This window comes from Astatotilapia calliptera, chromosome 16 (genome assembly GCF_964374335.1).
Source record: "Astatotilapia calliptera chromosome 16, fAstCal68.1, whole genome shotgun sequence".
Taxonomy (NCBI): Eukaryota; Metazoa; Chordata; class Actinopteri; order Cichliformes; family Cichlidae; genus Astatotilapia; species Astatotilapia calliptera.
In genome coordinates this window covers 26,412,043-26,484,131 of record NC_137437.1, presented here as the reverse complement: position 1 = coordinate 26,484,131, position 72,089 = coordinate 26,412,043, and the positions used below count along the sequence as shown (strand labels likewise).

The 72,089-nt window shown below is 39.5% G+C and overlaps 2 protein-coding genes across 6 annotated transcripts; one reads left to right on the top strand and one right to left on the bottom strand.

The window, feature by feature from the left end:
• Nucleotides 1–6,052: 6,052 nt before the first annotated feature.
• LOC113008162 (frizzled-7-A-like) lies at nucleotides 6,053–10,562 on the bottom strand. The gene has a single exon (XM_026145379.2). It carries the CDS (start codon nucleotides 10,059–10,061, stop codon nucleotides 8,352–8,354), a length of 1,710 nt encoding a protein of 569 aa, XP_026001164.1. The 5' UTR covers nucleotides 10,062–10,562; the 3' UTR covers nucleotides 6,053–8,351.
• Nucleotides 10,563–29,943: 19,381 nt separating this feature from the next.
• On the top strand, nucleotides 29,944–63,343 carry LOC113007759 (alsin-like). Of its 5 annotated transcripts, XR_013902197.1 has the most exons (42): nucleotides 29,944–30,144; nucleotides 31,974–32,150; nucleotides 34,380–34,540; nucleotides 34,624–34,848; nucleotides 35,300–35,490; nucleotides 35,802–35,834; nucleotides 35,919–36,119; nucleotides 37,234–37,334; nucleotides 37,426–37,619; nucleotides 37,791–37,878; nucleotides 38,019–38,200; nucleotides 41,188–41,356; nucleotides 41,600–41,696; nucleotides 42,070–42,147; nucleotides 42,315–42,536; nucleotides 42,713–42,884; nucleotides 42,975–43,170; nucleotides 43,821–43,886; nucleotides 44,072–44,231; nucleotides 44,457–44,588; nucleotides 45,337–45,465; nucleotides 45,722–45,745; nucleotides 48,529–48,599; nucleotides 49,269–49,335; nucleotides 49,462–49,631; nucleotides 50,697–50,762; nucleotides 50,972–51,070; nucleotides 51,357–51,521; nucleotides 51,744–51,855; nucleotides 53,670–53,747; nucleotides 53,907–54,043; nucleotides 54,205–54,360; nucleotides 55,094–55,208; nucleotides 56,218–56,375; nucleotides 57,000–57,098; nucleotides 57,203–57,385; nucleotides 57,491–57,536; nucleotides 57,653–57,714; nucleotides 58,600–58,749; nucleotides 59,397–59,493; nucleotides 59,824–59,979; nucleotides 61,955–63,343. XR_013902197.1 is itself a non-coding variant. In XM_026144661.2 (41 exons), the coding sequence occupies exons 2-41, from the start codon at nucleotides 32,131–32,133 to the stop codon at nucleotides 59,860–59,862; spliced, it is 4,908 nt and encodes a 1,635-aa protein (XP_026000446.2). In that variant the 5' UTR covers nucleotides 29,944–30,144; nucleotides 31,974–32,130; the 3' UTR covers nucleotides 59,863–63,343. The 5 variants fall into 5 exon arrangements, 4 of the variants coding, with proteins under 4 accessions (XP_026000446.2, XP_026000445.2, XP_026000448.2 ...); XM_026144661.2 differs by having other exon boundaries at nucleotides 54,208–54,360; nucleotides 59,824–63,343; XM_026144660.2 differs by having other exon boundaries at nucleotides 59,824–63,343.
• Nucleotides 63,344–72,089: the final 8,746 nt, after the last annotated feature.

Below are 72,089 nucleotides of genomic sequence, written 5' to 3'. Positions count from 1 at the left end.
TCACCAAGAGACTTTTCTAGGGAATCGCTGCTCTGTGGGAGAGTAACTATCCACAATCATCTTATAGTCTGTAAACATAAAGAAAAGAAAATCTGTTGATGTGATATTTATTTACAATAGACCAGTGTCATTTGGTGCATGTGATGGGGGGGGGGGGGGGGGGGGGGGGGGGGTGACACTTTCCACTTTGCTCCTGGGATGTGTGTGATGCTCTCAAACAAAACAATGTATTAAACATATGGGTATGAATACAGTGATTTTTTTCTTAAGAAGAATTTATTTAGAATAAACCATCAGACTAATTTCACAGCTTAACCCTCTGTTCTATACGGTTACCCTTGACAATTAAGATAATGAACATTTTTCTTTTGCAGGGTTTTTTCATTTGGGAATAGCTTTTGATCCTCTTTACAAATAATCTCTAAGGTTATGAATGTTGAATAACTACATAAAAATATTTCTGCTTATTGTAAGCTTGATATAGACATATGTCTTATGGGGACACAGTTTATACTGTATATGATCTTTCATATCTTGAGTCTGAAAGTGCAGGCACCAATTTAAATGATGCAAACAACTTCTCCTCCTCCTTCGACATGCTACATATGTCACTGGCAGGGCTGGACTGGGACAAAAAAATGGCCCAGTGACCACCTCCACAAACCGCAAACTCACTCTTATGTAGTTTTTAAGAATTATAAGTTTTCAGAATGCATTTGTTTGCTGGAAGGTGTACTTAGACATTACTGCATCTATATTTATGAGTACAGTGTCCTTTTTCTCTGGAAAAAAAAAAATCAAAAATTACTGACTGTACCTTTAAAATAAAACATGTCAACAAACTGCATGTATAATTCTGACTACTCATAGATGCATTCAGCAGCTGTGGCCACCAGAGGTCAGTACTACACCTGGCATTGGAAACCTGAGTACTGGGATAGAGGTAGTTCCTCTGAGATGCCTGCTGGATAGTTTGAGAACGGCTCCTCAGGAGGTAAATCAAACCGTACTCACAACATTTGCAGTACTGTGGCATTTTTAATATACAAGAGTCGACCATTTATTTTCTGCTTAATGGCATCACAGTGTTGCCTGTACATCTCTGTTAGTGTTTGTAAAGTTATGCCCATGCAAGAAAAGTATTTTCACTGTCAGGCCTAAGTGTCTACATGATAAGTGAATGTAATAAAAGCTGAGCTGGCTGCTGGGCAGTTTAAGGATTGCTGAAATAGGGAGTAAATCACTGCATCGCATAGGACAGTGTTTGTTCTTGTTGAATTTTTAATATACAGGGTGGGCCATTTATATGGATACACCATAATAAAATGGGAATGTTTGTTGATATTAAAGTCCTGTTTCTACCACATTAGTATATGTGACGGAGCAAACTCCTCAAGATGGGTGGTGACCATGGTGGCTATTTAGAAGTCGGCCGTCTTAGATACAACTTTTGTTTTTCCAATAGGAAGAGGGCCATGTGACACATCAAACTTATTGGTAATGTCACAAGAAAAACAATGGTGTACTTGGTTTCAACTTAACTTTAAACAGGACTTTAATATCACCAACCATTCCCATTTTATTATGGTGTATCCATATAAATGGCCCACCCTGTATACTATTACAAGTCTGGATCTTTAAAGTCCTGTTTAATAGCTTCACATATTAACTGTTTATGTTTGATAATGTTCTGAAAGTAAGAACCATGCACTAAAGGCCTCTTTCAGGAATTTTATGATTTATTTAAAAAAAAAAACAACACAGCATAATTCTAATAATTTCTTTCTAATTTTTTTTCTTGTTTGTTTGTTTGTTTGTTTGTTTGTTTGTTTGTTTGTTTTTGTTTTTAATTCTGTGGTAGCTGGGATACAAACACCAAAATCACCATTTGCCATTTCACCACACAAGGGAAGTTTTGTGTTTCTGCAGCAATATAAAGAGTAAAAATAGTTCCAAAAGATAATTTTTAGTGGCTGAATTTTATGTTTAATTCATTTCTGACTCCAGTGTGAAGTCCAGTGTGCCGGCTCAAATCTGAGTATCAAGCATGAATTTTGTTTGGTATTTGTCTAACAATATAAGTTTTAGCTATAAACAAGTTTTTAATAGATTTCTAAAAATATTTGTCTCTTTTTGCTTTTATAACAGGTGGTCTGATAAATATGTTGAGAACTGTACCTTACTTTATTGCATCTTCAGTCACTTTCAAACAGACCAGCAAACAGTTCTGCTGCATCAAGTTTAGATGCATTTTTTCATATGAAGGGCATTTTTCTCTCGATGTTGATACTTGCATTCCCAGTGTTTATTTAGTCTGCAGATCATTATGTTAGCATCAGCCATGTTATGTTAGCTTTTCCCATTATATGACACTCCTGGGCTGAGACTACTGATGCAGTGAATGAATGACCTGATGCAGTATATAATATATGCTTTCCACAAACCCTAAGACCCAACGCTTAGCCTTCTCATTTGAGAACCACTGACTAATATAATGCTTTCTGTCCCTGAAAGGGTTTCGAGATGACTGGGAGACATGATTCCCATTACAACCTTACTGATATCAGCAGATATCTCTCCCCGTCTTGCCTGAGAATGAACCATTGTGTCCTTCTGTTTGTCTGCATGAAGAGTAAACACAAATTAATACAGATTGTTTAGAAATTCAGGATGTAAGAATATTTATATTTGGTCAGAAAGTTCTGTTGTTCTGTTTGAGAGTCTGGACTGTTGCCATGCACATACAAACAATTCATGCACCAAGTTCAACAAAAATTGAGTGTAAGCACACTCAATTAGAATAACTTTCTCTTGTATGATTAAAGCAGCTAACTCTACCTCAGTGCTGTATTTAGGATATTTTTTTTAATTATCATTAATCTTTGTAACTTTTGTTGCCCACTAGTTCACCAGATTCCTCATGTATATGTTTCCTAATCTACATAAACTAATGCCCATACAGCTAACTTTATTGTGGCACTTTAGTATTTAAGTTAGTGAAGGCATGCCTTGGCTGGGGTGATCAAAAATGACTTAAAAATATCCACATAAAGTGTGAAAACCTTCTACTTGTGCTGCTGACATTTGTTTAACAATACACGTGACTCACAGTTTGACAAAACAACCCAAACTCAAGCCCAACTTTGACTGATTTCCAGGGTCAAAGACTGTAAGAGCTACTACATGCCCTTATTTGGTAAAATATGTTGTCATAACATGTTATGAACATTGACTGATTTAAGTATATTATTGTGTCATGCATACACAATACGTCCAGCCTGAAAAGGCTTACAGCAACATAAAACCAGAGCCAGACTAGCACCATAACTTACAAATACTGAACAAATAATCCAACCTGAGATCTTTCCCAAGCTTCAGAAACAAAGGCCGCTGACTTATAAACACCAAAATTATTAAACAAACATTTCATTCAGTACATCAAAATATTTCTGGGGACTTTAACAGACACCTCGCGGATTATATATGTTCTTTTCTCATTATAATAACAACAAGACAGAATAAAATGTAATTTGTTTGTTCACTTAAAGACCTTTGACTTATGGATCGCTTTGAAGTCACAGATTGTAGTGCTGTACTTTTATTTTACACTAAATAAACTTTCTGTTTGTAGATGTGAGATATTGAATATATTTTACATCACCATTTTGGGGAAGTGTTTGCCTCGAGGCCTGTGCAGCAGTAAATCCTGCTTCTCCAGTGTGGGGTAGCCATAGTTAAGAGTTAAACACAATACAGTGACTGCAAATGCTATAAAAAAGGGGTTTCATTATTCCAACAACAGTGGCCAAGTCCTGTAAGAAAAAAAACTATGGAAAAAGTCATGATAGGAATTCTTCTGATGCAAACAAACTTCACTAGGTTTGAGTCACTGAAAGTGAAAATGACAAAATTGTTAGTTGGCTCTATTTTTCATGATATGCTATTAGGTCAGTTCTAATACCACAAGTTTTTAATTTAAACCAAAAATGAATAAAATACATTTTGACTCTTTTAGCAGCAAGAAATGTGCAATGCAAAGATCCTGGTACCCTACAGTGTTAAATATTTTAACAGGTTTGGTTGTGGCCAGAACTCTTTTAGGAATTCTTACATGTAAATTCTTTAAGTAGTCTTTAATAATAGTTCTCCAGGCTACTTGAAGAACTCAAAGTTCTTAGTAAAAAGATTTAAAGAAACCATATTGAGTAGTATATTAAACAAAAGGGCACTGAGATAGCTGTACCACACAATTTTTATTTTTTTCAATGCGATGCCCTATGACATCACATAAGCCATAACAAGCTTATGTCATCATATTGTAATAAAAACAGGCTGAAGTCAGCATGTTATAATAAAAACATCACGAAACATCAGTTTTACTATAGTCCTTGCCTTCTGGAGAGTTGCGCTCTTTAAATGTTCTTTTCCATCAGTTTTGGCATGAAGCTGAAATGCAGCCCCAAACTGTGACAGAGCATCCACCGTCTTTAATAAGATGGCCGCAGACACTCACTGTCATCCCTCTTTACTGAACTCCTCTGCACATACAGAGTGATAAACCCAAATTTGAAATTTTGGGTTCAAATCATCACTCCATAACTACCATCGCTGCTTATTTTCAGTCCAGCTCTTGTGTAATGTACCACATTTCAGTCCTTTCTCCCTGCTTCTGTTTCTAAAGAGTGGCTTCTTGACAACCATCTTTTCACAGAGACCATTTAATGAGCCTTTAGAAAACAGTAGCTGAACCAGCTTTGGCATTATATTTGTATATTCAACTAAAGAGGTGGAAACAAATGATGTGCTTTTATGACAGGATCCTAGTAACAAAGTGTCTGACGATACAATTAAATGTCGATTCTCTGGCAAGTTTTCTTGTTATGGGTAAACACATCACTGCTTCGACCCTTGAGTTAGGCGTCTTTTTTGAGTGATTCATTGTTTTAAATGGCTAAACAAACTGAAAGAACATTGCTCTGAAAAATGAGTGAAAACACAGACAATGTCCAAAGAAAAACTTCACAAAACCTGGAGAACTAAAACCACCCAAATGCACTTTAAAAAATGACACAAAAAAAACAGTCTGGCTTCTTGGAAGAAAAATGAAGAAATGAGCAATGGCTTAAGACTTTTGCAAATGTGGTAAAATTCTGATAAATAACTGATAAAACTCAACATCCCACCTATACTGATATCTGTCTCTAAATGAAAGACCTCTTTATAGACTATTTTTCTGATTCTAAAATTGTTACATGATGACAAAAGGTGAACTATCACTAAAAACCATTAAATAAATTACAAAATTTAAGCTCACAATGTGTGATTAAAATCTATCTAATATGTTTACAGCTGTAACATGTAAAAAGAAAAAAAGAAAATATATTGGAAGAAGTTGCTAATCAGCTTCTTTAAGGGTCCAATTTGGATTCATCACATCAGAATAAGAAATAACAAATTTTATCTCCAAAGCAGAGACACATAAAGCAGATGTCATGAAAACACGACACAGTCACTTGAAGGTTAACACTATAGACACAATTTGTAGTTTAGGACAAGTATGCAGGATTTTGATGGTTGAATACACACAGAAGCATGACTTCCACAAATAATTAAAGATTGAGTCTTTTTTACCACACTTTACAGACATCTGTGCATTTTCCTTTTATTTTTGGGCCTTCTTTAACAAACTGATTCGGCTCCCCTGCCACAAGGGCAGCTATAGGAAATCTTTGATACCAGACAATGTCTCCATTTATAACTTTTATTACCTATTTATTTCAGGTTGAAAGCCATCATTAATTTCATAAAGGTTCTAGTGGAAAACAGATTTTTGTTAGTTATGTTTGTTTTTATGCAGGTCGCATGGTAATACAGATTTGGCCTGTGATTCTTGTGACATGCTGACGTTAGAATGATAAGTCAGCAATGACTCGAGCTGAGGTGTAAGTTTGGATCACCTGCCGTATCTCTGGATTTAATGCTTGAAGCATTGCCAATAAGACAGATTCATTAAAAATATGAGTGGCAAGAACAAATCACAGAGGTCAACAGATTACAAACTTTATCGCTTTTTATTCAAACTGTACACATACATAAGGCTTATCTCATTTTAAAAAACAAGTTAAAAAAAAAAAGAAGACACAAATATGAGTACCCCCCCATAAATACATTATGCTTTTAAAAAAATCAGTCTGTTTACTTGGTACCTTGCATATGTTGTGATAAAAACACTCGTATTCCTTCTGAAAACACAAACAGTGCAGTCAGCCTGGTAACACAGACCTGCTCTGTATTGTTAGGTGATGAGTGAAGTGAAACGTTTCCTAACTCAGTCCTACAAACAAATTGTACCCAGGCTTTGAGGTATGTGGTAAATTCACATGGGAACATTGGCATTTCCTATATACACACTGCTTTAACATATAATATGAAGACTGGTACAAAGTACGCAGTTTTAGTATTATTATTATAACACAAGGATTCAGGACACAGTACCAATAACAGCTCTGTAATACGAGTCATCCCTCATTGCTGGAGCGTTCCCGTTCATTACTTATGTGTATGCATGTGTGTGACCTATGCAGAGAAAATGTACTGCATGGAAAGAAACAAAAGCTTCAGGCACTCGTCTGCTGCCTAACGGCTGACTCAGGGTGAAAACGTGTTTTTCTGCTTCCCCACGACTCCAACTGATTTCATTACTCAAGTCTGAGAGGTCATTTTCTCATTTGACCAATGCTCTGCGAGGAATAGCGGCCTGGGAAGCAGAACAAATCACTGATAACTTTATTGCTATTGTCACCAATTACAGCGGCGCCAGCAGCTGTAATCCTTTCACTATCTTGCAAATACAATTCAGAGAACTGCAGTGTCTGTCTCTCATCTTAGCTGCATCAGCATTTATGTGATGTGAAACCTGGTAATTGGTGTTAATGTCACACAGAAATAACGTTTTTTTTATTAAACCTGTGCGGTGTGATCTGAGTTCTACTGGCACCACTTACTAAAAGGCTTTACATTTCAACACTATAAAATGCTCTGTCCTGAAAATGTTTTATTTCAACAGTAATTAAGTTTCCCTACTATTGTATGAAAAGACTGCAAGTTATTTTAAAATATATATATTAACTTGTTTTACTGCCCTTAGATTCAACACTGCTGAACTCCCACCTGGCTTTGACCTTTTGACTCTCTGCTACCTTCCAGATAAAAACCTCAAGTTTCTCTGTGTTTTGAGGAGTTTCGTGAGGCAGCATAGACACTAAAATCATAACAATTTAACAAAAGTTCCAACATGTTCAGTCTACTTGGGAAAAAGAGAAAGCTTTAAACACTTCAAGTGAAATTACAAGAAAACCGGCATGAGTGTGTACAGTCATCTTAATCCAGGATGAAACAAAAACCCATAGCAGCCATTCGAATTAAATCTGGATGGGTTGAAATGGTGCTTTGGATGTCTTAAAGGATCAAACAAACAAAAAAAAAAAGAAGAAAAAAGTCTTTTAGATAGGAGACCACACACAGAGACAAACAATGAGTTGGTGTGTCTTAATTACAGAGAGTGGAGGTGTATGTGTGTGTGTGTGTGGTCTCTCTAAGTGTTAGATCCAGGTCAATCTGTGGTGTAAATCATATTTTTTTTTAACACTTAGCATAAATGTGCAAACAAATACATAAAAACTTCATTCACCTTCGGAGTGAACATTCAATACAGGAAAAAATATTTAAGAAAAAAAAAAGGAAGCAAAAGTTTTGATTTGTGGGCAGCCACTTGGCCACTTGGCACATAATGGCAGAGCTGGTGTATAAAACAAAAACAAACAGATTGTACTCTGCAAAATCTAACATGTGTATTAAAGCTTTTCAGTCTTTAGCTAAAAGCAGAGTAACTTACAACGCCCCAAGTATTGAATTCACAGTCAGAGGGGGTGTGGCTGTTGGAGGGATCTGAACTTTGACCTTTTCTTGCAGTTTGCAGTCTTTTTGTGACAAATTCTTAAAAGAGCTGAGAGGAAGTACATTCAAATAGTAATACAAGGATATAATGGATAATATGTGGGAAGTTTCATAACAAGTCTGGCATTACAGTCCAGTAATCATTATGATCATTTAGGCTAAAATCCAACTTTTTTAAAAATGCAAAAGCAAAGATTGTGGGCAGAAAAAAGAGAGAAGTATAATGAAATTTAAGCCAGCTTTTGTGGCACTTGTTAAAAGTTTTGGTTGTGTTCAAAGGCCTGTATTTGCGCCACAACCTTGTAACAGAAAAAAACTGATCAAAAAATACATCCATAAGTGTGGTAAAATGAAAGCTATTCGACCTCATTCTCAGGTAACGGGAGCTCCAAACTTCACACCGTCGTCTCTCCGTGGCTGCCGTTACTGAGCCGCTTGTAGAACCGCCGCCACGACTGAAGCGTTTTCCCGGACCAGACCCAGAAACCGGAGGTGATCCCGACTATCATGGTCATCAGGTATTTGATCATGAACACGGTGAAGTCCGGGGTCATGGGGGCGAAGTTGTGCACCGGGCACGGCACGGCGAAGCGCTTGCAGGTCTGCATGTGCCAGGTGCGCTCCCAGTGCTCCCTGAAGGCTTGCTCATAGAAGTAACAGGCGATCACGATGGTGGCCGGTACCGTGTAGAGGACGCTGAAGACGCCAATCCGCACCATCAGCTTCTCCAACTTCTCTGTCTTGGTGCCGTCGTGCTTCATGATGGTGCGGATCCGGAATAGAGATACGAAGCCGGCCAGGAGGAAGGACGTGCCGATGAACAGGTAGACGAAAAGGGGGGCCAGGACAAAACCGCGGAGGGCGTCCACGTTGAAGATCCCCACGAAACACACCCCCGTAAGGACGTCCCCGTCCACCTGGCCCATGGCGAGGATAGTGATGGTTTTGATGGCCGGGACAGCCCACGCGGCTAGGTGGAAGTACTGGGAGTTGGCTTCAATCGCTTCGTGGCCCCATTTCATCCCGGCAGAAAGGAACCAAGTCAGAGACAAAATCACCCACCAGATGGAGCTGGCCATGCCGAAAAAGTATAACACCATGAAAAGGATTGTGCAGCCCTCCTTTTTGGTCCCCTGAGCCACTGTCCTGTAGCCGTCCGGCTTGAATTTATCCACGCAGACTACTTGGTCTTCTAGGAAAAACCCGGCAGCATAGGCTACCGCCACCATAAAATAACAGCCAGACAGAAAGATGATGGGCCGCTCGGGGTATCGGAACCGTCTCATGTCCACTAGATAGGTGAGCACCGTGAACAAGGTACTCACACAGCATAGGATGGACCAGATCCCGACCCAAAGCCGGCCGAACTTTGCCTCATCCTCTCGGAAGTACATGATCCCGGTTGGTTTGGTAGGTTCGCAGGGGGCTCCGCAGTCTTTGACCCCCATGAATCTGTAGCCCAGGTAGGAGGGCACTTCCAGCTGCAGCGGGCAGGAGAACTGGTGGTACTGGTTTGGTTGTGAAGGGTGCTGGTTCGGTCTTGCCATTTTGGGAGGGGGAGTAATTGGGTCCGGTGCAAAGGGAGAAGAAGAGGAGGGCGGGGTGCCCGGTTCCGACGTATTCTGGCCGACGCAGATCTCCCCGGCTCCGTGGACGGGGAAAGCCTCGCAGCGCAGCCGTTCTGGCCACTGGAAGCCGAATTTATTCATCAGGGCTTCACATCCCTGCCGTGCCCGCTCACACAGGGACCGACACGGGGGGATGGCCTGCTCCAGCACGGTGCACACGGGAGCATACATTGAGCAGAGGAAAAACTTCAGATCCGCAGAGCATTGGACCTTAACGAGTGGGTAGAACTGGTGCACCTCAAGTCCGGCGTCCTCCTGGTTCGTGTGGCCCAGGAGGTTCGGCATGATGGTCTGGTTGTAGGCGATGTCGGTGCACAGCGGGATGGAGATGGGCTGACAGAAGCCGTGTTCCGGGATGGATATTCCACTCTCACTGTTGTAATGCTGGGCAGAAGCGGGTGAGAAAAAGGAGAGCCCGCACAGCAGCCACATGATCCGCAGAAACACGGAGCCAGTGGTGAACCTGGCCGCCGCCATAGTTGAGGAGGAGGGGGGAGGGAAGGAAAAACTTTGATCCAAGTAGTGCGACTCAAAAATGGTGGAAAATGGAAAGAATTTTTCAATAAATGTTCCAATACTTAACTAGAAGTCCAAGTAATTTCAGTTAAAATGATTGTAATCGACTTTTCTCCCGTGTGTAATGAAGATAAATCCAAGAGAAACACTCGTCATGTCATGACTTCTTAATGGTCTTTGTAAGTGACTCCAAGCAGTCCACTCTGACTCCCGGTCCGTTTAAAAGTCCCGTTTTCTCCAAACAATGCAATTTCACCTTAGTCCAGCTTACTGAACTTTTACAACTACTTACTTTAGCGCTAAACAATGTAGGATAAAGGCGTAAATGCCTAGTATTTCCACTGTTTGTCGACTTTAGTTCGCGCAGCGAGTCGCTTCACATGCTGGGCGGTTGGAAGTCCGGAGGCTCGCGCTCCTCACTCTGTGCAGATTCCACCGGTTTCCAGGCGCCCATTCCATTCACTGGACCCCCTCCCCTCCGGCCGAGCGCGAGGCGCCTTGAAACCGCCGCAGTGTCTCGGCCAATCACCGTGTTTGTTTTCCTACAGCAATCGTTCCTGATTGGCCGTTGGACCCCCACCACAGGAAAATATGTTACAGTAATTACATTACACCAGAGATTTTAACAAATATTACCCAATTAATCATTTTTTTCTGTATCATACCATTTCGCCAATAATTGTGTGTTTGTAACACTTGGAATTAATGGTCCAAGTTTGGGTTTAGTTCTGAAAAACAAAACAAGTATGTAGGTTAATCCTAAACATAAGAAATACCTCATATTCTCTTTTTGTAGATACACACACATACGTATTGTTTCTTTACTGGGCTGTAAAGCAGAATAAGAAAAATGAGATATGCATTTTTATTTGTCCCAAAAAAGTTGTAAAATTACTTTGTTTCAGCAGCCATAACTTTAAGCACATCAATAAAAAAGGTTAAAGAATTTAGATCAGCACAGTAAAATAAATGCATTAGCTCAATGCCGTAAAAAGGCAGGAGCACAAAAGTGAAGCAAAATACAAATGATTTGTATTAATAAAAATCTAGATATAATACAATAAGCAAAAATCTAAACAAAATAAACAGAAATGAAGTCCAGTTGCCCACTTTTGTGTATGACAACTCTTCAGCTCTAATTGTGTACTAAAGGACTTGATTTTTCTTTTTCATGTTTTATCAAACACACCTTTTAATGCAGTTTTCTCTGTTCAGTGTGCAGCTTTAAAACTGAGTTCTCCCCATCGCCCCACACAGTCGCTACACACAGCCACTCAATGTGTGCAGGACATGTAAACACTCTGCAGCACAGTGAGCAAACCATGAAAAAAAGAGAAAAAATTCACGAAAAAAACTAGTCTTAACCACTCAACCACAGAAAGTACCTGTTGCTGTTTAAGGGTTTTATGGCAAGCACTCAGATGCAGCTCTTGAGCTGATATTCAGTATTGTATGGAGGAACAACAGCCAAAGGAAGAGTAATTTGGACTGGCAGCATGATCGATCTGCTCAAAGGCAGTGTGGGAGGTGCAGGCGGTTCCTGGGGGCCTTGCTGCATTTGGTGTCTTTCTACCCTGAGTGGGATAAAAGAGGGTGGGGGTAGGCTTGCAGTGGGGGAAGGGACAGGAAGAAGAGAGAAGGTCGAAGAGGGCAGGGGGAGAAGGAAAAGGAGACAGAGAAGGAAGAGAAGCTGAACCAAAAGGAAAAGGTTTAGAGCTCTGTGCTGTAATCTGCAAAGAAAACTCAGTATAGATTTCTGACTGACCACACAGAGATTCAGCACCAAGTTCTCAAGCGTGCTTGTGCTTCATGTGATACAGTTGACCATAATACTACAAAAAAGACTGAAAAAGTGTTTTAGTCCTCAAGGGAAGGAGATACTTTTTCACATTTACCAACCAAGTTCTTTCCCAAAGGCTCAGCTCATTGCTTGCTAGACAGTTGTAATCTCCCCAAACAGTCATCCTCAGTTCGTCCAGAGCGCTACAGCTATTGTCATAACAAAGACGAAGAAAAATGAACCAGGTGGATGAGACCAGGTTCAGTCTTATGTGTTTTTGTTTTTAGTTTGTGCTGAATTCTCAGTTTTATCTACTTCTTTAAAGTTCTTTTATAACCCTTTCTATTTTTCACATGTTGTGCATTTTCAGTTGCCTTCTGTGCATGCATGTGCTGCAACCGTTACTCTGCATTTAACAATCAAAGCTGCCCACTGGCATGCCAAGGCAAGTTTATTTTTGCCTGAATCGTTATCTGTCTACCTAAAAGGCCCGTGATCAGGGTGTAGCCCACCTCTCTGGGACAGAATATATTTGGCTGGATTACACATTCCTTACAACGGGAAGTGAGAAAATGATTTACTCTTGAGTGTCCATATTTTTATTTTCACCACTGTCTACAGATTAAATCTGGCTGGTGATACATCCCCACATGTCACCACCTTATGTTTCTGCATGTCGTTCCCATTTGTGTATTTGATTAAGTTACAAATAAAGGACAGCTCAAACAAAAACAACAAAAAAGCAATAAAATTCAGCAGCAGAACCTATTCAATCCTTCCCCAAAGTGGATTCAGTAACATCTTTAAAAAAAGTTGTAAAAGGCAGAGGAATGTTATGGTTTTGTTGATAAAAATCAGTTTAAAACCTTGTTGATAATGTGCTGCCTTTGTTTCTGATCTAATCAATACACACTGACCCTAATGTTATCTTACCAGGCAATACACTGATTACTGAAAAAGCACGTTTTATTGATGGTTCAAAGTGGAGGAGGGGGAAAAACTAAACTGCAAAATTTACCAGGATACTCAAAAAAAGACATTAATATGATTTGGCAAGGGTCACTCATTGTTTGCATAATGTTAGAAATAAGCAATTAGATTAAAGTGTGAGATATTTAGGCTAATAGGGTTATTAAAGGACAGCCCAATCAGTGTTTCCAGCAGGAAAGCTAGTTTCACTAATGCAGAGGTGTAATAATCAAAAACTCCAGCTATTAAAGCTATTGATTTTGAAAGTAAACTTTGATTTCTCAGGAGTGTAGTTTGTCAGACAGCATCTGATTAGTGTTACAGACACGGTGATGTTATACACTAGAGTGAATGAATAAATGGACTGAAGCAATAAATCAATCCATCACGATCACACAATGGTCATCGGGGCATCTGGACTCTAATGAAATATAACAAAAACCATTTAACTACCGGTAGTTTAATCTGGCATATGTATATAATTCAAATTAAAACACACGTGAAAAAGTAACATAAAAGGCTTTTCCATTGCAAAAATTGTAATTTCAAATTCAATTACAATTATGAAAGAAAAAAGATCATGGAGATAAAACAATTAATTTGCTGCATTCCTTTTCGCTGCGGTGCTCTTGTTTTGTCTTTCCTTTACATCAGTGCACTTTCACCTCTCTCTGAAACTCCAACCTCACTCCCTGACATGTGAGAGGTTTAGTCCAGCTTGAGGCAAAATGATAGAAAGACAGACTTTAGTCAACAAAAACAGCAAAACCAATTCAGCTGAATCACTTTGGTTCCAAAGAGTCAAATGGGAAACACCAGTTAAAAAGATAATTGATAAACAAAGACACATTAAACAATGACCTTTTTTGACAAAGAAAGTCGAGTTCTTACATTAAATAACGGTGACTAAATTTGACATTGATGGGCAGCAGCATCTTAAAATGCAATTTATTTATGAAAGTGTCTCTTTCACATTTTTCCTTTGCATTTGAGTAAAGTAAACAAACGTAACTGGAACACCCCCACATAAAAATCCCTGACAACAGTATCTTCCTCCCAGCTGGCAATGTGCCACACCACAAAAACTATCCAGGTGTACTCAAGGAAAACAAAAAAAATACAAGGTTTTGACCCAGGCTCTAAACTGATCCCACTCTGATCTAGGCCTTGTGGGATCCATCAGTAGACACTTAATCCATGTAGGCCCTCCTACACAGCAAACCATAGGACACAAAGCATCTTCTCCCAATGTCCAAGTGCTAGACTCTACAGGATGCTCCCAGAGTTGCACATATGCGATATTAGTGGAAAAAAACAAAAAAACAGAAAACAAAATGTTATTAGTGGCAGGTCTGTGAGTATTAATGTCAGTGTGGTACTCCAAGAACATTACCTAACGCCAACATTGCAATTGGTCATAATTTTTACAAAGTTGTACCATGAACATCAACCATCAACTCTGTGGTCAAAAAAAATTAAAATAAAATTTATAGAACTACATGATAAATAAATAAGTCAAACCACCGAAGGCCATCATATTCATCATATTCACTGGAAAAAAAAAAAAGATAATGTTGACCATTTCCATAACCATGCTTTTAAACTGATTTATATTTGTACATTTTTTACAAATCCCCATCCATAATATTTTGCAGATTCACTCCACATACTAATATGTACATTCTCCTCATTCTTCTCATTATTTTATTTATTTATTTATTTATTTATTTATTTAGTTAGTTAGTTAGTTAGTTAGTTAGTTAGTTAGTTATTTTGATTTAGCTCAAAATTTATTTTTTGTAATGTAGCTATGGTGTTGCATTCTTATCAAATGTATCAACATTTTTATAGTTTAAATGTAATAATTACAATGTTGTTTTGTAATGTTGCTGGTCTTTACATTTATTTATACTACCAAGTATTGCATAAGGGAATAATATAGGATATTACTACACTGCCCTATCCAAGCTCTTTTTTTAAACACAAGGGGAGAAAAATCAAAAGGATAGCTGACTTTATTCAGGAATCTGATCATTTTGATTGACTTAAGACAGGCTTAAAGGACACAGATAACTTGCTTTAATTTAATGATAACAGCTCTTAGACTATACAGGCCATAGAACGTCTAAAATGCCATTCAAGTCTGCAGACAGATATAAACATGTAAAAACATAAGCTTTATATAAATTTGTACCCAGTAAGATGATAGTTGTATTTTAAATGAGTTCTTCCTGCCCCTCCCTCACACAGTGGCTCTGTCTGAGGTGTAAAACACAGCAGTTAGTAGCCACACCACACACTTCATCATGTCTAACTGTAGCTGTTTGTGTGTGTGCGTATGTTTGTGGATAGTGTCTGCAGTGGTCAAACAGATGTGGGCAGTCCAGCGGGTTTCCAGACAGCCAGTCACTGTTTAGACAGTGGTCTGCTGCAGCTGGACATTTCCTGGAGAAGAAAAAAAGAAGAAGAAAAAGAGAGAAGGGAGAAAAGCAAAACAGTGGTAGAAAAGTGGGCTAGACAAACAAAAAGTACATTTACAGTAGAGTAAGGTGAGAGTTAATGATCCAAAAATGATTTGGATGGTTTGCGCTGTGTTTGCTCCGTTCTAGTGGCTGTAATGCAAAGTATTTGTGCCACCACGTGAAACCCAACACTGAGCTACTATTTAGATGTTCAGCTGAGGTGCACAAACACAGTTAGGTTTGGTTTGAGGAGGTTTTCTAATCTGAGGACAACTTAAATGAAATGTTGGCTGACCAAATTGGTCTAACCAGCATGTTAAGTGTTTCTGAGGAGTCCATATATTAGACCATGGGCAATTACCGTGTGAGTCATTGTGAAATAGTTGTAAAAGTTGTATATTTAAGTGTTTTTTAAATTGTAGGTACACTCATTATAGTTGCCAAAAATCTTGAAATTATTCATTCCCATTCATGTTTTCTTTCAAACATTTACTGAAAGAATAAAAGAGGTCACACGTGGATGAACACGGTCAAAAAGTTTGATTTGCTCAGTTTTATTTCTATGTTTTCGTATGCAGTAACATATACAGAGAGAGAGAACAGAAAAGTTTTTGTTTGCTGATCCTACCATGTTTATGTCACCATGAAACTGCTAAGACTTAGCCTGCTTACTTTGACCGTTTTTCTTAACCTCTTGATAATGTGATTAAAATTAAAGTAATTATCATTAAAACTGCAATTAAAATTTAATTATAAGTGATTGCAACTACTTTTATGTGAAACGTGTTGCTCGCAATTATAAATGGAAAATTCTCATCTGACGGCAATTCAGCTTTTGCTTCTTGTTTTAATTTCACCAGTTTAACTTCATCTTTTTGATTCACGTTGTCTTTACTTGTAGTAGTTAGCTCTATTCGGTGAAACCCATGCGCTGAACAACAGTCGGTCAAAGTTCAGAGTATCCAGCTTGTGAACATAGTGAAGCATTTAGCAACCACAACCCAATACTTCCCTTAGGAATTAGTAGAGAGCAAGACAGAGCTAACAGGACAGCGTATGTTGGATTCACAGTCATCTGGTGGACAGAAACACAACTCCAAATGAATAATGACACTACTACATGACTGCTGGATGTGTAAATAGGCATCCATCTGTTGACAAATTTTCCCTCTTAACTTAAAGGGTGATAATGTATTAATGTGTTTACAGCTCTTGCAGTTTCCACAACACTAAAGAGGGGAAAAAATCTGTTAGTGAGGTTTTAACCTCAAAATAAACACACACACACAACCCCCAAGTAGAGTCTATACCAATGTTAACAACAACAGAGCAAAGCAGAATTAAACCAAACAAGTGAAGGCAAGTTTCTAAAGACATAGTGGAAAAAGATCTGATTGGCTGAGAAGGTGGAGCTATTGTACCTCAAACTCGAGAGATGAGGACGAGTTTAGAAAGCAGCTCTTAAGGTGTAAAAAGGAACAAATTATGTTCTGCTCTAGACGATTTATTTTACTTTTATCGTCCGAGGTGTCTCTTGCCTCGTTTCTATGTTATGGCTGAGTATATATAGCATGACAGAAGTATGTGTGGAGACTCATCTGAGCGGGGGGAGGGGAGATCAACCATAAGAAGTCAGCAGAGAGAGAGAGAGAGCGAGGGTGGGGGGGAGAGAGGAATGCGGGCAGCTGGTTTGTGTCTGTCAATGCAACACAGAGGGCCTACAGTACTGGACTACACACACGCACATACACACACATACACACACACTGTGATGAAAGAACGATTTATTTGGACCAACAGAGTGTGTGCTCGGACCGTGGTAGGCAGCAGGAAGCTCACTGGCTGACATCTCAACTACTACTCGGACAAAAACTACAGATTATGTGGCCATAAAAATCGGAGCCATTCACATGTATAGAAATAAGAGTGAAATTCGGTCAAATGAAATACAGTCAGTGCGAGAATGGTTCGGTGTAAAAATGTACTATAAGTTATAAACCCTGGGCAGGTCTTGTTTATATAGCGTCACTCTTGCCATTACTCTAAACGGCTGGGAACACAAACATACTGTACAGCGCAGTTAAAAAGCATTAAGACAGTGACAGCTTTCTTCTTCAGTGTTTGGGTTTGGAAATCTGAACTCTGATTTGAATGAAAACAATGGGGTTCGGCTTCAAATGTTTATTGTTCAACTTTAAACCATTATTAGTCACCTTTTTTTGTCCTATAAATCACAATGACACTCTCATTTACCAACTTGTAAATATGTGTCTTTATTTAAATATGCTGGGGACGTCATTGGTTTTGTAGGTATTTGGTGATACATTTAAATACTGGACAAACTACAGGGCGGGGTCACCAAAGTTATTCTTATTCGTGTTGCAGGGGCTTAAATGTGTGTACAAAAATTCACGGTAATCCATCCAACAGTTGTTGAGACTTGGCTCTTAAAGCCACAAATGTCAGCTTCATGATGGTGCCAGAGGAAAATGTGGAGCTCCCCACAGTCAGCAGGATTCTTCATCTGTCAGTTAAGACTGTTTGTAAAATATTCACTCGTAATCCTTCTACTGCATGTTGGGATATTTTAGACTGGACCATAGTAATGGACCACCACACTAAACACATGTTGAAAACAAATCTGATGATTAAACATATAAGAGCACATTTAATCATCAATATTATGAATGATTTGGCTGATGAAGTCACAGGGGCACTTCAGTAATCAATGCCAGATGAGTCTAAGTGACCCAGTGCAAGTCTTCATGGAGCCTGGAGATAGGAAAATGTCACTGAGCCTGCAGGTTTGAGATATGACACTGACACCATCTGCCAGATGGCAGAGGGGTAAACAGTTTGTTCATTGGGTGGCATAGATCATCATATGGGCCTTCCACTCTGACAACGAATGTGGTGTCAAAAATGACAGGGTGCTCTCTGCCAGTGGTTTGCTCTACTGTTCTGGAGAGTCTTGTGGCTGTGAGCACAGTGTTGCCAAATCAGGAGTTAAAAGATTTTGGAGCATAGCTGGGTACATGCAACACTTTGTCTTTAAAAGAAGCATTTTAACCATGTCTGCGTGAACAGTCCCGTCAGGACACCAAAGATAGTCAGACTTCTAACCCTCCCAGCAGGGATGTGGTGTCTCCTGCAGCTTCCTGTAGTCCACTATCATCTCTTTGGTCTTGTTGATGTTGAGTTGGGGGGTTTTGTTGTCATTACACCTACTCACTGGCCCTTGGAAAACAGTCTTAAGTCCACATCACTCACTGTCAGTGGTGAGGAGGTGGGGTTGGGGTTTTTTCTCAGCACTCAAGCCCTTTTTCCTTCAGGAAGTCAAAGATCCAGGTGCACGGCGAGGTGCAAAGCCCGAAGCCTGTGACTTCAGAGCTGTTTTCACAAATGCACTAATGCCCTGAGCTTCCAATACAAAGCCATGCATGTTAGGTTAACTGGTGATTTTAAGCTGGATGTAGGTGTGGACAGACAGATAAAGAGCTTAAAATGAATACAATAAAGTACTGTATGAATGTCTGTGAGGAAAAGCAAAACAAAAATAGACTCCTTACTTCATTGTTCAGTTTCAGTTTAGTTAGGTTTCGTTAACAAAGCTATGTGATTAGAAAGACCCACCGTTTAGCTTATAAAAGAAAGTCAAAATAGTTAACAGTGTAAAGGGTCGCGTTTAAACCCAAAGTCATATATTTTTCCTGAAGACAACAAAATAATTTTAATGATTAAACCTGGCAAGATGGTGACAGAAGAATAAATTAAAAATATATATATAATTTGCAAATCTTCACCCCATATTTTATTAATGGCAAAAATATATCAAATGTTTAAACTAAGAGATTTTACCAAAAACATTTAAACTAGCTTATTTTGAATTTGATGACACAGAGACAACAAAAGCCTGGAAAAGAAAGTAGTACTAAAGAAAAACAGCTGGAGGAACATTTTGCAACTAATTAGATTAACTGGCTGCTGGTCAGTAACATGACTGACCAGCGAAAAAAGACCATCCTAGAGACACAGATTTCCTGAGAAGTAAAAATGGGGAGAGGTTCACCAGTCTGCAAAATACAAATTTTGAAACTATTTCAGAATAATGTTCCTCAACATTAAATTGTGAAGACTTTAAATATCTCGTCATCTGCAGTACAAAAGCAGCGAGAATCCTCTATCAGACAAGAATGGGACAACATTCCTCTGCCAAAAGTCCAGCAGCTGATCTCATCAGCTCACAGACATTTATGGAGCGTTGTTAAAAGAAGGGACGCTACACAGGTGTTTTTTTTTCTTAAATTGGTGCATTTTCTCATTTTAACCAGATGTTAAGTTTTTGAATGTTGTAATCATTAAAATATGGATTTATGAGATTTGCAAATCATTGCATTCTGTTTGTATTTAGATTGTTGTTGGTGTTGAACATCCACCTACCAAAATAAGCATTCAGCTAGCCAACCTTACAGCTAAGCTGAGAGAGTATGCCATTAAGTTTTAAAACCTGTCACGCTGTCACTAAAATAATCCTCTCACCAGCGGTCATCATTTTTGGAAAGGATAATTCTGCAGAGTATTTCAAATGTACCACTCAAAACCACTACATTTGGGGTGAGCTTCCTCTTCCCCTGCTGTCTCTTTACAACGTCTGTGTGATGTCACATTGCACTCCTGCAGATAGGAGCATGCGCGATGAATTCACCCTGAGCCAGAATGCGTGCAGTGTGAGGCCTCCCGCTTACTCCGCTTAGACAGCACTCGTGTCTAAATCAAATATAGTATTTTCAGTGGTGTCTGAAGTGGGCTATTTCCTACTGTGTGCTAGATGTGAGAAAGAGCAGCTGTGGAAAATTATCCTTACTTTACTATCCTCACATTGTCTAGGGATCAGATGTGAACACAGCCCAAAACTGCATAAATCAGTTCATTGCAGTTAGCTGGGGATTCTACCCTAGAATAGAATCACTTTTACATTTTGCCATCACAAGATCTGACAAATCTGTCAATCTGTATGTCAAAACAGTGGCATCTGATAGTATGATCACTCCACCGACAGACATTTGAACTGGTTTAACTAGTTTGAACTGCAAAAATGGAGACACAATCAGCCCTTCAAAAGGCACAGTGGGAGAAACTTGCATAGCAGTGGTCCAGTGTGTGTTCACCTTGAATAGGTATGTTAAATACTGGCCCCGTTGAATTTGAAAGCTGCCTCAGCATGTGCATTCCCAAAGCACTGATACCATCACAGTCCATTATGTTAGCTCTTTCTGCTCGTGGTTGAATGTAAACTACAACAGAGCTGCACTTTAAGCAAGTGAAGTAAAGTAAAGCCTTGAGAACTTAGGATAAGAACCACGTCATGAGTTAAGCATGTAGCAGAGTTCTGTCGAAGCAGTCTAGGTGCAAAAACACCAGTTGAGCAAATCCAGGTTATGCAATGCTGCACTCACTTTTTCTAACTTGTTGTCAGTGCACTTAATACTGATCGCATTGTCGACAAAATACCACAAAGGTCAATAAATCCACACAAAAGCCATGCAACAACACTGAGAAAATATACCCAGACTACAGACAGCTTTAAGTGAAGCATACATGGAAACAGACAGCAACATTAAATTAAGCGTCACAGCAACAGTACATGTCTCCCTGACAGCTGTTGTTATACTGGGTTGAGATTAAATTAAGTAGCCTGTTAGATCTCTGTTATTTAAGTGAGTATACACAATTGTCCTGGCTCTTTACTTACCCTCCCCCACAGAACACACACACACACGCGCACACACACGCGCACACAAAAGTCTTGGAGGTGACGTGCTAATTGATGCAAAGTAATGGAGGAGGTGAATCACAATGGTTGCCCCACTAAGCTTCACACAGAGCTCTTTTCCAGCTTGTGTGGCTTGTATTACTGAAGTTCTCTGCTCTAAAAGTGTGTTTTTGGCTGATGAAGAGAAATAAACCAAAATGAGAGGAAAAGGGGGAAATTATAGGAGCTGAAAGAGGGAGACGGGTACTTGGTAGAGTAACAGGATTAAGACGGGGGAGGCCTCCTGTGGGTTTGAGGTCCTGACACCCAGCTGTGTTCATCACCTTGCTCTGCGAGGAACACACACACACATGCACACACTGCTGCGGTCATCACTCAGTGGGAGTTTGACCTGAGCCAGATGGTCACTGCTCTCTCTTTTTATTGCTCTCTTTTTCTGTCATGTCCACACTAAACCAACGTTTTTCACACCAAAAAAAATGGGAGTGTTGTCAATACACGTTCCAGAGTGGAGGCTTTTTATACCACTAGTCTTGCATTATAGTGTGAAACAATTAAACAAGGCCAAATTAAGGATCTATAAATAACATGCTCATTGTGAAACCTAGGGATTTAACAGCCAGAGAATACAAACTCTAACTGCAAGTAACAATATTATGTCTGGGTTCTGAAACAAAGTAAAATATTTTATTTTAGCATTTTGCTCAAAATTTCATAATTATACCATTTAATTTAATTATAATTATAAGTAATTGTATCGCAGTTTGGGGGCTTTTTTCACTCATGCACTCAAATATTTTCCACCATTGTGCTGCCAGTTGGAGCCAGTTTGGTGTCTTTTGAGAAGCAGCAGGTTTGAGAACTGATACTACGTAATGTTACGAGCAAAACTTCTTCTTCTATAGAAAGAAAAGTTATCTGCCAGGTGTCTATGACTTTCATGCATTAACCCTTTGGCAATTTTAACGTGACATGCTGATGACAGGTTTTTGGCCTTGGCATCAGTTTTTGTTTGGCTGGGCTCACACTGTGTCGGTCCATGCAGATGTATCCAGCGGCGAAAGAGTGCATGACAGATTAAAGGCATTCAAATTAATTCATATTATTATTTTTGTTGGCAACAAACACACTGAGGGATAATTAAATCTATTTACTTAAATTTGCTCAGCTTTAAAATTACATAATATATTTTTTACTGTGAAACTTTAAAAACTGATTCTTCAAATGCTTTTTCAAAACATTCTTTGTATAAAGCCTGTGATCACTGCAGTGGTTCATTTACTTTATTTTATGTTGTTTCTAAAAATGATTGTGTAAAATTTTAGCTCATGAGCTCTGATTATCACTTAATCTGACATCTCTTCAGGGTGAGATTGTATAGATCTGTATGGTGTTTGACGCTGTCTCCCTCTGCTGTCTCCTCGTTCCTCCCACTGACCTTACAGCTCTGGCTGCAAGAAAAAATGTTTCCATTCATATTTTCAAATCAAGTCAAACAATCATCATTTTGCATTTTTTATAAATAATTTTGTGTCCTTTATCCAAGGATTTTCAGTCAGACAGTAGGCAAAATGCATATTAATGGTGGATGCATAGGCTCCAGACTATTTTGGACAATTGCTTTACATTTTTAAGTCTAAGAGACTGCATAATCAACTCTCAATTGTAATGGAAATTGTAAAATCTGACATTTCGGCAGTTTCCTTCAATTAAATTTACAGTTTTATTTATCCAGCATCAAATCACAACAACAGTCAACTCAAGGTGCTTTATATTGTAAGGTAGACCCTATAATAATCCATACAGACAAAAAACCCAACAATCATATGACCTCCTATGAGCAAGCATTGTGGCAAAAGCGGGAAGGAAAAACTCCCTTTTAACAGGAAGTTCTAAAATCACATGTTAAGCCATCTGACAGATAAAGCTTGGTCATGCAACAGAACAATGATTCAAAAGCAGTATATCTACAACATGTGGCTGAAAAAGAAAGGAATCAAAGTGCTGACCCACTCAAAGTTCAGATCAACCACACTGCAATGGTGTGACCCTAAGAGAGCTGTATGTATAAGAAGATCTGCAAACTCAATGAACCTAAATGACACTGCAAAGAAGAGTGGGCCAAAATTCTTCCACAATGATGTAAGAGACTTTTAAAGTCGTAGAGAAAATGATTACTCCAAGTTAATGCTGATAGAGGCGGCTCTATGAGCTACAGCTACTGAATCATGGTGTGTGCTTAGTTTTTCAAAGGACATTCACAAGGTGTAGCATTCAGATTACTCTAGGAATCAACTGATATTGATCTAAGGTAAACAAAGTACTCATCAAAACAGTTAATGTTACTATATTCTCACATTTTGATGCTTTTAGTACTCCAAATTAAGACAGAGAGGGAAACGGCTATATTATCTTCTTTTTAGATGTGTGAAGGCCTTTGTTTAGTTTTTATTTTCTTAATCATAAAGTTCACCAGGTTCCCACAGTTACAGTTAACATGAAGTCACAGTAACAGGTCTGTATTTTTCTATATGAGAACATGTTTAAATTGATCTAGTGCATGTTATACTGAAGATCTTCACAGCGTATCTGATGAAGATATTTTATATGTTATTTTTCATGAGGTCAAACTTCTTCCATCCAAGCCAGCCCGTCGGTAAACTTGTTTGTATGTGTGTGTGTGTGTGTGTGTGTGTGTGTGTGTGTGTGTGTGTGTGTGTGTGTGTGTGTGTGTGTGTGTGTGTGTGTGTGCGCACAGATCATGCCAAATTACCCACTGCCTAAAATATTCTTTATCAAGCTCCAGACATGTGTTTTCAATGTTCTTTAAATATACTGCCTACAAACACACACACGCACAGCACTTCCAGTGCCAGATAGTTAAAACGAAACCCCTCCCATGTTGTCTCTGAAACAAAGTTCAATTTATCCTTGAAAAAAACATTTACACAACTTAACTTTAGGAGATTCACCTGTTGAGGAAACACCAGAGCAGCAGTCAAATCATTTCAACCTAAAATCTGCATTTTAATACTAGATGTCAACTAGATTTACATTTTACTTTCAGAAAAAGATCCTCTAAAAAACAAACTACAGTGTTAAGATCATTTCAACCCGGGAGTTCCAAATGAAAAAATATTAGAAGAGCTATTTGATAATGATATTAATTTATCAAAGTATCAAAGAGAGAATAAACAGAGAATAAATGTGAAAGAACGCTTTTTATAATATGTTTACAATTTACATTAAACATGACCGGTGTTACCTGATTTTCCCTAAGACTGCTGTGTGTGTGTGTGTGTGTGTGTGTGTGTGTGTGTGTGTGTGTGTGTGTGTGTGTGTGTGTGTGTGTGTGTGTGTGTTTGTGTGTGTGTATGTTACTTACTCCTCACGACATTGCGGTCAGTAAAACCCGCCTTTCTTGCTGTGTTTCTGTGGCCTGGCTGCAACCCTGCATGGTTCTACCCACATACACACACACACGTGCACAAACACATACAAACACACACACATACAGCTTCTGCAGTCTTGTAAACCCAGGTTGTGTTGTTTCCAGCAGCAGTAATATTTTATGAGGGTTTGGTGAGGGAATTACAGGCTGCTCGGGTCACGAAATCAGGTTACCGACTGTTTGTCAGTGATGTGAACAGATTTTGTGTTTGAAATTACAGGTTACATAGATTTACATGAACTACAACCAGACATTTTATTAGGTACACCTTGCTAGGATGTGGGTGTAACCACTCTTCCCTTCACAACTGCCTTTATTCTTGATGGCACAGGTTCAAAAAGGTGCTGGAACCATTCCTCACAGATTTTGATCCATATTGACATGGCAGCATAAATAAGTTGTTAAGGTGGTTGTGTGCAAAGAAACCAGTGATACAAGCCAGGATGAATCCACGCTTTCATGTTTTTTACAACAAATTTTGAACCTACCATCTGAATGTTGTAGCAGAAGTTGAGGCTCATCAGATCAAGTAACATTTTCACAAACTTTTGCCCAATTCTGGTGAGCCTGTGCAAATTGAAGCCACAGTTTCCTGTTCTTAGCTGACAGGAGTGGCACCCAGTGTGGTCTTCTGCTGCTGTAGCCCATTAGCTTCAAGGTTCAGCATATTATGTGGTTTCTCTCAGGGAACTGCCGCTCAGTGGATACTTTCTCTTTTTCAGACCATTCTATGGAAACCCTAGAGATGGTTGTGTGGGTGAAACCCAGCAGATCAGCAGTTTCTGTAATAATAAGATCCAGCCTGCCTGGCATCAACGACCATGCCACATTCAAAGTGACTTAAATCTTCATTCTTACCAATTCGTCACCATGTCTGTGTTCCTAAATCTACTAAGCTGCTACCATTTGGTTGGCTGATTGCATATTTATGTCTGGTGACTGTACTTGCAAGCACCTTTGCCGTCCTCAGTATTTTCTTGTGTGATAAGTGCAGCCTCCATTTATACTAAAAGTACTGCATCCTTGCTTTCACGAGTTAGCTTGCCACGTTTCCCTTTTCTTCTGATCAACCAGAGATTCTTCTACTTTGTTCAGAGTTTGAGAATTACAACAATGTAAACTTGTTCAGGAAAAGATTGCAGTAATTTTGTCACACCGTTTTAGATTAACATTGGAAAAGACATTGATTTTAAAAGTTTGATGTCATGAAAAACAGCGATTTCCAAACAGAAGCCATTTTAATTTAACAAGATTCAAGATTTACCTTAATGGTAAGAGGCTCATTCATTAACTTTAAAGATGAATGTTAGCAAATTGTGTCCTTAAAGCACTTTTTTGCCATTTATTAAGCACTTAGCTTAGCTATGTGAAATCCAGACTTTTAAAAAATTATTTTTAGGCAAATATTGATGAGAAAAAGAGCTATACTATTATTCGGCTACGCATGAACTTGAAGTAATCCGGTCCCATGGTGATGACTTGACGAGCATATGAAATCATGAGAACAGCAGCGACTTGAGCAATGTGTCTCCTTAGATGAGCTAGATTTCACAGCAGTGAGACGTTTGTGTGATGGAAACTGAAAATTAGACTGCCAACAAAAAGCGCACATCAGAAGCTACTGCCAGCAGCTGTGATCCTTTAATGTCTCATGTTCAGCTCCAAGAAGGCAAAATATTAGATTTTCTCCCTCTGAATTCACTGCCCTTTCTTCCTTTCTTCCCCCTGTTTTATGAGAGGCTGTAAAAGTCTGAGCCAAAACCTGCTGGATGCTTTTATATAGAAAACACTAAAAAGGCAAACGAGAGCTGATCACGAACATGGCTGAAAGGAAAGGAAAGGAAGGAAGGAAAGGAAAGGGTGTTATGCTACTTAAATTGTTTATTAAAAAAAAGTGTCTACAGCTAAAAATGATTGAGCACTGTTTTGAGTATTCGTAACAGACTTCTTATGACTCATCATGCTAGGATTTAAAAAAAAAAACGTAGCTGTGAAGATCCCCGTGGAAAGGAAAGGAAAGCAAAGGAAATGAAAGGAAGGAAAGGGAAGGGAAAAGCCACAATTAAGCGATTAGGTCACTCGTATGCGTCACAGTGTTTTAAAGTAACACGCTGGCAACACTGTTGCCTGTGAGTGTAAGTGAGAAAGGGAGGCATGCTGTTACATAGCCTACAAGTTGAAAGTTTTAAAATACAAACACAAAACACCACAGTTAAGTTAAGGATTTGTTACAGAATGACTCGTGAGGAACCACAGTTGTGAAGCAACATATTTGTCATAAATACTGTATGAGGGGTTTTAAATGAACTGAAGGAAAGGCTCAAAAAAGCCTCCTCTGGAGGGCACTGCATCAAACAGGATTGAGGTACAATACAAACAGATACTGTGTAACAAATGACCACTTACCAAAACAAATGTGTAATTTTAATTTAGCTAAAGCATGGGGTTATTCCAGGTGATTGTAAATATGCAGCTTGCAGTAAAGTTGTACCTCCAGTTGAGAGGTTGATGTATTTGCAGCTCAAAGACCTCTGTTTTTTGAAAGCCCACATGAGGAGCAACACAGAGCATTGAGGCCTGCACTTACATCCATATGCATTAGTCTTGCTATTTAATTATATTAAATTCACCCGAGGAACAACTTATAGTTATCTTTTTTGATCAGTTTTTGGAATCGCGTCATCAGACCTGAACATTAATTGTTTTCCAACAGCCTCTTCATGCAGTTAGATGGCTAAAACTTATTCTGTTGTATGTTTAGGTGATGTGTCGCACCTAAATGTGCCTGATGTGTTTTATAATCAAATGTTGTATTTTTCTTTGATAAATATGCCACTTTAATCTAGACATCCTGTGTTTGCATTCTTTCAATAGTACCGCTTCCCCTTGCAAAACTGCTTTCATGGTTGGTGTTCATGTTTTTAACCTATAATGGCACTAATTGCCATCATATCCGTGTTCTATATTTTCCCAGTGTTTATTCCAGGAAACTATTTAAAAGGGACAAGAGCATTTCCAGGATTCTTTAATTTGGGATGGCATGGCAAAAACAAGGCAGGGGAAATCCACAGGAAACCAGAAAAATGTAACCAGACATTAAAAAGCAGAGTAGAAATACTACACAACACAAGAGTTTAAAAATTATATGGAATAGCTGTTTTACAAAGTGGTGAAAGAAATATTTACACTCTTGAGTAGCCTAATAATAGAAAAAAAAAACTAGCATCAAACTATTCCTAAAGTAAAATCATACGTTATCCAGAGTCATCTATATTATATATCATGAGACTATAAGTATTGATTCATTATTATGAATTATTTTGCACCTGATATGATTATAATTGTTTATACACTCCTGGTATCTATAATACATCAAATCCTTTTCTTATTCACTCACCCAGTTCAGGGTCTTAGGAAGCCTCGCACCTATCCAGTTGTTGTCTCAAGAGGAGAAGTACATCCTGGACAGATTTTCAGTCTACCAACAGGGACAACAATGAGAAACAGACATCTATTTAACCATTTACATCTAAAGGCAATTTTGAAATCACCAACTAAGCTAACATGCATGTCTTTGGACTGTGGGCAGAGAGAACCCATGCAAACACAGGGAGACTCCACACAGACTTCCCTGTGTAACCTAGCATTATATCATATACACATAATAGAGTTAGAGGTAGATTTACTAATGCACTGCACCAGAACAAACTGGATTTTAGTGCAAAAAAAGTACTATTTTTAAAGAGAGCGAAGTGACGAGATTGCGTGTAAGATCTGATCCTGTTGCAAGTTGAGTTTCACTGTCTCAAAGTGCAAAATATAAGAAGGAAAATATTTAAATCAAGAGTACAAACTGGTTTACTAATGTCAGCAACAAGCAACTTACTGCTAATTGTCCTAATATAAATGCTGAAAAAAGCATGTCCTACCTGAACTTGATATTATACCTGCGATGTCATGGTCCTGGGCCATGTTGGCCCAGTATTCTTAGTTTTCATGTATTTTTGTATTTTGTTCCTTATTTAGGCCATGTTTCCTGAGTTGCCCTGGTGTGTTGTTCCCCAAGTGTGTTCCCTTCGTGACTCTTACCCCCTGTGTGCCCCTCTGTGTATTCATGAGCCCTCGTCTCTCTTTGTGTTTATTCTGTTTTCCCCAGCCCGTTATGTCTGTGTTTTCCCCGTGCTCTCTCTCCTCCTGTCTGAACCTCTGTTCTTCCTGTTTTACTTTGCCCATCTCCCGTCAGTGTGGTGTTCACTCCTGCCGTGTCTTGTTATGATTATCAGTGTCACCTGTGTTCCCCGTGTGCTCCCACTTCCCTCGTTAACCCTCCGTGTATTTATGTCTGCGTCTCCCTCAGTTCTGTGTCGCGTTCTCCCTCATGTTGTGTGTGTTCTTCCCTGTGTTTCTTGGCGAGCTTTGTATTTAGTTTTCCCAGTTTAGTTTTGTATTTCCTACGTTCTGCCTCTCCAGCATTAAAGCTGTAATTTTTGAGTTCATCCCCGTGTCTGTGAGTTTTGCATTTTGGGTCCTCCTCCTGCCTGCCACACAGCGATCCATGACATGCGATAAGAAAATAGTACAGCTTTTTGAAACACCCGTAAAACTAACCACACCTATTGGAACTATTTGGGGATCATGCTCACATGCTATTTTATTCTGTTTAGCAACTCTGGCCCTTATTCTATTATCTTAAAGCTTTAGTTACTTAGCATGTCATTTGATTATCAATCAAGTACACAGGAAGAAAAAAAATGCTGTTTGATGGGAGCTTTTTCATTTCTATCCATCCAGCATGCAGATAACTGAAGACCTTTTTGTTAACACAAGTTATAACATAATTCTAATGTAATTACTGAATTTAGTGCATTAACGAATTACCGTCCATCCCTAGTCTGTTTGAAAATGTAAGCAGTAAAAGTAAAAGCTTGTCAGAAAAAACAAATACTCAAATAAAGTGCAAATACCTGAATATTCAATATAAATGCTTCCAGTTAAGAGAACTGGTTATACATCAGGTGGGACCAGTAGCTAGGCTAGGCAACTCAATAGTGGAGGGCCCAGAGTGCCAAAATGAATTAAAGAATTAATTATATATTTAATAATTAATTAAATAGCTATTCATTTAATTTAAAAGATTTAATAAAATACTTGTTTACTTATTTAACATTTCAATGAATTGATGTCACGTTTAATTAATTATTTAATCTGTATTTCTATAATTCATTTTGGCACTCATGAGTCTCCACATAAAACAGATAACTGGATTTGAAAAAGATGATACGCCATTCAGACTGTATTCTGGAAACAGAGCTACAGTAGACCCTATTTTTCTTTCTGTATACTAGAGCTTCTTTCGCGTGCTGCAGCAACAGGTGAGTCGCCGCTGTAAAGTTTGTCCCTGCACGGATGCCATCGCAGAGTTTCCTCCCAACAACAACCACACCACTTCTGCTTTCACTGCGCTGCACTGATTTGAATAAATAACAATCTAAAAAGAAATGCCGTAGCTCGGTGCCCCTCCTGTGACACCTGGACACAGTTCCGGATTTATTCACAGTGACCGCAGCACAAATCTCCGCAGCCTTCCGCCGACTTCAAACGGGCGCTCGGTGAGTTTAGTTAGCTTCTTTAGCAGCTGTAGCATCGAGCTAGCCAACTTCTTTATTCGCTTTTCTCTCGTATTCTTAGATAGTGTAGGAAATTCTGTCAGGGGAATAAAAAAAAAAATGAAGATGATCACAGTTGTTTCTGTCTTTACTCTGTGACAGAAGAAGCATGGCTGTCAGTCTGTGAAAGTAAACAGCTTCCGAGATTAGATAGCTATTAGACAGATTAGATATGGGTTTTGTTGCCGCCACTGTTTTGTAAATAGAGCTAAAAAACAAACAAACAAACACGTAGTCATATTAAACTGACCTTTAATGTAAAAGCATCGATTTTAGTTAACGATGATCATATTACAACGTTGTAATGTGTTTGTATTTCGTATATAAGTGATTTAATCGCCGTGAAGAACCAAAGGTGAAATGTTTGGCAAATTTTAAGAAAGAAATTACTAAGAAGTCGAGCTAAAGTTAATGTTAAAAGCAGAGTTACTTATGTTCATAAGTCACCGTCACATTTTTTAAAATATAATATTAAGAGGCTCTCTCTTTTAATATAAAAGTGGGGGATTTCGCGCAGAATTTGGATGAAAATGTGTTTGTCCATAATAGGCATTAATAACTGTAATACCATTCACCTGATCTGGACTGTTTTAAAGAATATTATGTCCTCTGGATATCAGAAGCTGTAAATATAATATCATTGCTCTACCTGCCAAACTGTGCTTTTTACAGACCTCCACAAGTTCTGTCAGAGATCAGACATCCAACTATTTTAGGGACTCAAAGCATGGGTCATTGTATGTTAGCTTGAGCTTCACTCCCGAGAGTCCATAGTGATAGAGCCATATTACCAGATACCAGATATACCCATAAAAGTGCAAAGCAGCCAGCTCAGGTAGTTTTCTTTAGGACTTTATTATCTAGAAAATGGCAATGATGATAGAACATAATAAATAGGATGGATATAGGGCATGTTCTGTTTGCCCATCAATCTTTTTATGCTTATCCAGTTTGTGGCTGTGGGGGGGCTGGAGTCCCCATTGTCATAGGGGAACAACCTTCTCATGGCTACCACATAGACTCAGTCAGCAAATCTTGGCTGGCCTAATGAGGCCTAATGAAACAGGTGCCTTTCTCTTTACTCTGGATTCACTCAGTGGATTCAAACCAAGGACCTTCTTTCTGTGAGGCTACAATGATTAATATTTAAAAGTTAACTTTTAAAGACAAAGTGTCAAGGACAGGATACTTTAAGCATGTCAGTACTCTGAGACCACAGTAAAGGAACCTGGATAAACTGTGATTACATCAAAAACATCAAGTCTGTTAACAACCTGATCAATGGAAACTATGTTTACATCAAAGAGTATATCTCCTGTAAACTGAAGAACAGGATTTATGTGATACATGATCTATGTAAATATCGCTTCCTTCACCATGTCACTTTTCATGTAATAAAGTGATGTATTAGGGTACAGGGTGCTGCACAAGAGGCTGAAAATCAGTGTTAATGTTTTCTAATATATTTTACCCTGTTCTGTGTTACAGATTTGGTTATTGTCCCTTTATGTGCAGCCACATAAAGGGCCATAAACAAAAAATAAATTAAAAACTTACACCTGAATAGTGGACAACTGTAAATAAATGCCTTGGAAAACAGCTCTTGACCACATTTCAGTCATATGCAAACATTGGGACAAATGTTATTGCATGTTATTACATCTGAACCAGAGAAAACCAACTGACATAATGACTTAAGTGTTTTTGGTACATGCCAGAGTTGCATCAAGTGATAAACTGAATGTGTCTTTGTGGTTGTTGTACCAAATAAGCCCCTGGAGCCTGATAAACCAACGAGGCACTGCAGCAGGACAGAGGATTCACTTTGTTCCTATCAGCTGAGTCATTCAGAGGGAAAACAAAGAAGAGCTTTGAAGAAATGAACATACAAGTGTCATAAGTGTACTGAGGAATGGGGAGCCTGAAGTGATGGAGATTCCAGAGGCAAGGTAAGCACATAGGAGCGCTTTCAGCAGACCTTGGCTTTATAATCTCTGAGAAACTTGTTTTAAGTGGAAACATGTTGAACATAAAAGCAAGATCCTTTATACCTTTAGCCTTCATTTAATCTTGGACAATCTCTCAAGCAGTGTGTTAAGCTTTTATTTATGTACATTAAAACACAAAGTTCATACCATTAATCTAAGAGAAACTGCTTTGCAACTTACAAGTTTTTTTTGTGTGTTTTATTAAGCTCTCATTAGCTCCATATATTCACAAATGGGCATATATCGACATTCACAAATACAGAAATATAAACAAGCATGCTCTTCTCATAGGGATATTGAAAGTCATAGAAGAGAACATAAGAAAAAAATCACTGTTGGTGGACATTTACTCAAAAACAATAACAATTAAAGTTTAATTAAACCTTACTTATTGAACCTTTTCTGTTCAGTAAATAAGTATTCCAGTAAACATTAGTTCTTCTATAATTTCATTTCCACTACAGCTCAAGCGAAACTTTTATGCTAATGGTTATAACTACAGTACTGTGCAAAAGTCTTGAGTCATTCCTCATTTCTTTATATTAATTAAATAAAATTTTATTGAGTGACTGTGTCTTCTTTTGAACTGAGAGAATTGCTCTTCAATTTTCTCATCTGATTCTGATATTTCTGATAATAGAGGAAAACAAGCTCTGAACAAGGTTTTACTGATGATTACAGGCATCAACATTCATAACTGTAAGTAAATGATGGGCATCCTTGTTTTCTGATGCTGTCTATTATTACAGACTACCTAAATTAAAATGTAGAAATGAAAAAATAAATTAACCTTGTAACTTTTTCAGAAGCTGCACACTATTGTTACAGACTAAACAATATTTTTTTACCTGGGATGTTTTTAACCAGCTCCTCAAAGCCCTGCTCTTCCACCCTGCAAACCACACCAGTAATTTCCATCCATCATTTCCTCTTCCTGTCTCATGGAGTGTAGCTAGTGATTCCTCCAATGTTTTTGTAGAGTCAAATAAAGAAACTGGAACAAATGATGTGTTTTGTGCCAGGCTGCTTGTAATAGAGTATATAAAGATAGAAATTTAAGAATTGCTTCTTTGGCAAGTTTCACTGTTATGTGTTTACCCTAACCATGGTTCATCTCTTGAGTTAGGTGCCTTTTTAATACTTTAGTGATTCATAGGGTAAGTTTAACAACCAAACCAAATAAGCATTAATCTTAAAATGGCCGGATACAGGGACTGGAATGACCAAAGAAAAAGAATTCAGAGATCTCCAGAAAGCTTGAAGAACTATTGCTTAAGACTACTTTAAAAAATGTAGAAGTCTGACTTATTGAAAGCAAAATATGAAGAAATGAGGGGTTATTCAAAAGTTTCCCACAGTGGTGTGTGCATTTCATAATCACACAGAAAATACACAATACCAGAAGTACATTTTTTAATAATGTGAGAGTTTTGGTTTGGTTTTGTACTGTATAAAAAGAATAGACAGAGCTTCTAGGTCTGAAAAGTAATGCCAGTGCTGAAGTGCCTTAAAGCTGATGGTGAGCAGGGGAGATACCTTTGTCTGTGCTCCCTTGACCGTGCCCTCAGTAAATACAATCTTGATTAATTTAGAGTTTCAGTCAGTAAATTCCACTGTTATTGAATACTACATGATGTCTATTTTGTGAATTATGTTCCCCATTAAAGTGCAGAGAAACAATAAATTCTATTGTAACATACTCAGAAATCCTGTATCTGTAACATTTTCAGCTTTGATTACATACAAACAGGAATATCAGAACCTTACTAGGTGTGCCTATACTCAGTTGTTTATTTATTGTTTATTGGTACAGGAACATGTGTATATATCATAAACACGTGCCACATGCCACAAGTTCTATACCCTAAGCTAATTTTTAGTCCCAATCCTGTCATATATTTGTGTCTAGTTCAGTATGAGGGCTGTGTAAGCTGCACAGACTTGTTCGTCTACTTCAAAACTAAATTGCGTGTCAGGGCCGGCAGACATTGAGCAAATAATTATTGTTTGACAGATGGATGTGATGGAATATAATCCATCTGTCACTCAAAGTTGTGTCACTAAACCACATCTAATCTCTGCAGTAGTGGTTTCCAGGTGCAGAATTTGGAGAATCTGTTCAGGTTGATCACATCTGAATGCACAGACTTATTAAGACTTGCTTATTTAATCTTTCACGCTTCATTGCAGCCTCACAGATGAGCAGGCTCCCACATCTCCAGACCGAGGACTCCTCCATGTTTGGCATTCAGCGGGCCACAGCAGGCAGCTCTGTCCAGATAGGGTGCTGCTGTCCAGGCCCGTGCTGCAGGTCTCCCTGGGGGAACACCACGGCCTCCTGCTCGCACAGGGTAAGTTTGATTGTAGTAAAGAAGGCCCCACTTTCATTTATGCTTCATCACTGCATTTCTTCTCAGATGTTACTGTCTTTCAGGTGGTCAGGTGTATTCATTTGGAGAGCTTTTATGGAGGGATCTGAGCGTCCCCGTGTCTGCTCCGGTGCCAGAGGTCTCTCTGCTGGGAAAGACGGTGGTCCGTGTGGCTGCTGGCGGCTTCCACTGCGGTGCACTGAGCGAGCAGGGTAGCGTCTACATGTGGGGGGAGAATACTGCAGGACAGTGTGGGCAAACAGAGAAGGGTACAGTCACAAACATCACCGGTTAGTTAACACCTTTCTTCTGAATGTTCCTAACTTTTACCCTTGTGTTCAGCCTCTGCTCTCCATTGTAACTTCCCTCCTTCCTCACTACCTCCGTCAGCTTCTTTCTCGCTTATCTTTTACTTCTGTTCTTTGTCAGAGATTCAACACTTTCTTTTCTCATTACTTTTATCCATTGTTGTGAAACTTCCATTTTCTGTCAGTGCTTCCTCCCATTTTTTGCAACATGGTTTATTTTTTTATTTACGTTCTTTATAAATGCTGATATTAATTTACCAGCTACGTGTTTATGAGGCCTTAAAACTGATTTTTAAAGCACCAATGGTGATAGTAGATATGAGGTTGACAAATAAAAACTTGTTAAATTAGATGAAACAGTTAAAAAGAGGCATTTATTTACTTCTATGTCAGGCTTAATATGATTTAAATGAAACAGAAAATTACCCCACAGTTCCAGAGCCTTGTCCTGTCATCGTGGTGGACGGTGAGGTCGTTCCTCCAGTGGTGGTTCGAATTGTGGACCTTGCCTGTGGACGGGAACACAGCCTGGCTCTGTCAGCTCAGAACGAGCTGTGGGCGTGGGGTAGTGGCTGCCAACTCGGCCTGGTCACCAACACCTTCCCTGTGGGGAAACCACAGAAGGTAATACTACAACTCTTTTCCTGTTATAGATATGAATGAAGATTTAAAAAACCTTCCCTGTTAAATGTAGTTGTAAGTTGTTAATGAATTAAATGACATGAAGTACTGCTGTAGCAATAGTTAAACAAGTGTCACTACTAATTTATTTATACAGCTCATACAAATATCACAAAACAGGAAAATAGGTGCTCGAGTGTAAATGGTTAAACCGTTTTCTCAGTACATGTTAATAATATTAGACATTTTAAAGTATTAGTTAATTTATGAAATGGTTCATTTACTCTTGTGTTCTTTATCCTCTGTGTCCAAAGGTGGAACACTTGGCAGGCAGACATGTGATTCAGGTAAAATCTAATTTCATTGCCATGTTAAACCTCCAAAGCTGTGATGTTCTGTTTTAGCTTTACTGGCTGTATTTCTTCCTGCAGGTGGCCTGCGGTGCATACCACAGCCTGGCTCTTGTCCGCAGGTTACCTCCTCAGGACTATAATACCCAGCATGCCCCTAAGAAGAAGGAGCGAGGCCAGTCACCCCACTACTCGGTGACAGAAAGGGAGGAGCTCTCAGCAGTTGAGGATTCTCATTACTGCCCACTCGGAGTGGAGTTAACTGAAGTGATGAAAGGAGAGGTAAATAAAAATACAAACAGGAATAAGTAAAAGAACAATAATGAAAAGGGGACTACACAAATTGTAAAATAACTGCCAGTACTTACAACAGTAGAGCAAATTATTGTGAATACTCTAGAATAAGATGAATGCAGCTATTAATTCCATATAGGAGTTTTAAGTACAGGAGAAACGCATTTTGAAGTCTTTAAAAACAAATGTGAGCACTTTACAATTATCACAATCTCAAGCCAAAATATAATTTTTGTTCAGCTTTTTTCTATAACTGTCTTGGAGCATCAATATTAAAGGATACATCACAGTTTCTGTAGAAAAATGTAGAGAAAAAGAAACAAGCATCAGTGCCCTGTATGTTTAAATTCTGATAATACACGGGGTGAACTTTAAAGAGTCACACCATCATGTGGCATGGGTGGTCAAAACAAGTTCTAGCATATGAAAGCTCTTCTTTATAACTACATTTTAATTTGAGGCTCATCTTCTATCTGTGATTCTTTCTGTGTCCAAATCCGCTAATTTTGACCAGGTCAAGTGGGAAGCATGGAATAAAACTCTAAACAGTGAGAGTTATTCTGGCATACATTCCACAAGTATACTGATGTTCAGTTTTACTTGTGTAATGAGGCCAAAAAGGATATGGTTGTAGGTAATTTCTTGAATTTTATTTATTTATTTTTTGTAAAAAAATGTAAAAAAATAAAAAAATAAAAATGTAGCTTTAAAAAAAAAGGTACGGCACAGCTAATCAGAGCTACCAGTCAGGAAGTGTGAAGGAAACTGACCGGTCATAAAAAGGCCACTTCCTCCCTCCCTCCCTTGCAGCAGAGTTATTTGAATGGGTCACTACTGAATGTGTCACCACCTAACACACTGTTGGTCGCTATTGGTGACATGTAAATGACCAACAGTGTGTTAGGCGGTGCAATCATGATGTTTTATCGCATTAGTGAGTGTATATAAAGCCTCAACATCCTGTTAATCTGAATAATGTCCAGTTCCAACATTTTACAGGTGTGTAATTGTTGAAAATTGACTAAAAACAAGTAATTTACATAATCAGGAACCATAGCTTTCTCAACAATGTGTGATACCCCTTGTCATTTTGTGTTCACAGACGTCTTTCCAAGTTCGAGGACCCAGACGAAGGCTCCGGGCTGGAGCAACATCAGCAAGCAGCAGTCCTGGTTCTGATGACAGCAAATCTAACACTAAACAGTACGTTACTACATAACTCACTTAATTTTAAAAATAATTCCTAACTCTCATAGTTGTCTTTCCTTGCCTTTCCTCCACTGGAAAACTTTAGCCCAACCCTTGAATCTCAGGGTCAAACTGACAGTGTAACAGAGACTGACGGCAGCCCAAAAGTGCACTTGCTGTCAGGCTGGAGAACCAACAAGAACTTCTCTGAAGACCTGGAGTTGCAAAATCTCCTTGAGGAACTCTCTGATCAGTCATTAGATAAACAAGACACTGACTCACTGAGCAGCCACACCTCAGGTTTGTGATATTCGTCTCTTCGATGTTTTGAAATTTATCATTTAATGTAACAATTAATATAATTGACTGTTTTTCTCTTCTTGATTCATCCTTCACTCATTCCTTTGTTTTCAATTGCTGTTTTTTGCTGCTTTCTGTAATGTTTTCTCTTCTCTTATCTGTTCTATCCAGACGACAGCTGCATTTCCTCAACTCCTTCCTCTGACCTGCTGACTTCCAGTTACAAAGATGACTTAAATACAAAGAGACAAATGCACAAGTAAGACTGTGTTTCAAAACCGTGTCCCAGAACTGCAAAGCATGAATAATAATCGTCGACTAATGCAGATACACGCCCTGCCAGGATGTCTGTTATCTTCAGGGTATTAGCAGCTTAACATTTGACCTTCTGTTCCACAGTAACAGTGGACTGTCTGGGTCACACTCCTCTTCCCCAGTGTGTCTGAATGAAGTTCGACTCTGTCTGGAGAAGGAAAAGCCGTCCCTGCAGGGACTGAAGAGCTCTAGTCTCACAAACATACACCAGAAGGGGAAAACGGCAACGAGCAGGAGAAGCTCGCTTCCTGGAACACCCACCCACGGTAGGAATGATAGGGTGTGAACAGCTTAACTGTACATTTGGGAAATGAGCTTATTTACTTTACTTTCAAGAGTGAGATGAGAAGATTCCCCAAACTCAAAATATGGAGCCAGGAGACTGTTAGCATAGCTTTTCATCAAGACACTGAGAAGCTATTAACAAAAAAACAGACACACCATTTGATTCTGTGTAAAACCACAGCTGTTAGTTTTTTGCATCTGTACTTGTATTTGAAATGAACAAACAAGAGGTAATTCCTGTAGTTCTAGCTTTGGAACTACAGGAACTGCTGTTAGGATTGTGTTTGATTATGAATTTTAACTTTTTACATTAGTAATTAGTGAAATATAGCAGTATGGACTGAACACGTTTATACGCTATCTGGCACTTTTGTCGATTACCTGCAACAGAACACACAGCGCAGTTCCTGCCTGTGTTTGCATTTCACTTTGACGCATTTAAGACCAACATATCTTTTAAAACTTGAGCTTATGTGTTCAATAAACTGATAAGTCAATCAAGGTTATTCTTGCTTTCTGAATATATCTTTTTTCATTATTAAAGCATTTCTCAATCTCTATAAAAAATGACATTCAAGTAGCCTGAAAATGTCATTTGGTCTCACCAATAAGTTGAGAAATCTCTCTGTACATCTACCTGTTTTGTGCTTATCTTGACAACTGCTTGTCCTGTCCAGTCAGTGTTGGCCCTTGCATTACTGGGGACATGTGTAAGTGCTTTGCAGAGTATGAGATTATTTGGGTTATCCGTTCTCATACTTTGGGTCACTTTCATTTACAAGTGGCCCTCTGCCTGATCCACTCTGTGTACGGGGAGGAGGGGCAAAGAAAGTTTTCACAGGACTGTTTGCAGCCATCTTAAAAATTAAGGGCACTTCATGATTCAGTAGCTTGTAAAACCTCCTTTAGGAGCAATAACTTGAAGTAACTATTTTCTGTATGACTGGATCAGTCTCTCACATCATTGTGGAGGAATTTTGGACCGCTCTTCATGAACGCAATATTTTAACATGCTAACTGAGGCCTAACTTATCTGAGCATTGCATAGTCTGACCTTTGGGTGAATTCCTTGGGACGTCCACTCATGGGAAGATTGTGGGATTGTGTTAACACACAACTGAATGCTCCAGACCAGAAAATTGCCAAAACTTCTGCATTTGTAGAGGTGGTGACAGCTGCTGATGATCAGTTTATCACATACATTCGATGAGCAGCACCCACACAATTTCTAATTTTGTTTGGCTGTCTTTGTGAAGATATAATAATGCATTACTAATCATCTTACTTTTAATATTACCTTTAAGTTTAATCATCACTAGTAAGTGCCACACTCTCGCGTAACCTAATTCAACCAAGTCTTTAGCCCTCAACTCATGAAAGAACTTTGTGAGAATTTTATTGTAATAAGTCATGAAATGTTGTAAAGCTTGCTGGACATCTAATTTTACATTTGGTGTCCTGTAATAAATTACCTCCTTTGTTTTGTTTGAATCAGAGGATCTTAGGAAAGCTGTTTTGGAATATGATAAGAATATTTTAACAGGCATTTTATCAGATTTTAATTAAAACGTTACCTTCTAGCCTCTATTAAAACAACACAATCGAGATGAATGGATTATTGTGCCACATACTTTTGCTTCTCCAATTTCACTACCTGATAGAATAAGAAGTAAACCCGCAATGGGTTTATTTCAGTTCACTTTTTCATGTTGCATTTTCAGTGGAATTAGACCTAGAGTTCTTCATTTTTTTAGGATTCAAGTTTACACAGTTTTCCCATTTTAGCAAACACCTTATACTCTCTCTATATAACTCTATCCCAATACTAGTACTGGTAATTTCTGATGACTGTGCTAATGATTTCAAATAACTTTACTTAATAAGGGTTGTATGAAATACATTGATTGTGCCATACAAGGGCCGGCAGACTCTCAGTTTCTGGTTTTCCAGGAGTTTCAGGAGCGTAAAAATGAAAGTGTCTCGTCAGCCGACGCAGAAATGAAAACCACGTTGACATTTTAGGTTTTTGCTGAAAAGCCTTGTTTAAAAAAATAATAATATATTAGATATATTGAATAGCAGAATGTTTTTATTGATGTTGTGACTTTCTGCTCTGTGCCTGCTTATCCTGGTTCAACAGCTTGACTCAGCTCCCGGTTAGTTTAAGTATTTTGTAGGTACAAGGTGGCACATGTTGATTCCAGTGAAGTAGTGAAGCTCTGTGAGTCGTTAGGGTGTGTTCATGCAAACCCTTGTGGGTGCGGTTTGTTTGCGTTTGCTCATGTAGCATGGTCAATAACACTGCACTGAACTCTGATGCAGTTTGTTTGCAGAGAAGACATAAACACTGAATTTTCTGAATTAATGACATCTCTTAAAATCTCAGAAGAGCCACGAAAGTTTGTTTTCACAAGCAATAACGATCCCCTTCCTTAGTTTATGCTCAAAATATTGGGAGATACTGGCGTCTTTATCTGTTGAGTCGCCCCTTGGCCAGTCTGAATTCATTTTCAGTGGATCATCCTGAAGCTATGTTGATTCAGCTGATTGTGGGAAACACTGCAGATTGTATTCTGTAGCAATAACATTCATATTACTCAAAGATTGCTCAAGTCCATCTAGGCTTTTTTAGGATTTCAAGATCATTCTGAAACATTGACAAAAAACATTTTGTACTAGAGTTATGTAATTTTAATGAAAAACTCAATTTACAATATAGATAAATGCTCAAATATGACAATTATGTGAGGATTCAGTTATTTGAATGTCCTCACCTAGTGTATTTTTTCTTTTATTCAGTCAATGCTTTCTTATTCTGTGATTTGCTGGTGTGGTAGTCTTAATGTAACGACAAACCATCATATTGAATCCCAAGCATCTTTTATACATGGACTACTCTCTGCAAAGCAGGTTCCCCCACAGGGACATTAAAGTTTTACTCTACTCTGCTCGTGTATTTTTCCGTTAGGGTCTCCTCGGAGGCGACACCCTTGTGCTTGCAGGCCGTCCTCAGCTGGTGGGGCTCCGGCTGGAGCACCAGAGGAGGCAGAAGATGGCCTGCCATTTCTGGAGACAGAGATTTGGAGCTGGGGCCGTGGCTCTGAGGGACAACTTGGTCATGGAGATCAGCTCGCCAGGTGGGGACCAAAAATAAAGTGTAACAGTGATATTTAAAATTAAAATGTCTATATTGTATTTACGATATGTCTATGATGATGTAATAAGCATAATTATTATTTAAAGGTGAATTGAACAGAATTACATTAAAAGACAATTAGATACAACCTTTTGGGATGAAATGCTCAATTGAATTAGTTGGAAATGTGTAAAGAAAGAAATTATAACCACAAGATTCGAGTGAACTGTGTTTGTGTGTCCAGACTCCAGCCTCTATGCATCAAGTCTTTAACAGGTGAAGAAGTGATCAAAGTTGCTGCAGGCTCGCACCATTCACTGGCTCTCACTGCTCAGTGCCAGGTAACAAAAACGGCACACACTTAGCATGATTAGACAAACAGGTGCCATTTCTAAGTACCCCCTTTGACATTAAATGCTCCCAAGCTCTGGAGACCTTACCCTACTAAATATTGCTACTTGTACTTGCATGCTGAGATGAGCTTAACATTTCTGTATGTTTTAATGAGAAGTCCAGAAAGATGAGTTATGCTTTAACAAAATGCTAATAGACATCCTAATTAAACATCAACATTTGTGACTCAATCTTAAAAATAAGATGTAATTAACTGTCTTATGATACTTTAATCATGTTATTTTTCAAGGTCTCAAGTTTCAAGCATTACTTGTATGTAAGTGCATGCTCACCCCCTATTTCATCTCTTCTGTGCTGTAGGTGTACTCATGGGGCAGCAACATGTGTGGACAACTCGGCCACGTGAACAGCCCCGTCACTGTCCCTCAGCAGGCGAAGGTACAGAAATCTCATCCCATTTTTTAAAATTTAATTCACACATTTCACACTTCTAGCCAAAGATTTAGTCATTCACATAGATTATTATTTTCGCTAATGTAGGAAAACATAGCAACACCATCCATTTCCTAATATTACTCTGTTTCGTTGTGGGTGGACCACCATAGCTGTCTGATGGGCTTCGTGTTTGGGACTTGTCAGCCGGTCAGAGCCACACCCTGCTCCTGGCTGATGGAGACTGTGTGCAGCCAGTCCTGTTGTACTGCGGCCAACAGAAGGAGCCAGTGCAAACTGAGAGGCTAAACCAGAGTGAAAGCTCAAGCAAGAGGTCACCCAACAGAGTGGAGCGTTATACAGTCATGCCCACCCTGCTGCCCTTCTGCATTGAGGTTTGTAGGTCCAAAGCGCAACTTAACACAGACAGTAAGGAAAATGATGGGTGGAGCATTTTTTCCGCTAAAGCACGAACATATTTATGAGATGGAAGTTCTTACTCACACCAGCCTAACTCTAACTGTAATTGTAACCTAAATGTTACCCTCTTGTTTTTGCTGTGTGTGTGTAGATGGGTTACGTTAGCAGTGTGTGCAGTGGAGGTCAGAGCTGTGCGGTGCTGGCAGACCACAATGTCATGGGTTTTATTTCGGCTATCCACGAGCTGGCCTCCAGAGAGAGGCACTTGTACTGTTGGTGCAGCAGCGTCAGGAAGATCCTCCTCACCCCTCTGCGTAAAAGAGGTCAGAGAGCATCTACTGCCTCGTTCTGCCTAATTAAAACATTTATTAAAATTAGTGTTTGTGTGTGTGTGTGTGTTTTCTCATCTGCAGAAAGTTTGTGTCCAGTGTTGGGTGAGCAGTGCTCTCATCTCTTCTTCTCTCTCTGTGAGAGTTTTGTTCAGCTGAGCACCCTGATTGGCCAACATGCCACAGCACTCACCTACTTCCTGCATAACGTGCAGGGCTGTGATGTCACTACCCTTCCCCTGCTGACACACACAGAGTATTTCATTGACACATACAAAAGGTGAGTTGGGTTTTTTTGTCTCACCAAACAAAAGTCCCATCATGTGATTCCCTCAAAGAAAACATGAACAGACATACTCATGTTTATGTCAGTAATCCCTGTGATGCCTTTTTATCCCCTTTTCTCCATTTTTTTTTTCAGTTTTTACACTCACTGGTGACTGTATTAGTTACCTTACTTGTAGCAGGTTGCCTTCAGAACTGCCTTAATTATTTGCGGCATAGATTCAACAAGATGCTGGAAAAATATCTCAGAGATTTTGATCCATGTTGTCATGATCGCATCACACAGTTGTTGCTGATTTGTCAGCTGCACATTCATGATGCTTTGTTTATTCATGCATTACAAAGCAGTTATAGTGCTGTGGCTAGAATTACTTTACATACAAGCAAACCCTCCTGAAATTCGGGATCACACATACTTACGCTGTGATCAGGTTAGGTTTCATCACATCTTGTTTAAGCTTATAGATAGTTAAAAGAAACAAGCCAGGAAGACAAACATATTTCAAATGATCTTTAATAGTACAAATGCCTCTAATTTGAGATGGAGGGTTTAAGCTCTTGCAAGTTCACTTGACTTTGTAAAGGTGTATCTTGTGTGTCACTGAGGGGTAAAATCTAAGTTAAAATCACTCTGTCTGACTCTAGGTTTTTTTCTTCACTTGGTGATTTCCAAGTAATGGGCGGATTCCAACCACTTCACAAACTCTCGCTGTAAGCACTTTTATTTTTCTTAAGTGCTCACTGTAGGAGTGCAGCTCTCTTCATTTGCAAATACATGTTCTTGTATGTTTTCTTCTTTTGTGACTAAACTAAAAGCATAAAACTTATCCCAGTCACTTGACAGACGTGTTATTCTAAGAGTGTATCTGTCTCTGCCTGTCTCTGTTCCTGCCCAGTGAGAGTTTAGGCTTTCGGCAGACTTTGCTCACTCAGCTGTCCGTATCAGATCAGTCAGCCAGTGGTGATGTTGATCTGGTTTCAATGTTGTACTGGCCTCTGCAGCAGCTCCACCAGTACAGCCGAGCCCTGCTCAAACTGGCGGCCTGCTATGATGTGGTGAGAAAATCTCTCTTCTCTCTTTTTGTCTCAAGCACTTTTTTGACCTTCCCCCTTCTTTTTCTTCTCTCTTTCCCTTGCTCCGTTCCCTCACTTTCTGTTTCGTTCCCATGACTGAGCAACATTAGAACAAGTGGTTGTTAATGTCACTATATTGACTTCAAGTCTTTTATATGTTCAGGTGTACAAAATTCTCTGTCGTGCTGTCTTTCCTTTTCTCCCCAGTTAACTGTGGAGTATAAGTCCCTTGATCAGGGTCATAAAGATTGCGAGTCCCTGTCTTCATCACTGCTAAGAAGGAAGAAGGAGGCTGAAACCACCTTCCTGTTCTGGAAGACCCACTCTGGCAAAACTACTGTGAGCACAACTCTGTTTTATGTGCCTGCATCCTGTAATTTTTTTCTAGTCTATACACATTAGTCACTATGCTTTCCTTTGAGGTTTTAACCCATGACAACAAGTGTGCTTCTAAATTTTATTTCACTCCCTAGAGCCACTAGCCTTCCTGGCAGCACTCTCTAAGTGCTCCTTTTCAAACTGAGCTGATTCCCAGAGTATTAACTTGCCCTGAACAGCCCTGCCCTGCATTTCATTGGCTAAAGTAATAGGGTAGTTCTCACTGATGGGTGTAGCATGCTGTTCAAAGACAAAACAAATAGGTACAGTTTTGAATACTTTCAGTTGGATGTCAGTCTCTTTTCTGCACCTCCTTTCTTCAGTTGTTAAAGAACTATAATAGATCTGTAGAGCAACTGGTGTGTAAAAACACACACCTGAGGTGTCTGCTTGCACAGAAACCTGTTTCCAAGGGTTTCCTCTTGTAAATTCATCAAATTCCCAGACAAATATAAATCACCGTATATTTAAATTTGTTGCACTTTGATCAAGGTGTCTGCAAGAGCATCTGAACTGCACGCTGCTCTGCAAAGCAGAAACCCATCATTGTGCAGTACAGTCTGTTGAAAGTAATGGTTTTCAGAGTGCAGCCTCTTCCACATCCTGTGTGAAAACACATTAAGTTATGAGACATGTGTTGCAGCTTATGAGCTACCAGAGTACTCCGGGTTTTATTAAGGAAATTTATGTGTGTGATTTTGTTCTTCAGGAGTGCCTGCGTCTTCCTAGGCGTCGTGTGGTCTGTGAAAGCAGCAACCGATCTCTGACTCCGCAGAACGCCGGGCGGTTCTCAAATCACTGGTTCATATTGTTCAATGACGCCCTGGTGCACACACAGGTACTCAGAATAAGTCAGTATGAAATCAGATATATTAAAGTGCTTTTCTTTTTTATGTTAGTAGCATAAATTCATGTTGGGGGAAGCAGTGTATAAAGGAGCCTTTAAGTCTTTTAAAATTGTCGTTATTTCATTTTTTTGTTAACAACAACAACACTCACTGTACACCAGAGAAAACCCAAAGGATCTCTGCTGACAGTGATTTCTGGTCATCTGATCATGAAGCTTACATATGAACATTGTGTCTTTTATTCAGGGTACAATTCCCTCTCAGAGCTTCGTGAGTATCCCTTCCACCAGTTTACCTCCAATAACAGACATAACTGTAACTGAGCTTGAGCTTGAGCTGCAGCAGCATACTGTAGGTGGGCCGGCATCTGTTCAGTGCTTCCACTCTGACAGGATCAACTAGGATTTGAATGCAGCTATATAAATGTTAATACAGGACAGGTATTACAGGTGCTTAAAGATCTGGGGCTTTATATACTTTCAGAAGCAAGTTCTTCTGTTAGTTCAAAGATCTGAGGTGATTTTTTTCCCCCTGCAGAAATAGGAGCTCTGCAAATATCATATAGGCCGAATAATTAACTGGCTCACCAGTGAGTCTCTCATCCTGTGGACATGCTCCAGCTCCATCTTCTTGAGTAGCACTTGGCGACACTAGTCTATGCTCTGCTTTGCAGCCTTGTTGAGCTTGGGTTGGCAGCACACAAACCTATTCACCTCTAGTTGGAGTAGCCCTCCAGCTTGCACCAAATCTTCACAGCAGAATAAGATGGTGGAGTTGAAGTTGGTCTACCTGAGAGACAAGAGTCTCACTGGTGGGATCACATCTATGGCAACTGGTCAGTCCTTTGATAGTAAATGAAAAGACAGAACAAACTATCGACTGATCTACAACTAAACTAAGAATTTGTTGTCTGTTTGTATAATGATGAACGATGGCTTGCGTTGTTCATAAATTAATTTTTCCTTTGATGTCAGAATTGCTGGCCATTATGTTCCCTAATACTCTGTTTTTAATATTTTGTCCACTCAGTTAACATGAATGAGGCTAAAACAAACAGTGATCATTGGCCTTTGTAATATTCCAGCATTACAGATGTCCTGTGTTAACATTTATTCTGTGCATGTGGTCCTGATGGCTGATTCTGTCCAGCTGCTGCTCAGCAGGCTGCTGTGTGTGGATTCATTTGTGTTTAGAAGATTTTCCAACATTAGTTAGTGGTGAAAGTAGATGAGGTCATAGCTGCAGTAGTTCAGAGCTTGGAAGGGTGATGGTGAAAGGATGCATCTCTCACTGCTGTGGTCTAGCTTTAAACAAGGAGACTGTCACTGATTTCTTCCAGATGATGGCTTCTTTATTCTTACACTTACTGTCAGCTTGTCCTCTCTGGCTACTTTTTTTGGTTTTAGAGCAGTTTCTTCCTGAGACTCTGTTTCCTGTTTGATGTGGTGTGGTGTGTTGGGCTCATGTCACGTGTTGTGAGTTAAAACTTTGAGCAACCGTTGATGTATTAAAAGTCATTTTGTGCATCATAAATAAGTCTTATAATTGTAAAATGTGGTTGGTATGCAATGTGCACTAAGAAATGTTAATTCTTCCCATGACAATCAAAAATTAAAGCTGGTCAGTTCCCCTTCAAGGTCTTCACCTTATCCATCCATCCGTCTGTCTGTCCGTCTACCCATCCGGCCATCCACCAACTCAATTCTGCTTATCTGCCATCAGGTTATGCAGGATATTGTAGACATCTTTCTCCCCAGCATCTCTTTCCTGTTCCTCCTGAGTGATCATGAGGAATTCCCAGGCCCAATGAGATATAAAATCTCTCAGTGAGTTCTGGATCTTTCACTCTTAGATGTTAGATGTGCCCAAAAACCCTCCATTCATGAGTCATCCATGAGCAGATGCTTCACCATCTCTGCTAGCTTCTTTTTTCACACAAAGGCGCAAAGGCTTCAAATTCCTTCTGGATGTCTGAGTTTCCCTAAGAATTAGCCCAGAAGATCTTCAGGTGATTTTACTTGTTTGGTTTTTAGATCTCCTTACCATAGGTGAGAGTTGGAACTCTCGCTTTACTATCCAGTCATTCAAGAGAAAACGAATTTGTCATGACAATCCAGTCACACGCTGCACCACTCTGCTGGTCTACCTCTATCTTCTCAGTACTGGCAAAGAAGATGATGAGAGTTCTTCACTTGGGGCAGCGTCTCTTCCCAGATCCAGAGGGAGCACTCCACTGTTTTACAGCGCTCAGACTTTGAGCTGCTGATTGTCATCGCAGCCATTTCACACTTGGCTACAAAATCGAAGGTCACGCACCACTAAAGACAACAGAACTACATCTGCAAAAAGCAGAAATGCTATTCCGAGGGTCAAAAAATGGACCCCTGCTTATCCCTTAAAATCCTGTTCATGGATCAAAGACAAGGGTGAAACCCTGACAGGTCCAACACTCACTTCTGTGTGTCCACGTCCAGCATGGTTGTCATTTCTATGCTTCTGTTTTCAGCTCGCATGTTCAAATGGTCAGAACAAGACTTCTACAGATAGACCTAAAAGCAGCAGAAGTCCTTAAAGGAGAAGTCATCCAAATTTAAATCAGGATTATATTGTAGGAGTCACACAACTTAATGGTTACATCTCATGTAGTTAAAAAAACAAGCTTTTATGGACCTTTAACTGTAATTGATATAAAAAGGAATTTAAAACAGTCAATTACTTTGAATATTAAAACACAAGTCATGTTGAAAACAACTGAAACATCATAAAAGGTCATAAGTTTATAGAGGAAACTGCCTTATTAATGTAGGGTAGTGTAGCTGAACTCAAAAGACGTTGGACTTCCCCAATTTACCAGCACACAGTCAGGAAACCACAGACAGTTATAAAGGCATATCTTTTGGTCATCTATCCTCTTCTCTCCCTCTCTAACATACACACACACACACACAGAGTAAGATTTGATCATTTCTAAAGTTTTGTAATCTCAGACAGCGCGTTGTTACCTAATATGTGAGAATTACAGAAAAAGTGCTGCTCTCCCTCTTTGTGTGCAGTTCTCCACTCATCACGTCTACCCTCTGACCTGTTTGTGGGTGAAACCGGTCACTGAAAACGGCAGCGGACTGTGAGTTTGTTGTTGTAGAAATCAATCTACATGCTGACTAATGCGAAGTAAAGGAATGTTAGTCGCTCTGATAAAAACATTTATGCAACACTATAGCCTCAACAGCAACATGGGAGCAGTGAGATCCATGCGGGGATCTTTTTTTAATCTTTTAATTTACTTTGTATTCATTGGATAGGCAACAAGCAGCAAAACATTAAGCCATGGTTATGGTTAACTTCCCATGAAACCTACTGCTCTTTAAATCATCTACTTTTAAAAGTACTGGTACATTTGTCACCTTTGTTTGCTAGCTGAGACCCCAGAATAGCCAGTAGAGTCCCGTTCAACCCCCAGACTAATAAGATGGTAATAAGCACTTCATGTACTTATAAGGATGTCATTTATGCTTTTTATTTATGAGTCAGATTTTAAAATCTGAGCAGCTGGGATCAGTGGAGTGAGCTCTGACTTATTCCAGCTTGCAGAGCATTGCATGACCTTATGAAAATCAGCAGGAGACAAGAGTGATCTAATTCTAGAAATATTTTTAAGTTGGACCTCCAGCCTACAAAGCGTTTAGGGAGTGGAAGTTGGATGTCATTTGTAATACAATATTTAAAAGATCCACCTCCTTGTTTTTTTTGTACCAATTAAGTTAATTATTGCTCTTGTGCTGCATATTTTCAGTCATGCCCTCAAAATAACATGTCCAGAGGAGAGTTTCACCCTGGTGGCCTCAACACCGCAGGAAAAGGTACATTTATGGTTTAAACCATTACTGTTGCTCAGTTTTTCAAAATCAGTTTGTAAAAAAAGTTTTTTTTGAGATCGAATTCCGTCTTAAAGCGTCACCTTCGGTTCTGTGCTTCTTTCTCTGCAGAACAAGTGGTTACGATCTCTTAACCAGACAGTGGATCAGATACTGGGCGGCGGAGGTCAGGGGTCGTCACCAGCAATGACTCGCACGGCCTCCTACACGTTCACGGCAGACGAACGGTTCAAAGATGCTCAGTACACCGGGAGCTGGTTGGCAGGACGGGTTCATGGCAGGTTAGAAAACATGTTTGTATGTTTTTGGCATTCTCTTTAAGGGCCCCTGAAGGCATCATTTAGGAGAACATTAAAAATGTTCCTCATTTAATACACCTGTAAAATCAAACAATAATAACAGGATTTAATGGAACTGTATTATTTTGTCACGCATAAATGCATAAAACAATGTGCCCAACTCAATAGGTTTCCAATACAACTTGAATACCAAAAAACAGCCAGTTAGCAATACAGTGGCCCCTCGTTTATCGCGGGAGTTATGTTCTAAAAATAACCCACGATAGGTGTAATCCGCGAAGTATCCAACTTTATTTTTTACAATTATTATAGATGTTTTAAGGCTGTAAAACCCCTTACTACTCTCTTGTTTAAACACTCTCAAAGTTAAAAACTTCAAAGAAAAAAAAAAAGTCCAGTATTATAGAATGAAACCAAAAGCACCCGCTGTTGCCTTTGACAGTGCAAAATGCCTCGTCGACGTTGTTGTGTTTGTCGGGGAGAAAACTTACAAACATACAGTACAGCACTTCAGTGTCACACTGTTAGCGATTGAAGATTTGTGTAAATTTATCAAGCTGAACGCATTCTTTAGTGTACAGGAGACACGGCACGAGATTGATTGACAGTGGTCTACAGCCAATCAGGGTGCAGAACACAATGCGTTGTAAGAAAAAAAAAAACATGCAAAATTGTACATAAAAAATCAGCGAAACAGCGAGGCCGCGAACTGCGTTATAGCAAGGGACCACTGTACAAAACAAATAATCTAACTTTATGTCTTTGGAATCTCTTAGAAACAATGATTAATGTAAAATATGTTTATATATATTTAAAAAGCAGAGCCACTTCTTCAATACGCAGGTTTGAAGTCATTATGTTTTTAGGTCAAAGAGGAGCAATGTGCATGAATGAGGAATCAAATCACTAGAAACCAATAAGTGAAGTCAGCATGAATGAAGAAAAGACTGTTTCCAGCCTTCTTGTGTAAATTCCTTCTTTGTGTGGGGAGCCTAATTGATGACGCTGGCTAAATGGTTTAAGCAGAAGCTATATTTTCCTTCACAGAGGAACCATGAAGTGGCCGGATGGGCGACTGTACAAGGGGAACTTCAAGAATGGACTGGAGGATGGGTCAGTACAGTAACCTGGTCTTATACAGAGGTGGTTACTGGATATGTTGTTCATTTCCAGTAAGAAACCTCTGCTCTTCCTGCCTTTGGTCATGTGATAAAAAAGAAACAGAAATAGTGATGTAATTGCCCTACACTTCACCTCCGGCATGTTTTAAATATCCACGTCGCAGATTCTGATCTTTGCTAACTGTTACTTTTTTTTCCCAGCTATGGAGATTGTGTGATCCCTAATAAACTACTGAATAAAACCGACACCTACCAAGGACAGTGGAGAGAGGGCAAGATCCATGGTTTTGGCAAGTACAAGTCAGTACACATTTTCTACCAACTTTCTGGTGTGAGATAGCACAAATTGTACGTGTTGCCTTAGTCAGGTGTTAAGTAGCAGCGCTGGACGTCCATATACAGATATAAAAGCTTTTTAAGTTTTAAAGACATCGGCTCTTATTAACAAATGTCTTGGGTCAGCAAATGTGGAACTAAAATAAAACATCATGTCTCCACAGTGTTTTTTTTTTTTTTTTTTGAAGTGGCCACAGCTGTGGGCTCTGCACACTAACACAGAAGGCTGCTGTATATGTGTCATACTCAGGTATGCAAGTGGCGAGGTGTACGAGGGCTGTTTCTGCGATGGGCAGCGGCACGGTTACGGCATGCTGAGCTCTGGGAAACTGGCGAGAAATTCCTCCAGTGTTTTCATCGGGCAGTGGGTCCACGACAAGAAGACAGGATATGGCGTCTACGATGACATCACAAGGTCTGAATAACCCCAAGAAAACTGCTATTTTAGAAATATGGAAACTCAGAAGTGTTAAATGTGGAACGCATCTCCTTAGGTAGGACGGAGCAAGGTTTCGTCTAATGGTCGGTTCACAGTAGTTGATATCGGTCCTGGTTTCTAGAGATGGCCTATCATTGAATGAATTTTGTATCAAAGACATGCTCCTGTCAGCAGTCCCTGATCTCATTTTCCCCCCAGAGGTGAGAAGTACATGGGCATGTGGCTGGATGACCAGCGGCATGGTAGTGCGGTCGTCATCACGCAGCACAGTGTGTACTTTGAAGGAACTTTCAGAGAGAACAAAATGAGCGTAAGTACACCCTGAAATATGTATCTGCTTACATATGTGCTTACAAATTTGTTAGCTGATGAGTGAGTTTGAGTACATTTTAATAAGTGGTTTTTTGCTGGTTTATTTAAATACATGTGCAGAAAAAAAAAAACTAGTTTGAACATTTACAAATGCATTTTTGTCTTTATTCATCCTATGTGTTAGTTCTAAAAAAGCTTTTAGTTTATAATAAGCATATACAAACCCCTGCACCTGAAATAACAGATAAGTTGGGAGACATGCGGTGTAACAAGGCTTGAATTGTTGGTGCTGACAGGTAGTAGCTGCAGGCCTGTGGTGTGTTGATAAAATACCAAATGCATTTTACACAATGCATCCTACATGCGGCAGGTAATAATTAAATAACTTATCCTGCTTATCATCAAAAAGGATTCTCTTTGATGTCACTGAAGCACATACCAGAAGGGGTCCTGGGATGGCGGAGAGGGGTGCAGAGCGCTCAGAGCTCATGCTTTTCCTTCTTCAAACAGCAGAATTTAAAATATGCTAACCCCACTGCTGCTCCCATTAGTAGACTCTAAACATGCCAGCAAAGGACATCAGGCTCATCTCAGCCAAACAACATATACAAACCCCAGTATTACCCAAGCATGCTTTTTTAAAATACATGGTCATTTTAATCCTTTTATGGTTATGTAGATGTAAATTCTGTCTCAGTTGTTGCGAGATGATCACACCTATCACTTCTCTGCCCTCCAGTATCAGCGTTACAGTGGTTAGCCCTGTTGCCTCACAGCAAGAGAGTCCTGGGTTTGAATCCACCAGCCAGTCAGAGGCCCTCTGTGTGCATGTTCTCCTTCTGTGGGTTTCCTCCGGGCACTCCATTCTTTCTCCACAGTCTAAAGCAGGGGTGGGCAACTCCAGGCCTCGAGGGCCGGTGTCCCTGCAGGTTTTAGATGTGTCCTTGAACCAACACAGCTGATTTAAATGGCTAAATTAGCTCCTGCAGTTCTCCAGAGGCCTGGTAACGAACTAATCATGTGATTCAGGTGTGTTGACCCAAGGTGAGATCTAAAACCTGCAGGATACAGGCCCTCGGGGCCTGGAATTGCCCACCCCTGGTCTAAAGGAGTGCATGTTGGGTTAATTGGTGATTCTAAATTTCCCGTAGGTGTGAATTTCTCTGTGTTAGCCCTGCAGTCTGCCAACCTGTTGAGGCCATGTCCTGCCTTTTGCCTTTTAAGAGAAACAGGTGGATGACACAGACACCTCAGTGTGTGAATCAGTTTGATAAAATGAGTTTATCATGCTCTAGTTGATAAGATAATATTGTAAATTAATTACTAAACACAAACATCCCCTTTCCAGAGAGTACAGGAAGAGCGTCCAGCAGACTCTTGTTAATTAGGTTGGGTTTGTCAAAAAACATCAAAATGATGTTTTTCAACTGCAAAATGTTTTCTGGGATGTTCTTAGCTTGAGTCAGACATTTTAACAAAAAAAACAACAACTTTGTATTTACTTAAATTTTAACTATAGATGTCTCTTGTTTTGCAACTGTTTATATTGCACAAAGCACATAAAAGACACAAGGGTTTCACTCAGGATCGATACATTTCTAATCTTATCCATGACATGTGACTGGACTGCAGTTTGTAGTGCATGTTGTAGAACTGGTGCACCTGTGCACCTCACGCCTTTGAATTCTGAACTAGTAAAATGTCCTGCCTGCCTTTAAATCTGACCTGATGATGAAATGTAAATAAATATAATGTGGTGATGAAATCTTAATCGTATTGGTGACACATTTGATGCTGTGTGCTTTCTGACAGGGTCCGGGTTTGCTGATGTCAGACGATGACACAGTTTTTCATGGGGAGTTCACTGACGACTGGACCATCAGTGGGAAGGTAGAAGTGATTTCTGCTCTTTGTTTAGGACTTGGTGTCTGCAAAGGTCTTATTTTGATAGTCTTCAAAACTTTAATCTACCTTTTTTTCCTTTTTACCACGGTTGTTACTAATAATACTCTAAAACAAGTTTCATTCTTCACTCCTCTTCTCCTTCAGGGGATTTTAACCATGCCTAATGGTGACAGTCTGGACGGCCAGTTCAGTGGAGAGTGGAGCTCAGGGCTGAAGGTGGTTGGAACGTACACAAAGCCAGGCATTGTTGAACCTCCAAACAAGGAGAAGAACGGCCTGAGGTGAGTATTTATTGCACTTTAGTGAGCTGGTTTTATAATAATGCATGTAAATGTGCTCCTGATTTGTGCAGGCTTTTATTTGTCAACTTCTTGTCTGTTACGAGGGTATAATCGTATAATGCCGTGTCATTTAAAACTTTGAAAATGTTGCACATGTGCAGCAGACTGGGTCAGTACGCCGTGCCGGCAGATCAGAGGTGGATCTGTGTGTTTGATGAATGTTGGAGTCGGCTTGGCTGCGACGCTGCTGGGAAAGGAGAGAGGACGACGGCCTGGGAGAACATCGCTGTTACAATAACAACTGCACGACGGCAGAGGTAGACACATAAAGGACGCAACATCAAAGCCTCAGATTTAATTTGTGTTAGTTTAGACTGCAGATTTCAAATAAAAGATTGATGTAGCCACGTTGAGGTCACACATTGGTTGATGAAATCCAGTTTTAAAGGCTCACTTTCAACATTTTAATAGTCAGTAGCCTGATTTTTTTTAAATCAGGTTTCAATAATAAACTTCTTTATTGTACATTTTACCTCAAATAGCACCATAATTACGAAAATGAATATCATATTAAGACTTAAATCTAAAACTGAGAACATAAATTCATCAGAAAGGTGTTTACTGCCATCATAAATTCTGTGAGAAGTCGGGTCATTTTCCCCTAGACTTCTATAAAACTGACAGGAAACAGCTGATGACTTAAAGCACCACATCATCCATCCAACACGGCGGTGGTTCTGTCATGCTTCGGCACGTTTGGCTGACTGTGTAACTGCCACAGTGGCATTAATAAAACACTGTATCTGTTAAAGTGAAAGCTCTGCCGCACAGTTTTTATAATGATGTAAACCTACACATTTTAAAGATGAGACATTAATGCAGTATTTATCATTTTACTTTAAACTAAATGTGCTGAAGCTCCTGCAGAAGAAATATGTAACTTTCCAAACTACTTAATGGGCCGCACAGTGTGATAATAATTCATCGTGTCTTACGTATACAGTTGTCAACTTAAATAAGTGGATGTGTCTGTGTGCTGTATGTTTGTAGCCCAGACCTCAGCAGGTCTCAGACCAAAGTCCTGGAGTGTCTGGAGTTTATTCCTCAGTATGAAGAACCTGTCACTGCAGCAAACTACGACAACATACGAAGATACCTCACCAAGGTATAGTGATCATACATTTAAATAAACAGATTTATCCTTCATTAAGGCGCAGACGCAAATGGTTTTGGAAAGACAGAGTTAATGATAGGACTGTGTGTACGGGGTGTGATCAAAAACTTGGATGTCCACCCAACTTGATCAGTGGAGATCCAGCGTGCATGGCAGAGGTAAAGGTGCAAAGTGGATGAATTAGCAGGGAGGCGGGCCTTGAGAGGAGGTTGTGTGTCTGCACACAGTTGCATGCTAGACAGATTAGCCTGTGATAGAATGGCCAACAACAGTTCAAGTCCATTTTAAAATCTCCAGTTAACCGAACAGGCATCTGTTTGGACTGTGGGGAGAAGCCAGAGTAAGTGCAGAAATCCCATAAATAAACAATAGAAAACATAAATTAAAATGTACATTTTAGGAGCTTTTCAGATTACATAGAATAAATAAATTAGAACTCACAGTTTTGAAGAAGAAAAAAAGGAAAGCTACCTGAAACGCTAAAACGCAAATAATAAAAATATAGGTGGTTTCCTTATATTTTATCTGTCACGTTGGTCACACTTCGATACTTAATTGCCAAGATTACGTATCAGCTGCCTTTAAAAAGCGTTGCATTTGTATTTAGTACTCATTATGAACTTCTAAATCTCACTACTGACACATATTTTAGGAATTTAAGACTAAAGCTAATAACTAAACAGAAATGTGGAAATTCACTCTTTGAACAGCTGAAACTAATCTGAATTCAAAACAAAATAAAATAAACCAAAATAGAAACTGTAATAGCTGTGGCAACTGGAGACCCAGCCCCGATCAGCCGCGATGATCCATCACGTGATGTTTGAACGCATTGGAAGCCGTCCAGGCTCAAAGAAGATCTTGAGGGGATATTACCAAGTTTAAGTTAGGTGCGGTTTGATTATCATGAGCTGTTTTCCTGCGTCAAAAAAGTCTTCTGGTTTTGGTTATTTGTAGTTTTGTTTTTGTTAATAGATGTTTGTGTATGTGTGTGCATCAGGCATGTGAGACCCCCCACCACCCTCTAGGCTGGCTGGTGGAGACGTTGGTGACAGCGTACAGAATGACGTACGTCGGTGTGGGATCAAACCGCAGGCTGCTCAGGCAGGCGGTCCAAGAGGTCCTGGCCTACCTCACGCATTTCTACGGCGTCATCAGGTAGATTCATCTGTTTGCTGGGCCCTCAGGAAAGAGTTTCTATACACGGGTCTGAGACTGGAGAAACTTCCAGGACTGTGCTCTGAAAATTAGGACATTTTGCTGTTTCCCTGTTTAAGGTCATCTTAGTGCAGCTTTCTGTGCCATTGCTACATTTCAGTCACTACCTTGAAATCCTGTTCTGACCACCTGCACTTGTGCATATGATTTCACCATGGACCTGTGCAGAGATTTTCCAGGTCAGATTTAACCGACTTTATGTCGAGGATCTGAAAATTTCATGTGGGTTTTTCGTGCACTTAAGTTGTAAGAGTTCCACAATTTTGGAAAAAAATAAGACAACCTCTCCCCTGTGACTCTGAGGGCTTTTAACTCTGAGAGTAAACATGACATGTCTTCATATTAAAGTTATTGTACCAAAAATAAATCAATCAGCTGATTGTGAGGGAGTCAGGACTGTGGTTTAAGATTTGGTTTACAGGGACTGAGCCCTTATTAGATTTAAAAACTGAAGGTGAAACCAACTTAAATAAAACTCTTGTATACAATAAATTTTACTATATATGTATATGTGGTATAATGTCTGTCACCTGACTAAATATGGGTGTAATATTCTGTCTGCAGGTTTTTATTCCCAGGATTACCGGACGATGGCAGCGTCCTCCCAGATGCCCTCACCTCTCCATCTAAGAGCAGACGCAACTCTTACACAACAGGGCATGGGTGAGTGACACACACACACACACACACACACACGACACATGAAGTTTTCCTGACTCTTCATCTGTGTTTTTCTCCTCTTCTTCCTCCACCACGTTATTCTCCAGCTGTGTTATGGTGGTGAGCTCCTCCTCTCTCCTCCTCCCTCTGCTGCTCCCTCGACTCTATCCTCCTCTCTTTACTCTGTACTCCCTGCAGGAGGAGCAGGAGGAAACTGAGTACTGGGAGCGCATCCTCCGACTCAACAAACAGCCTGACCAATCGCTGCTCAGCTTCCTGGAAGTGCAGGAGTGAGTACAAAACACACAAAATAAGTAAAAATATAAAAGGTTTTCTTCTTTAGAAAAAAACATTTTGTTTGTTTGTTTTGTGTCATTTGAATTTTTCCACTTTAGGAAGTTCTGGCCGCTGTGGATGTCAATTCTTGGGGAGAAAAAGCAGGTGAGGCAGTTTTTTTTTTTTCTTTCTGTAATTTTCAGTCTAAATGTGCAGCTTTTATTTACAGCTGCAGCTCTCGTTTCATTGTCTGTAACTGGATCTCTTTGCATGCATTACAGATTGTGTCCAGCAGCAAAGACGCCTGTTTTGTTTCTGCTGTAGAAACACTCCAGCAGATCAGGTAGCTGCCCTGTGATCACGCACAATGTCATTAGTGATGACTAGACACTAAAAATGAAAAATGGAGCTCTTATTCATGGTTTAGAGTTTTGTGTATCTATAAGAGTGATTCATTTGCAACTGAATTTACAGATGTCCTGGTTACAAACACACAAGCTTTTCAAAATGTAAATGTTTCTTCACACAAGTAAAAAAACTCCTTAGAAGCAGATTTTATTAAAGCGGGATAAAGTTCATGGTTCACCTGTCGGCCATGAAGAAGAGCGTCACTACACTGAATGATGAGCTGTGCTCAGTTCAGAGTGACGGATGATGTTGTCGATCCTGACGTCCACCTTCACATCCTGAACCTGAGCGCACAGATGTTCAGCTCTTTGGTGGGCGGAGCTTCCTGACTGCGATGGAGGGTCTCCTCGAGGGTGCTCAGTATTTTGCACTCTCCTGCTGACCTCAGAGCCGCCAGCAGCTCTCTGTGTGAACTGAGTAAGCGGTTAAAAAGAAGGATAGTCGGATGGGTGATCACTTGAATGGGATGTCGCTATTGTCTCCTTTTCCTTCATCAAGGATGCTCAGCTATATCCTCTCCTAAAGGAAGCATTAAACACCTTTCCTAAGCATTTAGAGAATTTGCCCAGTTCTTGTGAAGACTGCCACACAGATACTTTCAGGTCATTTCACTCAGTTAGCAGCTGATTATTCAAGCACACACTGGGACTCCTTCACTCAGCTGGTTTTTTAATAGATGTTGTGATGCTTGATCACAAACTATTGAGACTTTGGTAAAGGGATACACACCCACGCACTAATAAAAATGTCACAATGTCATGAGTTTATAATGTAAATTCACGAGTTGAGTATTAAAATTCAACCCTTCATATTTACACAGCACCAGATTCACTCCGTCAGACAAGCTGATGGTGATCCAGAAGTCGTTTGAGGAGCTGACCCTGGAGGTGAAACCTCTGCTGCATGGTGACTTCCTCTGGTGCATGGATGATCTGTTCCCACTCTTCCTTTATGTGGTGCTCAGAGCCAGGTATCCTATCACACATTCATGCATTTGCATGTAGTAAGAGGTGTCTGTATTGCCTTATTGGTGGTATTTGAGGTCTGTGTTGGTTACCCTAACCTTATGCTTTTATTGAAGTCTTGACAATCAGGGAACAAAAACAGTCATCAGTCTACCTGATATTTTTCAAAAATACTTAGATTTTTCCCAAAAAAGTACTTTTAGCTTGTCTCCAAATACAAAGGAGTAGGATTCAGGGTTGATGTCAGCCTAGCCGGTGAGTTAGACCTCACAGTGTTAAATTTGTGTCCCCTCTTTAGAGATTCAGGTGTAGGAACTATAGCCTCAAAGTTTTTAAACACGTGATATTTATAATGATTAAAAAAACGGAACATTTTATAAGTGATAGCTGGCAGAATTTATATCTGTAAGAGAATGAAGGGCATTTTCCATCCTGAGCTATTTTCTTGAGTATTTTATAAAGTACTGTGTTTTGTTGGAGGTTGTCTAAGTAGCTGTACAAGAAGTGAAAACCAAACTAAGCAAGTCAAAGAGGACCAAACCAGTCCTGATGGTTTTCAAGTTCGCAGTCTTGTTATTTTTACTATCCCACCTCTTTGAAAGTAGTTTTATAAACATCCAATTAATCCATTACACATTATTCTGCTGCTCAGGATCCGAAACCTGGGAGCTGAAATCAGCCTCATAGAAGATATGATGGATCCCAACATTCAGCACGGAGAGCTGGGACTGATGTTCACAACACTAAAGGTGAGAGCAGCCGACTCCCAGACACATTTACATAAAAGGTGTAAAAGTACCTGTTTCAACATAATTTTATGGACCCTTTGTGTTTTCTTCTGGATCTGAAGCAGCGTAATTAAAAAAACCTTTTCAACAAATTCCTAGTTTTGTGTCAGTTTACAATAAGAAAGGTCTATAAGCACTTTCCTGACTCCATAGTTCCTCAAAGGAAACAAAAAATCTTTGTAAAACTTCAGGAAATCTCCAAATTGCTGTTTTTGTTTCAGCTGTGACTCCAATCACAGTTATTCTTCGTCCATCATGCGTGCAGGATTTTAAACCATGTCTCTGCCACAGGCCTGTTACATCCAGATCCAGCGGGAGACGAACACGTAGGAGACTGGAGGATGCCACGCGCTGACAGGAAGTGCCATAACCAAACCGAAGCTGCATCGAGGCTGCAGACGTGCACAGCAAAGGGAATGTGGGAGCTAAACCTCTGAGCAGGAGGAGGTCTGACCCCTCTCATTAACTCCACTTTTTTCTATCCAACAACCTCATCAGGCCTATAAACAGTGGGAGCGTAGCGCCCTCTTCTGGACAGGCTGCGACACTGCACCTTCATTTTCAAATGCACTTTGACATACGTGTCAGTTTAACTTCCATTTGAGTTTCAGAACTATTTAATGAAAATTTTATTTTACAATGTTTCCCTGACTGCTGAATAGGGCTGCCACAAACGATTATTTTGATAGTCGACTAGTCACCGATTATTTTTGCGATTAGTCGACTAATCAGATCATCATCCACTGGACGTAAAACTACAGCTTATTGCACCAGCAGCATCTGCTCTTATATAACTATCATTAGCTTACAGCTTTAAGTGTTTAAGGTCTGTGCTAACTAAAAATAAAGACAAGATAGTTTATTAAATTTTAATGAAATTTGCAGATTGTTTCGGTGAAGTTTAATAAACTCCTTGCTATCTAAAATATAACAGGACACTGGAGTATATTCTGGAGCATCTCACACTTCTGATAATCAGTTGTCTGCTTGATGTTTATTCAGCTGTGTAAAAACTATAACTTTAATCTCAGACAAACTGATTTACTCAGGAACAAATAAAATACTAAAAAAAAAGCCAAACAATAACATTTTAAGTTATCTAAGTGACTCATATATATTTAACCTGAGTAGCGAAAGATGGCGGTGGGTTTGAAAACGATTTGCGGGGAGTCCGGTGTTCTCACGGCGCTAGTGAGCCTAGCCCCCGGCTCGCTAACGAGCTAGTGGGTAACAGATGTCTCCGAAAACGTCGGAGCGCTTTTGAAAATATGTGGTGTCCTGATAAACTGAGCAGATATTTGAGGTTTACACAGCTACATTCTCGCCTGAAAATATGTTAAACGTTTATTTTGTGACCCAGAAAGAATAATAAGAGTAACATTAAAACAAACTAGCTGCCGCCATTGTTGGAAACTGCGCTGGGCCGCGCTATGAATTCTGGGACACAGCTGCTTCTTCTTCTTCTTCGGGGTTTAACGGTAGCTGACATCCTTGTACATGCAATGCTGCCATCTTCTGTTTCAGTCCGTTATTACACTCTTAAATCCTGCCACTTATTCCTGCGTCTTTTGTGATCTTACAAAGCTTCAAACGACGCGTCGACTATTAAATCAGTCGTCGACGATTTTGATAGTCGACGTAATCGTGACTAGTCGACAAATCGTGGCAGCCCTACTGCTGAATATACAGTGTATATTATACCGATTTCATCTGCTCTTTGCATCAACTGGATGCAAAAAGCGCTAACTACATCATAGATGATAAACATAACTGTGTTTTAAAGGGAAAAGTCGGTGCTAATAACTGCAATAACGATGTAAATATTTTTCTAAGGGTGAAAGAGTTTTCAAAAGGGATCTTTAAGGCTGTTAATGCTACGATCGTTGTTTTTATTTAGCTGAATTTGAATGCAGTGGAAAACCAGGGAGAGAGATGACGAGTGTGTTCTTGGTAGCAGATTTTGGATGAATACACTGTTGAAGGCTAATGTGGGCTACAGTGCAGGTACTTACTGAACGTGCAGCATGTGTCAGCTGCAGTTAAAGTTAAAGTGTGGCTCTAAACCAGAATTAGGTGCTGCTGCTGCTTTGTGAGGCTGAACGATTTTTCTCCGTTTTAGCTCAATTTTATTTTGAGTGTGAGTGACGCGCTCACTTTTCACTGAGCAGCCGAATGAGACAGAGCTCGATCAAACTGGGCATCCCGCCGATGCCGATGCACATTAACAAACTAAAACTGTAACTCTGACACACAAACATAACTCTGATCTCCTACAGCTCTGATATTTTTAACCAGGATAAAGTGACCAGCAGGATTACTGATTTTGGTCCTTCGCTGAACAGGATGAACAAGCTCAGCATAAAGGAAACTTTCATTCTTTTAATCTGAGTGCTTCTTCTCTTATTCTGTGTTCTTGTTTAAGAATATCATCTTCAGATCCAGGAACGCCGAGTTTTCTGGGCTTTAGTTTACTTCCACGTTCAGCCGGCGAAAGTCTGCAAAAGGAATCTGCATCTGTCATCTGTCATGTTTTTGTATCAAGCTGCATGAAAGGAACATTTCTGGGTTTTTCTTTTGTTTTTGGGTTTCTGTTTGTGTGTTTTATTTTGTTTTATGTTATTAAGAAAAGCAACTTTGCAACATTTCCAAAAAGTTTGACAGCAAAGTTCATGAACATCTCAGTTCAGAGAAAATGGTGCGCACATTCACGTCATAATTGTTACTGTGTGTGTTTTAATGCAGATCCAGATTTTTTTAAAAACACATTTGTCCAGCTAGTTAATGAAACTTTTAGGTTGTTTTGATCCCTTGAAGCTGACTCAGAATAATATTTTTTTTAATGTTGTGTCCTTGTGTGTTCAAGGAAAAAAATAAGACATGAGGGAGTTTTGTCACTTTAAAATGATTTTCTTATTTATTTATGATTGGAATACAGTTTAAATTAATGATATTGATTATAAATTATGAAGACCTACCACAAACCTGCACAGGATCCATCTAAATTTGAGTGAGCTGAGGACTGTGATGCTTTTGTATCATCGAGACTGATGACGACTTGTAATTTCAGTGTTACTGAAAGCTGCACTGTATTCACTGCCACCTCCACCATGTTTTTATTTTTGGCAGAGTCACTTAAACCTGTGTTCTGATTTAGTTTTTTAAAAATACTACAAGCAATGGAGTGAGAGTTGCTGAGAGTTCATGGTGTAAAGCCTGAGCCGTGAAATAATTGACCCTTTTTGAAACTGGTGTGTTTATTGAATCTATTGCTTTAAAAAAATTAAATAGCAGTTTATAAATGATTTGTGTGATTGTCAGTCACACTGATTATGTACAGATCTCATGTATCTCATGTATGTATCAAATATGATACAGTCTGTGTTACAGGGTTAAATCTTTGGACCTATCAGGTTCAAGGAGAGAGAGCCTCAGCCAAATATCAACACTGTCTTCAGCTCTCAGACTGACTTTTGTTGATTTGAGATAAATGAAAAGTTTCTCTGAGAATCGTAATGCACTGTACAGCAGCTCTCCGGCTTCATGCATTTCATAAAGAGAAGCCAGTGTCTGCCTAGATGGAAGAAACCATTAGAGGAAAATAAAGTAATTAAAACTGATGAGCTAACATGTAAAACATGTTTCAGACTAGGAAGCATCTTTGAGGTGATTATTTTTTTCTAACTGGGTGTATATTTTTGTAACCTTGTAGAAAGAGTTGATTTGGGGGGAAATGATTGATGAATGTCGAGTAAAGACTGATTTCAGATGTTTATTTTTAAAAAAGGCAATAAATTTATTTTAACTCTGGAAAGGTCTCCTCGTTTTGTTAAAATCACGACTGTTTGAAAAATGATCAGCACTCCTTCGAAGCACAGAGTGTTTGCAAACGGACTGATTCTTATACAGGACCTTTCTACTCTCCCAGAGCTCTTTATACCCACACTTATTCATACAAGTGCTTTCTATCTAACATTCAAACTCCATCGGAGCGCAACTTGGGGTTAGTATCTTGCCCACAGATATTTGGCATGCAACCCAGGAGCAAACCAGGTTAGTAGATGACCTGCTCTAACTTCTGAGCTACAGACACCTGGAAACAGCTCCAAATATTTGAAGGAATAGGTGTGGTCTGAGGGTTATTTAGTTCTTTTGCACATGTAGGTGAAAGATTTAGACTCTGGATTTTGAGGTTTGTGAGGCTGACATAAGGGGGAAGCGATGTGTAGAGCTGAGCAGGATGATGGAGGGTTTTTCGGAGAGTTTGTTTATAAGTACCAGTCTCTGATGGAAGTGAGAAGACTTCATACGCACGCGCACACACACACACACACACACACACATTGAAGACAATAAAAGGCGTTTAAAATTAATATACACCACGAGTTTAGTCTATAATTCAGCAGGCTCCAAGGGAGGAACTCACACATTACAGTCATTTGATTTATTGATAATATGAGAAATATTGACTAGTAAAGTGTTTTATGAGTCATGAAATACAAAATATCTGTTAGTTTTAACACACATGAAGAAACTACAGAGATGCGAAGCAGTCCTTTTTTTCCTGGGTTGACTGAGAGGCCAGCAGGCATTTTAACAATTATAAGGAATATATGAAGAATATCTGAGTGAAGTCCGTAACCTCTCACACTTTTCTTAACATAGGAGCAGACTGAGAGAATAGCCCTGTAAAAAGGTTTACCAGTGGTACAGAGCAGAAAGCTGACCAGGACTATTCAGGATTGTAATACATCTAAGGGCCCCATTATAAACAGTATATCCAGTACATGTAAGCACTGGAAAAAGACAGATTTCAGGACAAGCGTAGCTCATATTTCGTTTTTTTCCTTTCTTTTTTTAGCCTAGTTGTAGTTCAATTCTGGGGACAAACATTTATAAAATGTTGTGAGAGTGAAGTCTACACTGATTATAACTGTTTTACACATGCAGAGATATAAGAGGAAACCATACAAAGCAGGTATTTGCATTTAAAAAAACCCAATAGGAAACAGTGATGTGGTTTCCACAACCAGTAAAAAAAAAAAACACAATAGATTCATTCAGCCTCTTTAGGATCATAAAGAGCAGATCAACATAATCCACTAAATGTAAAGGATCCAGAACTATAAACGGTATAAAAGATGGTCTTTTTAATGGCCACCAGGGGGCACCCTTGTTGTTAGAAAGTGAGTTCTGGTCAAATAGGAGTCAATGGGAAAAGCTCTTTTCAGCTCTTTTTCTCATGGACCTCAGCAAACACTTTCCTGTTGAATTTATTGTCTCAAGCACTATTTTACAGGAGAATAAAGGAGGTTTTCCCAGTTTGACAAGTCCGCTCTTCACTCTCCACAAATAATTGCAATCACAAAATTAATAAACTTGAGGTTTTCACTTACCAGTAGGTCACATCACATTGGCAGTGTCCATCTTTTAGGCCGCCTGTGGCGTGTACACAAGCTTTAACCATGCCTAAACACTAACACGTTGTGACCATTTCATATTCAGGCCCAGGAGCGGCCGTGAGGGATCAGATGTTGACTCTCTGACATTCGATTCAACCTGATGTCGCAGCTACCTGTGGAGTGTGATCTTAGGTTAACACCTGTGTGTTGGAGCAGGCTCAGGTGTCCGTTTCATTAATGATGGATGATTGTTTCTTCCTGACATCACCTGGATTTCTAACAAAAAAAGAAAGTATTTGTACCTCATTCTCGTCTGCTCTGCTGAAGGTAATCCAGTCAGTGGCTTCAAGTTTTACATCAGGAGTTTGTCATTAGTTTGGTTTCTTTAAAAAGAAACAAAAAACATTTTTTTAAAAAGGAAACACAGAGTTAGACACCAACTCTGTAAAATCCTCATTGTTGTCTGAAAAGAAAAACTAATTATACCAGCTAGAACATTTTATTCAGGCAGCTGACTGTGAGTCACCCTGGGCTGCTCTCTCTTGTAAAGTACGTGCTCATGATTAAAAACATGTGATTTTATCTTCATGCAGCCAGTTGTCTTATTAAACTGTCAGCCAGCCTCCTTTAACTGTTTAGTTTTGACTGTTTTTAATGTTTGATCGTCCAGCTGAAACGTGCTGGCTGGTCCATTGATGAAACTTCACTGCATTACTTTTCAGTAAAGCGGTCGGATAACAGCTGATGAACAGCGACATAAAAAATATTCCTTCCTCCCAGCCTCGCTGACCTGTAACCAGGGGTCAGAAAAACAGGAACCGCAGAGTGTTTTAAAAATATCGGACACTGCTGGCTTTTGTTTTGGAAAGAGCTAAATGGACCTTGAAAAGAAGCTCTTAAAGGTCAGGTATATAAAGGTATATACCTGACCTTTAAGAGCTGTTCTGCAGATCTCTCACACACACACGTACATATATGTACACAAGATGCCTGGATGTTTAGAGGTTTCATCTGCATAAGCCAAGAGGATGCATACATGTCTTTAAAGTCAAGATTACAGGAATTGTAATTCCTACCATCCATCCATATTCATCCATTAACCCTTAGCAAACAATTTTATTTCCTAAAATAAAATAATTTCCAGTGTTAAATATAGAACTTCAATTATTTTATTTTAAAATAAAATGTAACTATATTGAGTTGCAAATACTTACAGGTAGGTAGACTAAGAATAGAATAAATGAGTAATAATCGGGTTTTCGCAAGAACAAAAAATAAATACACTGTCGGGAAATTTAAATAATGTGTAAGTAACTTTAGGTAGTGCGTGAGTAATTCAAAGTATTGCATAACTTCGGGTATGTTATAGGAACGGAGACAGTCCTTTCCTGAAATTCCATTAAAGTACAAGTGAATTAACGTCTCAGATGTGGGCTGTATTATAAAGTGTTACCCAATTTTTAACCGATAGTCTGAGATTACAAATTGAATTACAGAATTACAAAACACCTGGTCATAAAAAAAAGACCTCCGAAATCTCATTGTGTGTTTAGTTAAAATGCAGAAATGATTGTGCGTATGTTTTACCGGATGCAAAATAATGTAGTGTAAGCCAGAGCCACTCTCCTTATCTTTCATCCCTGATTTCTCTGTTTTTACTGCAGCTAGTGTTCTTTTCACTGTGCTGTTGAAAGAAGGTTTGCCAATTCTCCCAGCATAGACTGTGGAGGAGATACCAGGAGATGGGTTACCGCAAAACGTGAGCAGGACAGGACCACTAGAAGGGCATCAGCCCCTGCAGCAGGACTGCTCCTTTGTGTGAAGAGCCGGAGGAGTGCGTCCAGAGCTGGATAAAGTGACCTCCAGCAGGAGAGTTTTGTGCATGTTTCTGTCCAAACTTTTAGCAGACTATTAGGGTTGCATAACGCCCTGACTTCATTTAGTGAGATCTGTGCTCACAGACCAGCATCATGCAGCGTGACTGGCATTATCCAGAGAACAAGGGAACCAGCAGATCCACCAGTGAGCTCCATTCTCTGTACGTGTGACACATGAGGAAGAGAACTTTACGCCTCCTGCAGCCTCCATCAGCACGACTGGACGGCTGACTGGCAGAACATCCGGAACGGTATACATCAGTGCATCCGATGCTGCCAAATAGCCCGACAGACCTTAAAGTCATTGATCTAGGTGTGGGAGGAGATCCATAGGACACCATCTACCGTCTCACCTAAAGCATCCCCCGTTGTCAGGAGGCATGTGGGGGCCAAAAATACGATTGATCCACATGTAACACCCGGATCAGGTTTTTTTTGAGTAGTTATTGTTTATCTTCAAAATAAATTCAAAATGTGGAGATTAAATGTTCAGTTTCAAGTCTTCCACGGCTGTTAAACTGTCTACGTTCCAATGCGATTGAAGAGACGCTGTATCTGGTCAGAAGTTAAAACCACACAAACTCATAAGAGTTGGCCAGGATGTTGATGGCTGCACCCTTGTGCAGTAAAGAGGGGATATGTTGTATTGCCAGACACAATGAGTCAGCTGGTCAAGTTATTTCACTTACCCATCTACACAAGGCATTATGCAGAGAGGTTATAGGAGCCATGGCAGAGATCCACATTTCAACTTTAATCTCAAAATAAACAATAAATGAAAAAAAAAGTGCTATTTTTTGTCTTAATGTGCCCGTCATAAAAGAAATGGCACATTTATTCAATTATTTATTTACTGTTTTCCAGGGTGGTGTATTCCAAATGGGCTGCTATGTTTGCTTAAACATATTAACTTAAATTTCAGATCGACTTTGCCCTCAAAATTTAAGTCAGCAGACGATCCCGGGGCTGGTGTGACTCACGTGTCAGCAGATTTCCTGGAATGAATTCAGTACCTGCACTGAAAGCAGCACGCAAACACGATCGCTGAGACAGAATGTCATCACAAATAAAGAATATTTACGAATGCCTGCAGGTCATAATGAACAGGATCAAGCATCAACAATCACCCACAGCTTTTACATGAAGTTTGTTTACATTAATAGATATGCAGTAATCGTGTGCTTGAAATCTAGCATTTGTCTGCATGAGAGAGGGAGACAGAGACCGTTATTCTTTTCATCTTGACCCAGATGATGTAAAATGAGACACTTTTTTTGGATCAGCTGATTCAGATCAGTTCTGGTCTCATTCATAATTGTTCCTCCTGTAAGTGCTGACGTGCAGCCCATCTGCAGGGCGAGCGGTGAGCTGAGGCCCCGACAAAACTGCAGGTCAGACGGTTCGGATTGGCAGAGCTTCCACACACACACACACACACACACACACACACACACACACACACACACACACACACACACACACACACACAGACTTTGATTGTGTGCCTGCATCTCAGCTGTGTTTGTGTCTGCAAAGGATGAAAGAAAGTGAGGATAGAGAGCAAGCCAAGAGCTAGGAAAGAGCCTGGTCAGGTTAACCCTCTTAACCCTCAGGGCATCAAGACAGTCACATTAGGTGTTTATGTGACCTCTGACTTAAGACCTCCTCATTACTGTTATGAGAAATCATGCAAATGCCTAAGTCCCCTTTTAATGTTGAAAATCAAAAGTTCAAATAAGTTCAAATAACGTCAACATTAAAGGATAAAAATTCCTTTCAGTGATTTCCTGAAGCCTCTGTTGCTTATTTGTGTCTCCTCTCTGATGATGGTGCAGCTTCATCACATAAACAACCTTCTAACAGACTGAAAAAGGTTGATTGCATTTAGTTTTTTACAGCCAGGAGAGGAAAAGTCTGACATGCACATCCACACAGCTGCTCCTCCGGTTAATATGCTGCAAAATGTTTCTGAATTCAAATTATACCAGCAAAGACTTCAAAGAAAAAAAATAGAGATGCTGAAAGCCATCTGATACACGAGAAGGGATAATTTGTCCCTGTGCTGTTTCTGTCCCTCGTCCTGTCCTACTGATCCAGTAAAAGGGAATAAATGAAGGAGCATTGAAGGAGGACACAGGAGGGATTATGGGCTCTTGACCCAGTTACCTGACGTGACTAAATACTGGCATAGCCGGCACACTGGCCTGGACTGGCCTTCAGCGCATAAGGACAGCTAGAAGCAGCATTTATTCACTCACCCATAAACACACATGCGGACAAGCAAAGCTTTTCCTTTAAGCTAAACTTGCACGTATCAAAAAAGTACTGAGTAAATCTGTGTTTTTAAAGCATTGATCCTGAATATTTTGTGCACTAAAGCTGACAGCAAGGTCAGATATGCCCATATACAGTGTGTGCAGATTCTTTCTTGAATGCAGCAACTCTCTTTGATTAAAAGCTCATCATTTTGAAGTAGAATAAGTGGGACTGTGAATGAGGCTTTAGAGTAAAATAGTGCTGTTAAGTACCATGTGGTTTACCATACTGACCAGTTTTTCAAACTCTTCAGTATGAGTCTGAACTTTTTGTCAGATTTTCTTGGTCCTTTTTTCCATTCTTAAATATTGCACTGATTTTGTGTATTGTTGGCCAGGATGAAGTTATGTCAGCAGACCTGCTTTTGATTGTGGTACAGACACACTCCCAGACACACAGCAAATTAGGACACCAAGTCTTATGTGCAGACTGAGAATGCACACACCTGCCAAGGCTGAAAAATCCCTCCACATCCACGTGTGTAGAGCCCAGGAGGAAATAGAGATCCAGGTTAAAGTGTTTGAGACAGTGACAACCAAAGTTGAGATGTTTCCCTTCCTCTCAGTGGAACATAGTGCTTCCAGAAATTGGATCCAGATGTGAATCCAGAGATCATCAAGACGCTGGCTCCCAATTCTGCCTGTTTCATTTTCATGTATATTTCTATTACTAGATAAGATGCTAGACACAGAATGTCCAATTCTTCTCCCTGTTGCAACAGTAAACAGGTACTTCAAACCTAAAAGTCTAAGGTGGGTCGCTCCCACCTCTGGCAAAACTCACGCATATCCCTCTGGCAGCTGGGATTGGCTCCAGCCTCCTCAAGCCCGAGTGACCGACCAGATGGATGTTTCTAACCAGGCAGCTCTACACCCCTGCAAATTTTTAACAGAATTTATTCAAAACTTTGAGCCGTCACGTTTACAAAGAAAATAACACATACACACATTCACACACCCTAGCAATAACATAACCTCTTTGGTGTGGATTTAAAAAAAGGCCAAAAGGCAAATTTATTTGTACAACCTTGCTTAGAAGAGCACAGTAAAAGTGAAAACTTGAAAAACTTACTAACCTCTTGTAGGTATAGTTTGTTCCAAGAAAAACCAAATATCTTGTAGCTTAAAAATGTTTGCATGGAAGATAACTGACAATAATGCAAAGCACAAACCAGTTGTTAAACTGCTAAAAGGAGAAATAATAACTGCTGAATTTATCCACCATCCCCGTGGTGCTGTGAAGGCACTGTCACCTTTATTTGAAGACACTGGACCTCTATCACCAAGTGTGAAAACGTTATTAACCTGCAACAAACAAAAAACCCATGTGCGCCAGTCAGTTCTGCAGCTCACTAACATGCATGTGTTAATGGAGCCGACTCATCCCAGATAATAGGGTTCAGCTCATTGTTTGCAGAATGTCTGTTATATGCAAACGTTTAGCTCAAGGTGATGTGGAAAGAGCAGTGATTTAAAAGAAGCCTGCAAAAAAGCAGGAGACATGCATTTTTGCAGGAAAAACCTAAATAGTAAGGTCTGAGGTGGAAGCCAGAAAATGCACAGAAGACATGACCATTTGAAAAAATTAATAAATACTAGTTTTAAAAAAAATCAAGAAAGCTGATAATAGAGGCAGTGTAGCTCAAGTTTAAAATAATAAATAAGATAAAGTTTCTAAGACAGCCAGACCCTCAAAATATTCATAAATCACTCATTTGTGCACTGTGTTTGCAAATGAGGCCAAATGTTTCAGAGTCCAAATATTTGGAAATACTTTCTTTAGGTTCACATTACTAAGGCAAGAAATAAATCAGTGATTTTGATTACTGGCCAGTTGCTGCAGTTGTTCCATATTTTCTTGATGTAAGGGTCAGTCACAGCCAACTAAGATAACACAGCTCTGCCAGAGTCAGATTTACTAAACCGACACATGTCAACGAAATTTCAGCGTTGTAATGATAAACATAAATACAGAACTTGTTTTGGTCACATAGATAGAAGGATTTCTGCTTTGAGGACTCCTCTTGCAACTTTCTCCATCTGGGTGGAAAACCTTTGTTGACTTTGGTTCCAGGCACAGTTTGAACAGCAAACACAGCCCTAAGGAAAAACTTCAAATTCACAGCCCTGCTTCTCACAAAATTACCCCAGCTCTGGTATTGCTGGGCATCCTCAAATGAACTGCTTGAGGTCCTTCCACAGTATTTAGTATCAGTATCTGACCTTCACTGTTTAAAAGTAAATCTTTGGCAGAGTTGCCGGTGCTCAAGGTGCAAAAAAAAAAAAAACATTTAAAAACTAGCGTTTGTAAAAAAATCTAACTGAAAAAAACATTATGTGGGAAAAATCTTCAGTTTTAGTCTTTGAATGTGGTCAAAGCTGTCAGCCCAACCAGTCTCAGCAGGCTTTGTTGCTTATTTCTATGACTGTGATGTCTGTTACTGTGTCAGGTGTCTGCTCCGAACCCATTAAATCTCAGTAATAACCAACCACAGTGTAAGATAAAACACAAAGACTGAGACTGAAGATTGTAATGAAAAATCCACATCCATGCACTCAAGTTATAGGCTTTAGTTAGCTATAAATTTCCAGTTATATTTCCTGGAACAATGTTTTATTCATCGTTCCATTGTTGATTGTTGGAAGTTCATGGTAGCCCTTATGCGCCCTTATAAATGCTGTGTTTCTCAATTTCAGGCAAAAACTTCTATTTTGATCTCACATCCATAAACACAGCCTCCCACCAACTTTCTGGTTTCTCTTTGGTGAATTTCTTAGATGGTGTTGGCCTCCTTGTTGCTTTACTGCCACGCAAGCCGTTCACCTTCAATTTTTTCTTTGAAAGCAAACTCATCAATATTAACCTTGGCATGTCCAAATGTTTCTGTTGCAGTACTCCTTTCATGCACTGGCAGCTTAAAGAAAGGAGCCACACTGCAAAGGACATTTGTCAGCTGGTCCATGTG

Excerpts from the sequence above, each read along its gene's own strand:
- LOC113008162 (XM_026145379.2), bottom strand. The coding sequence starts at position 10,061 with ATGGCGGCGGCCAGGTTCACCACTGGCTCCGTGTTTCTGCGGATCATG.
- LOC113007759 (XM_026144660.2), top strand. The coding sequence starts at position 32,131 with ATGGAGATTCCAGAGGCAAG. Across the intron at positions 37,620-37,790 it reads ACTGAGCAGCCACACCTCAG|ACGACAGCTGCATTTCCTCA; the intron begins GTTTGTGATATT and ends TGTTCTATCCAG. Across the intron at positions 49,336-49,461 it reads CCTCAACACCGCAGGAAAAG|AACAAGTGGTTACGATCTCT; the intron begins GTACATTTATGG and ends CTTTCTCTGCAG.